Source organism: Lactuca virosa, chromosome 5 (assembly GCF_052849685.1).
Source record: "Lactuca virosa cultivar CGN04683 chromosome 5, Lactuca_virosa_CGN04683_v6, whole genome shotgun sequence".
Classification (NCBI taxonomy): Eukaryota; Viridiplantae; Streptophyta; class Magnoliopsida; order Asterales; family Asteraceae; genus Lactuca; species Lactuca virosa.
In genome coordinates this window covers 67,187,537-67,259,625 of record NC_136430.1, presented here as the reverse complement: position 1 = coordinate 67,259,625, position 72,089 = coordinate 67,187,537, and the positions used below count along the sequence as shown (strand labels likewise).

Sequence of the window (72,089 nt, the reverse complement as noted above, 5' to 3'; positions counted from 1 at the left end):
AATCATAGCTTCTAAATTCATGATTTTTGTGTTTTTCGAGTTCATCTTCGTCATTTTTCTACATCTGCAATTGATAATCGGATTGATTGGGGTTGATTTTCATATATGGAAATCTGGAGGTGATCATTAGATAGATGTTATTTTAATAAATATAATTCATCAAATCACATATATCACCATCAAAATCTAATCGATTTTTAGCACCATAATCATCCATTTTCAACAGAAAGGGTTAGTTTTTCTTCGTTAATCTTCAATTTCAATAATTATTCATCAAATCACATTTGTTTAGCTGTTTTAGATCTATTTTGAGCACTTTCAAGATTCGATTTCTATTTATCAGATTTATGATTTTTACAAATTTTCAAGGTTCGACTTTGAGCACTTTTAAGGTTTGATTTCTAACACTTTTCAAGCAATGTGTTTTGTAAAATTGACAAGGTATGTACAAAGTAATTATTGTTATTCAACAAATTCACTTACTATACATGCATTCTACCTGTTTGATCAAAGTCCTAAATGAAAAAAGAGTCAGATGTACCACCCCCTCTCATGACTAAATTATTCTTTAAGAATATGAGTATATTTGCAAAATATGAGTCACAATTAGTGGAAAATAATACCATATTAACTACTGTTATTAAACTTATCATAGTTTTGTTAAACTTACGTTTTTTTTTCTGTAGACACATAATGTTAGTGGTCTTTTTAGCACCATTTTTTTAATATTCTCTTGTTAACTTTCCAGAAAAGAGGTTGTACCAAAGAAAATATTTCATACTCTTAGGCTTGTTTCTAAAATATTATCATTATCACAATTGTGTTAAAAATTTTATTCAAACATAAAAGTTGGAGACGTCTTCTTTAACAATATGGAGTGCTCTAACTGATGTGTAATAAGGGTTGTACTTAATAAAATATTGATAAACTTAGAATATTTTTTTGGTTATAAATGCTTTCATTTTTTGTTTTATGATCGATTACATTACTATATTATTTTGTTGTATCATCAATTACATTACTATAACATGTTGACTTGAATTTCAAATATTTGTATAATTCATGCTTGATTCTAACAATTCTTTCATTCTTTGTTGCATATACTTTTAGCTAATGAATCCCAACTTGAAAGAAACTTGAATATTTCAAACTATAAATTCTTACAACAGGTGCTGAGATTAATGAATATTTAATAGATCTTATATGTTATAAACATGTAATAGATTTTTACGGATTATGGTGCAATGTTATCTAATTATAACTTTGTAAAATCCATTTGAAATCCATCATTCCTCTTTTTATCTAACAGTGTAAGTTTCTGATAGATTTATTATGGTACAAACTTGAAATGTGGTTTTCAAACTATCAGATTTCAAGAATACATTTTAACTTTTAGAGACAATTTTGATATTTTTCCTAAAAATATTTGTTTCATTCTACAAACTTATGTGGTTCTCACCGGTTTGAAAAGTTTATTATTTGGATTTCCTAGACAATTAAAGGGACCACGAGGGGGGGGGGGGAGGGGGGAGGGGGAGGGGGAGGGGGATGGGTGGGGAGGGGATTAGAATATTATACATTGTTTTAGAATATTACACCTTATAACATCATGATAGATATTTTATAGTACAAACTTGAAATATTTTTTCAAATTATTCGGATTAGAATATTACATATTATATTAGAATATTACACTTTATAGCACAATTTTAGAATATTCCACATTAATATAATAATAATATACGTATTTCGTAATATTACACACTAACATAAAAAAATTTGTTTTCTATAAATTGTTTTGTTTTCTTATAAATTATTTAGATATTCTTCTAACACTATAAATCTTACACTTACAATATTACACAATACTATCATAATATTCCATATAATATTATAATCTTATATAGTATAAGCTCATTTTACACATTACAACACAATTTTAGAATATTACACATAATTTCATAATATTACATATTAACAACACAATATTAATATTTCAAACATAGAATAACTAGAATAATAACATATCAATGAGTATTAGAAAACCTCAAATTTAATTAGACATTGTTCTATTAGAATATTCTACATATACACATTATTTTCATGTAATAAATCAAATTATTTAACAAAAAACATAAAGCATTATTTTATTACATTATCAACACCACACACACAACCTATAATGTTATTCTAATAGAATATTATACATGCAAACTTAATTTTAAACTCAAATAATATGTGAAAGATATTTAGATTTCAACAATATTGTGAAAATTATACCTTAATAAACAACACATTAATCATTAAACCGACAACATTCCTGTAACATTAACTTTTAATTTTAGAATATTACATATTCTAAAATCTGAATACTAAAATCTGAATATGACACATAATTTTAGAATATTTCAGATTACTTCATTGTTAATAAAGTACTATCACAATACTTAACAAAAAAAGTTCAAAATAAGTTGTTTCCAACAAAAGAAGAATGTTTAAAATCATATATTACATATTATTTAACAAAAATATTCGAAACAATTTTTTTCCAATAAAATCAGAATGTCTAAAATGATAATATGACACACAATTTTAGAGTATTTCATATTACTTTATATATGTAAAATACAATTAGAATATCACACATTACATGAATAAAAGGATTAAAGCAAGTAGATTATGACAAAAGGACATCTAAAAAAATATTTGACTCTTCAAATTAGAATATGTATAATATCAAGTTTTCAAATAAAAATTTATAATATTAGAATCTTACATAATATAAGTTCATTTTACACATTATAAAATATTAGAATATTACACTTTAATATCATAATATCGTACACAGTTTCAAAATATTACATCTTAATACAATATTAAATATTGAACAATTAAAATAACCAGAATAATAACATATTAATGAGTATTACACAAGCCTAAATTTAATTAGGTATTATTCTATGAGAATAATCTACATATAACTTAGAATATCCTATACTATTATTCTTATAGAGTATTCTAACTTTTAGAAAGAGATAACATATAACATTTATTATAGTAGAATATTCTATATATACACATTATTTTCAAACTATAAATGGACTTATTCAATTGAAAACCCAGAACATTATGCTATTAAAATATTCTAAATATGCATCTATGAAAACAACCAACATATAATATTATTGTATTAGACTATTATACATCTACTTATTATAACATAAACCGTAGAATATTATAGTAATAGAATATTATACACACAAACTTTAATTTTAAACTCATGTGATATGTAAAAAAATATTTCTAACATTACATTACATAAACTATAACATTACATCTATTAATCTTTAAAATACATAACACAAATTAAATATCAACATTATACATTGTATATTATAATATTACAACTATATTGTCATATATATATATATATATATATATATATATATATATATATATTTGTTTCATAGTCTGTTGGCATGTCTTTGATTAGTTGACAAGCTATCAGACGAGGTACCATGAACTACAATTTTTTTGCCTTTATCTATTTTTGATGATAGACCTTGTTGTACAATCTTTCCTCTAGGATCAAAAACTCGTTTTTCCCTTCATTTGGTAATTTCGTCAATTCATCTGCATCAAAAAAATAAATCATACTTTTGTTAAAACAATAAAACTACGATATAAACAAGAAATGAAAAAAATGCTCAAAACATGTTTCCAACATAATAAGAATGTCTAAAATCATACATTACACTTTACTTAACAAAAATGTTAAAAACAAGTTATTTCCAACAAAATCAGATTGTCTAAAATAACATATTACGTATTACTTAACAAAAAGGTTGAAAGCAAGTTGTTTCCAATAAAATCAAAAAGTCTAAAATTAGAATATGACACATAATTTTACAATATTTCACATAACTTCATAGTGTATCAAATACACTCAGAATATTACACATTACTCACCAAAAGGTTCTTATCAAGTATTTTAGACAAAATCAAAATATTTATATAGCAAAACATGTATCACTTTATTTGCATTGCATCATCTAATTGAATAAAGGAATATAATTTCAACTTAGATTATACTATTAAGAATACATGGCATATCAAAATTAAAAAGACCTTTTTACTAAAATTATACCAGAAGATAATTAATTAACATAATACTTAAAATAACTCATATGTGGTATTCATTGGAATCACAATGTTATTTTTTTTGAGAATTTTCTTTGAATCTTTTATCCTCAACTCTTTTGTATTGAATTAAAGTTATAAAGTAACATATGACATCATATCAGAATACCTACAACATCAACTTATGAAACAACACTTTATTAAAATTTTCTTAAATATCCAACTAATCAACAAAATTACAATACCATCTAAGATTATATTACAGTTCAAACACATGTAACATCTTATAAAATTCTAAAATTCATAGCTAAACCTACATACAGTAAACCTATATCATAAAATCTAAAGAAATATAAACAGTTAGACTTCAATGTTATAAAACATTATATCATATAATAAAATAAAGTTATGAACTAACATATGAAATCATATCAGAATACCTAGAATATCAACTCATGAAACCAGGGGCGGATGTGTGTGATGCCCGCGGGGTCCGGGGCCACTGCTCCGCTTCGACCCGTTAGGGTAAAAAAATTCTATTAGGTGCACCGACTTCTAATTCGGGTGACACTATACTTTCGAGAATTCGAGGCCCAAAAAATAAAAAGTGTAAAAAATGCTAGTCCATAAAATAAAGAAAATTAGCCCAATAGCCAAAATGCATTGTGAGTTTGTGGCTGTTAACGTATCCCTCAGGAAAAACGTTAAAAAAGGAGAAGTCAAAGTAGCGCCAAGCTTGGCCTGGTCAGAGTCTGGTCATATCCAGTCTGAGGCCAAGTCTGGGCCTCCGCCAACGTGGATTCACTAGTATGGAGATTAAGGGGCAGAACTGTGCCTTACCCTCTTCTCCCCAGAAGAAATACCCTGACAAACATGGAACCAATCAGAGAGCTCCACTTGCCCATCTGACGACAAACACGATCATCATTATATCGAAGATTCTCCTCTAGCCAATGGGGTGACGAGACAGAAAGACATGATGGAGGATCGTTCAATACGGATCCGCCACGTCACGTCTCACGAGGGAAGGCTCAACAGAATCAGTTAGGAGGCACGTGCCTCTCGATCAGGTATAAAAGAACCCTTCTTCCTCACGGAGAAGGGGATGAAACTCTTTTTCTCTCAGACATTCCTTTCCTCCTCTCAGAATCAATTCTAACTTGATCGTCGTAGCTTCGTCCTGGGAGCCACTTCTGGATGTTTTCTAACGATCATCTCTTTTCTTTGTACTGTGATATCAGGAGAAGGAACCTACTCAACACTCACCCTTGATCTCAATCCAGCCATCTCCGAAAAATTATAACATTTGGCGCCATTCGGACGTATCTCCAGAACAATACATCCACGAAGCAAAACCAAAGAGCAAAGATGGCAGGCGAAATTCCACGTTGGGGGCAGCGGAGGCAAGCCCGGTGCGTCCGATGCAACCATTCGACGGAGGGCAAGTTCCCATCCAGGAAGAACACGCTTCAAATCGCACGCCAGTTTCACAGACACCATCCAGCTCCGCAGTTGAAACGGCGGCGGCCTACATAGCCAGTCTATGGCATCCAACAGTTAACCCACCTCAACAAGCAGTGATCGTAACCACAACCCCACAGATCATCGCAACACAGCAAACAAAAATACCTGTTTCTCAACAACAATCATTTCCACATAGTTCGGACACCGGAACCTAGATTCCTCACAATATTCAACCGCAACCGCAATATTCATCGATAATCTACCCACACGCCGCCATGGCAAGTGTGCCCCACGTGCCGATGTTCATACAACAGCCACCGGTGTTCAACCCGTTCGTACAACCGACTCAAGGTCCGATCCCAGAAGCGTCTCAGTCGCAAGTCACGAGCATGCATACCTCGATCAACCAAGGATGCAGCTCTTACGGACCTGGCGTCCATTTCTCAGCAGCACTAGAATTCACCCCTTTCATGGCGAGTGCTCAAACATTCAACCCGTCTGCACAACAGTGCACGAGAGCAAACATATACCTAGTTCACCCAGCAGGGCAATACGCATTTCAATAATTTGGATCACAGCCAAGATTGCAGCAGTATCAACCGTACATCTCGCCGACGACCATGTACAACCAGATGTAGGCGAACCCCTACCAGGCACAGCAACATATAGCCTATGGAGGTATGTTGTACTCATACATGGACAAGCCCATGCGAAGTGCAAGCTCTAATTTCAGCCATGAACTTCTACAATACGAGATTCCACACACTGCGATGATACCGAACATGTTGAAATACGATGGCACTACTAACCCAGATGACCACATCGACAACTACGAGTGGACGATGACATCTCTCAAGATGGATAGTCGTTTGACCTGTACTTATTTCCCGTGCACCTTAACAGGAAATGCAGGCAGGTGGTTCAAGTCTCTGAGGCCAGGTAGTATTTCGAATTTTGAGCAGCTGAAGTACCTTTTCCTCAACAAGTTCATGTAGTTAAGGAAAGGAAAAGGGGACGCCAACTCTATGATGGCGTGTAAGCAAAGCGAAGGATAATTGATTTGTGACAATTACGATCGATTCACATTAGCTACCTTGAACGTCCCAGGACACGAAGAGTTCCTGGTGACGGGCGCCTTCACCCAAGGTCTGCTTTTAGGGCCCCTATCTAAGTAGATGCAAGGGATAGTCCCTAGATCCAGGGACGAGCTCAAGTTCCGAGTGAAAAAATACCTGAGACAAATCGAAGGGGAAGAGCAAAAGGAGATCAATCTCAAAGTTGTAGCCAACGCATACATCAAACAGGAGGAGGCGGCGTCCCGGCCGAGTTCAACTCAGTAGGAAAGGCAAGAAGGTAACCAGCAGAAACACAATCGACACTCTAGACACATGTCGAGGAGGTACAGGCCGTTCAATAAAGATGACAACAAGAATGGTCATGCAGATGTCCATGCAATCAACAAAACTCCATCTAAGGAGAGAAAGGACAAGACCAAGTTCTGCAAATATCACAAGAGCAAAACTCATGATACCACCGACTGCATGGTGTTGAAAAGGGAGATAGACGAGAAGCAGCTAGTTGGAAACATAGTTGACATCACAAAAGAGATCAAAGCAAAATTTTATGAGGACAAACACCAGTCTAGAAATCAAAAAGATGGGGGAAAGGACCATGATAAGAGGCCAGAGATACTAACCATCATCGGGCCTCGCCCATGCAGCAATCGTCAAAGCCAACAAGCCAGTGTGACGGTATACAATCAAAACATGCTTAACATATCCTTTTCAATGAGTGATCCCAGACCAGAACATTGGGATCCAACGGCCCATTACCCATCATAGGGTTTATTAGCCAAAACCGTGTTAAGCATGTATACATCGATAACAGAAACAGGGTCAACGTAATTAATGAGCACTGCCTTCGGCGGTTGCCAATCAAGTGGAAAAGGGACCTCCAGCCAACACAGCAGGGCTCGCTAGTCGACTTCTCTGGTCATGGCATCTGGCGAGCAGGTACAATCATGCTCCCGTTTACACTAGTCAGTCATGATGGGACAAAACAAGTAACGAGGGTACTCGAGTTCTAGATTGTTGATTGTCTATGAGAACAAAGATACGATGCGCAGGGACAAGGTTTGAAAACTCAAACCTTGATTTAATGCTTAAGATCAATGTCTACTTATAGTTATATGTTCCAGTCAAGTCTAGTTAAACCAGTCGAGACTGAATAGAGAAATCAACAAAGTACTTTAAGTATTAAATATGGAACTATGAGTATAATCAAGGTAAAGACAATAAATGAACAAGTAGAATGTTCGAAAGAGTTTGATTTGAGAGAAAAGTGAAAGTGAAGTAAATTCGAATATATCTATCTTCGGAGCAACAATTTGTCATCTATTCTTGTCATTAAACACTCATTATATAGGAAAAGGAGGTACAACTTACATACCGAAATGCATACAAAGGACTGGATAAACAAGTTACTTCTAACACTCTGATTATCCCATTTGACAAAAAGACTAAGTCCTATGAAATGTTACATCAAATAAAAGACAAGAATAATTAATGCATATACGGATATACTATCTCGGAACATCTATTCACTTCGAACCACAAACTCCACTCCGGACATCAATCACCATCGCGTACCATAACCATTTCGGACATATGCCTGACTTTGGAATTACAAAGGTTAGGGATTGCTAGAGGTTCACTTTCAGGTTCCAACAATCTCCCCCTAAGTGAACTTAGCAATCCTGTCAGCTTAGTTTGATTCTTCTTTGATGAACACATACGCTCGGTATAGCCAATCTCTGACATCAATGTACCACTGCAGCTGACTTATAAACTTGGACTTCACATGCTCTGGTGCTTTGGACTTGGATGCACGATTGATGAACTAACAAAGTGCCTTGGTGGGAACCAAATGTTTATCAAGGACTCGGAAGAAGTCCTTCTTGTTGGCTTTCCTTTGAAGATACAGGAACCCTAACACTGGTTCGTCAATTGGTCCCTCTGCCAGTATCTCAGCTTCTAGCAGCTTGAAGTTAATCTTTGCCAAGTATTTCTCGGTTCCGAACAGATGAGCCAGTTCAAAGTCGCACCGACAGAATTCAGCAACCTAGTCTTTGAGAAAACTCAAAGCAGCATGGTAAGCTCCCATGATAAGATCATCAACTTGGTGGCTTCGGAAATGTGCAACAATAGTCAAGATGTCATTTGGGTTGATTGCATGGAAGTCAGCGTTAGAGATAGTGCATTGAGTTGGTTTGTTTCGGAAGATGTGGTATCGGAACATTACACAGTTTAGTTCGAACTTAGTCATAATTTTCCTTCCAAACCCAGAGATATTGGTGATCCTTTTCCGAGACCACACTTCTTTTTGGGGAAGTGCATTCTTGGAGTAAAAGGTCTTCAATCTTTCACGTTCAGTCCAGATGATTAATCGTGGATCATCTTCCGGGTGGAGAGGAGCGAACTTTGTGTAGAACTTGTTGTAAGGAGAGAGAGGCAGATCAATTTGGTCCGAATCATGGTTGAGAAGATCATAGTACATAAATGGTACTATATCCTGATCGTGTATGATCCCTTCTCGGCACAGAGGAGAAAGCCCTAGCATCGGATTAGGATTGTCTTTGACAGCTTGGATCCTGATGCTTTCCTCAAGATCTTAATTAATCTCTTCTTGTGACCAGCCACTTCTTTCTTTCATGGGATTTATGGAGTGGTGAGGTTCCGAGATGGGCTTCTTTCCCTTGTCTTGCTTTTTATTGAGGACGGAGAGGATGTATTGCATGTTTTCGTCAACGACGAATTTCGGAGGAGAGGAAGGCAGGGGTTCTTCCGGAATATCATTCGGCTTCCGAAGTGGAGAGCCTTCATCGATGGGAACAATCCTTGGAGAGGAAATCGGAGGGAGCATTGATTGAGTGGCTCGGAAGGCATCAGTTGTTAACTTTGTTTTTGCCTTATCCATTTCCCTGATTCTTTGAAGAACATCAGCCAGGGTAGATGGCCATGAGACTGCTGACCAAATTCTTTGCTCTTCCTCGGAAAGCACCTTAGCAGGAAACTTTTTCGGAGCTGGGATCCTTATGACGGCACTAGAGATGTATTTTTATTCCTCATCTTCATCATCATTATCATCATCATCATCACCCGGAGAACCTAAAAGAACTTGCAAGGAATCATAAGAATTTTTATCTCGGAGTCTGAACTTCGAGACAGGTTTCTAGGGTTGATTTCTCCAGTTGGGTCCTTCTCCCCCTCTTGCAACGGAAGACCCGGCAACCGGTGCAAGAAACGAAGACTCCTTAAGCTCCGAGAATTTGTCAAATACCTTCTAAAAGCTGGTATTGAGTTGGAGAGTCAATGCATCTTAGGCGTCAGAAGTGGGAGCCTGAGCCTTAAGGTGATCAAACAGTTGGCCAATAATTGAGAGCATCTCATCAAATTTATGGTTCGAAACATCCACAATGTTCCAACATGCCCTAAGAAGCTTGATAAGAACCTGTTGCATGATTAGGTTCATTTCATCTTTCTTTCGTGTCTCCTTCTATAGCCTTTGAATCTCTTTCTCGTGGAGGACATTTGTTTGTTTGATGAGTTCATTTGTGGCACCAACTAAGTCATCATGGACATTCAACATTTTGGTGATGGTATTGAGGTAGTGATCGAGAGAGGCATCATAATTTTGTTCAACCTCCTCGATGGTGTGATTGAGTTGGAGAGAGATAAGTTGATCAAGCTGGGCTTCCCTTTCTGCAGTGGTGGGTCTGGACTTGTTGGTTTCGGACAAGGAGTTGAGGATTGCATCAAGCTTAGCAATCTAGGCCAGACACCTTTTCACCAATCTTTGCATTGAGTCCGGCCACAGAGGTGTCAAGTGATTCGAACTTCTTCATAACATCAGAGATATTGTCTCGGAGTTCCAGTAGGGCAAAAGGATCGACGTAATTTCCAGCGGATGATCCTGTGTCCGAGGTGGAAGTCTGGGACTTGTTTTTATCATCATCTTGGTTTACTGGTGGATCAGAAGGGCCAGGATGAATTGTATCTACATCGAATTATTTGGGAATATATTCTGTTTCGGCTCCGAGATGCGTTGGAACTTGATCATCGATTTTAATTTCTTCATCAACCGGCTCGGAGGAGGAGGATGAAAGTCCGAAATCAAAAACCGGCCTTGATGAGGATGGCTTTGACGGAAAGAGAAATGAGGAGAACAGCGGAGGAGCAGAAATAGAAGCACCTTCATCATTGAACATAACTTCATCAGAAAGTTCTTCATCAGGATCGCGGTGCAGAGCATCATGGTGGTGAGTCTTGGGAGGATTGTCTGAGACGATGTTCTGGGGCGTTTCTCTGGAGGCGAACTCTAAATCTGTGATGTCATCAGTTGGAGAAACAAAGGGCAAGTTGCTTTGAATGGCTCTGTTCCTTATCGAGATGAGATTTGCTTCAACTTGAGGTATGGTGAGTTCAGGATGCCTTGCATGTACCCTGTCAACAAAATCTCCCCACAAAGGATCATTAGCACCTGGTCGTCCTGTACCCTTACCGGGTATCAAACCAGTTGTGGCTTCCGAGGTAGGAGGGACTGCTCCTGCTTCGGAAAGCTTAGGGTTCGAGACAGGAGTCTCGGACCGTGCTTGTGAAGAAAGAAAATGGATTTTCAAGTTGACATGTGGGTTTGTTCCAGGGGGCAAGGAACTTTGTTCAACACCAACAACACCTTGTTTGGGAAGGTGAGGGTGGATTATGTGCAGACTCCCCCGTGAGTGTGTGATTGTGCTTTTGAAACTCCAAAGGGTACTTCAAAAGAGTGGGTAAGAGGGGTGAGTGGATGGCCAGAGTCATACGGAATGTCTAGGGATATTAACGGGGGCAAACGGGACCGGGAGTGCATCCCCCGCCCCGCCCCCGAAATTTCCCTATTCCCCCGTCCCCGCCCCCGCCCCCGAAATGTTCAGCCTTCCTACCCCCACTCCCGCCCCCGAATCCCCTTTATTACTCCCGCCCCCGCTCCCGATTGATTTTGGGTTGTCTTTTTTTTTCCTAAAAGAAGTTGTTATTTAGGCTAAAAGAAGTTGTTTTTTAGGTAACAAATAATTATTTATAACAGAATTTTACATGTTAAAAATAAAAAAGTTATGGCATCTTAAAAACATTATACTAACAACATAAAAACGTGTTTTTTAATGAATTTTGGAAGCTCAAAATCATGTTACTGTTTATTATATTTATATAATTAATATATATAAATATATGTTTAATTTATTAACGGGGTCCCCATGGGGGTTTCGGGACATGATTGCCTACTCCCGCCCCTGCCCCCGAAATTAAAACGGGGTTAACCTTGCCCCTATCCCTGTCCCCGATTTTTTTTTATAATTTCCCCCAAACGGGATGGGGCCCCCACGGGAACGTGGTCCCATGGGACTTTTTGACATCCCTAGGAATGTCTTTGATTCCTTCCTGTTGAGAGGAGGCACCGACTTTGGTTCTCTTTTTAGCTTTGGGTTTAGAGGGAGAGGATTTCCTTTTGGCGGCTTTCTTCTTCTTTCCTTCAGTGGGAACATGCTTAGCCACATCCGGAGTAGGCTCAATAGAGATCAGACCAAACTGTGTAGGGCTATACACAATCGAGGACTCTAAATATTGTTTTAAGTGAATGGAATCGGATGGTATTATGGCAAGCATATGTTCAGGAATACGTCTAGTAGGTCCGAATGAAGTTTGGTCTGGAAGACGATAAGATTTAATAGCTTTGAAGGATAAAAATACCTCTTTCGGAATCGTGTCAATGGGAATTGGTTCTTTCATGTCTCGATACAGTTGTTGGATGGTCAGAGCCCAAAATCTCAGACTTGATATCTCCAGTGATTTGTGATTGATAGAGAACTTCCGAAAATCTTGCCACAAGACTTCTGTGAGATCCACAACGTTGTTCTTCCCCGAGAAGATATTGTATACAATGTACAACCAATCCTTGCTAAGTGTGTCTGTTCCTCCATGTCTTCCATACAGTCCTCTAAGAATGAAGTGCATGAGGATTGTCCAAAGGCCTGATACAGCAGACTTCTTGAACTTCATAGCCTTAAACTCTTCGGCGTACCCAATGTGATTCAGAAACGACTGAAGCTCTTCAGCCGTTGGTTCTTGAGCTTTGAAGTTTTTTGCGTTTTCAGGAATACTAATCGCCTTCAAAAAGGTTGATTTGTGAACCGGCACAATACGATCGCCAGTGATTTTCATTTCCAGAACATCATTCTCAATCTTGATTCGCTCAAAGACAGTGTGGAGAAGACGAAGGGGAATCAGCTGGTCAGGAATCTTGGTGAGGGGAACAGCTATGGGATGATTGATGATGAACTCGATCATGACCCTGATGGACTCGTCGTAGTCCATGGGGTCCAAGGAGAAGAGTTGAGTTGTGTCCCTGAGAAAGGCTTCAGTCGACATTGATGATGATGACCCTTTGGAGGACTTCTTTTTGGCAACCGATTTGGTACCTTGGGAGTAGGTTGAGAACCTTTGGGAGGAGATTGAGAAGAAGCCATTGTTGCAGGATTCAAAGCTTGAAGAACACTTGTGTGGAGAGATTAGGATAAGAACGAGGGTTTAAAGTGGGTAACGGATAAAAGTGGTTTGGGGGTTCTTTTATAGGTTTAGGGAATGATGGTTCGGGTTGGAAAAGTAATGATGAAAACCGGATTTGGAAACGAATCGCATTAAATGTGTTGCCAAAAGTGGACTGAGTTGACCTGCAGAGAATAAAGTAACCACTGACGGTTCGAGTAAAATGGGAACTGTCACACACTTGATGGGATGTTTTCTTTTCATAGATGTGTGCAAAAGGTGCGGATTTCTAGGATAAAGTGATAATCATCATTAAAAAAGTAACCATTTGAGTTGTTTAAGGAAAACGTTTCAGAACAAGATGATGAAAACCTTTTAAACTTCTCCTAAAGAATTGATTTCAGAGCCATAGGGTTCCGAGTTGATTTAAAATTGAATCTCTGACCAGAAAATATCAAGATGAATTTGAAAAATGGTCTCAGAACATGAAAAGGTTCGAGATGAATTTTATGAAGAGATCTCGGAGCACAAAGGGTCCGAGAAGAGTTTTTGAAATGATCTTAGAGCACAAAGGTCCGAGATGAGCAGACATAAGATACTTCCAAGGTTAGAATGAAAAGTTCTTGTACATAATATAGAGTACGAGATTGCATAGACTCGGACTAAATATTAGAGGTAAAAGATATGAAGATCTTAGTGGTCTTTTATTAAACATATTGTGAGATTCCGAGACAAGAAGGATCTGATCTCGGACACAATGAGATGAAGGTTCAATATCGTTCCGGACTTGAATTCCTAGATAATCTTCTTGTTATACTCATGAAGTAAGTTCCGAGGTGAAATTAATAGCAATGTGACTATAATAGCCATGAACTTCGTGTGATGAAGTGAGTTGTACAACTTAGAATTATATTAGGTGGTTAGACAAAAAGACACGTAAAATGACCCTGTTTATTCCGATAATTTTTTTTTTACTTTCTGATGTTGCCATCAGAGAGTGCAAGCCTCTTGAAAGAACTGAGTATCAGGCATCATCATACCCAATTTGTTCATAAAACCATTGAATTTGGTTTCGTCTAATGCCTTGGTAAAGACATCAGCAATCTCATCATCCGATGGAACAAAAATAAGTTCAATGTTACCATTTAAAACATTATTTTTAATGAAATGGTACCGTATGTCGATGTGCTTCGTCATAGAGTGTTGAATTGGATTGTGTGAAATGGCAATAGCACTTTGCGAGTCACAATAGATTGGGATTTGTTGAAACCGGTAACAATGGTCCAAGAGCTGTGATTTCATCCAAAGAACTTGAGATAAGCAGCTAGCAGCAGCAATGTATTCCGCTTTAGCTATTGAGAGTGCAATGCAATTCTGTTTCTTAGATGACCAACTAACCAAATGACCACCCAAAAATTGACAGCCGCCAGATGTGCTTTTCCTGTCCAATTGAAGACCGTCATAGTTCGAATCGGAATATATTTGAAGGAGGAAACTTTTATTTGCTGGGTACCAGATTTCGAGACTCTTTGTACCTTTGAGGTATCGGAATATTTGCTTAACAGCCAAGAGATGAGACATCTTTGGATTAACTTGAAATCTGGCACACAAGCATGTTGAAAACATGATGCCCGCACGACTTACTGTAAGGTAGAGTAGTGATCCAATAATTCCTCTGTACTTCTTTTCATCAACAGCAACACTTGAAGGGTCTGAAAATATTTTGTGTCCGAAACCCATGGGTACCTTGGCACATGCACAGGTGTCCATTGAGTATTTCTTGAGGAGTTCCGAAATGTACTTTTCTTGGTAAATGAAAATTTCTCGATTGGTTTGTTTAATTTGAAGACCGAGGAAAAAACTCAATTCACGATTCATACTCATTTGAAAATGATTGATCATCAGTTTGGCAAAATCAGCGACCATTGATGAATCTGTAGATCCAAAAATGATATCATTAACATAAATTTGGACAAGCATGATATGTTTTCCATTTGACCTTCGGAATAGGGTAGGATCGAGAATACCTCTTTGAAAACCAGAACTCTTAAGGAAGTCGGTGAGAGTCTCGTACTAGGCGCGAGGAGCTTGCTTGAGGTCGTAAATAGCTTTTCGGAGTTTGTAGCAGTAGTTCGGATATGAGAGATTGACAAAACCGGGAGGCTGTTGGAGATACACTTCCATATCTAGTTCACCATTTAGAAAAGCACTTTTGACATCCATTTGGTAACCCTTAAAGCCTTTGTGAGCAGCATAAGCAAGAAAGTTTTTGATGGCTTCAAGACGTGCAACAGGAGCAAAGGTCTCATCGTAGTCAAGTCCTTCGATATGTGTGAGTCCTTTGGCCACCAATCTTGCTTTATTCTGAATGATAACTCCTGCGTCGTCTAGTTTGTTTCGAAACACCCATCTAGTACCAACAATGGGATGATTTTGAGGAGGAGGGACGAGAGTCCAAACTTCATTTCTATCGAATTCTGCCTATTCTTCCTGTATGGCTGTAATCCAATCAACATGTTCTAATGCTTCTTTGATGGATTTGGGTTCAACCATTGAGATAAATGCCGAAAAATGACATTCGTTTTAAACACTTGTGGCAGATCGAGTTTGTACACCGGCGCTTGGATTTCCAATAACTTTGTTTAGAGGATGATCCTTGGTCCATATATGTAATCTCGGAAGCTCTTGTGCATCAGAAGATCCAATATCAACAATGGGTTTGTGTTGCTCCCCCTGAATAGTTTGAACTTGTGGATGATGCTCCCCCTGAACTTCTGAATCGGATAGGTTGACATCGTCATCATATGGGAAATCGAATAAATTTGCATCATCATCGTTGTTGATCGGATTAGAGTCAAATTTGGCAGCTGCATCTAGAAATCCATCCACATTTGATTCAAGGGAAGGTTGACCATTCTCCCCCTCAACCTGTGAAGGTTGAAACGGTTCGGAATCAAATGGAGGAAAGGTTGGAGTAGGACCTGAAACAGTTTGGGAAATAGGAGCTGTAGAGGATGATGTTTGCCTTGATCGAGATTCCGAATCAAGAGCTATTTTTGAGGGTCCGAAAAGGGTTTCAAAGTCAACTTCATGAATTATTTGAAGGTTCGGACATTCTAGTGGAGGAGCATCAGACTCCAGGATGTGAGTTGTAACATGGGTTGGACCAGAATTCCGAAAGAAATTGTCATCAAAGGTAACATCAAAGATTTCTTCAAGAACTCGAGTATGTCGATTAAGAACTCGATAAGCCTTTGATTTTGCAGAGTAACTAAGAAAAATTGCTTCATCGACTTTGGGTTGAAACTTTGTAAGCTGATCACAGTTGTTTTTGATGAAGCATCGGCATCCAAAAACGTGAAGAAAGGAGATAATTGGCTTTCTACCGTTCATTGCTTCGTACGGTGTCATGTTGAGGTGTCGATTAATAATACTCCTATTCTGAGTGAAGCATGCAGTTGACACAACTTCAGCCCAAAGATAGAATGGAATATTGGCAAAGTTAAGCATGAATTGAGCAGCTTCAACAAGTATTTTGTTACGTCGTTCGACTACACCGTTCTGTTGCGGAGTGTATGGAGCAGAGAAGTTGTGGTCAATACCTTTCTCGGTGAGGAAGTTTTCTATGGAGGCATTGGTGAATTCCGAACCATTATCACTTCGGATTCGCTTTACTGGAAGTTTGATGAGAACTTCAATTCCTTTGATGAAGTTGATGAGTTCGTAGGCGGTTTTTGACTTGAGCTTTAGGAAGAAGACCCAGGTGAACCTAGTAAAATCATCCACAATCACAAGAATGTATTTTTTGTGATGTAGACTCTCTACTGTTGAGGGTCCACACAAGTCAACGTGTAGAAGTTCTAATGGCTCTGAGATGGATTTTTCAATGATAACAGGATGACCCTTCTTCGATTGCTTTCCACACTCACACGCAACACATAAATTATCATTTTCAAACTTGAGAAGTGGCAAACCTCTTACCATTTCTCCAGAAACAAGATCATTCATATATCGGAAGTTTAGATGAGAAAGCCTTCTATGCCATAACCAACTGACGTTGGGAACAACTTTTGAGAGTAAGAAGAGTTGGGGCTTGCCAATGATCATGTTGATGTGAAGAGGATACATGTTCTTGTTGCGATTTGACTTGATTAAACATTACTTCTGGTCTTCTGTCATGACATAGATGTGTTTCTTGTAGAATTCAACTCGTCACTTTGCATCAATGAGTTGAGCCACACTTATCAGATTATGTTTCAAATCAGCTACATATGCCACATTTGAAATGGAGAAGTTGTTGGATAAGGTGTCTAAGTCTGTAACTATATTTGGTATGAACTTGACCCGACCCGACATGGTCCATTTGGGTTGCACTTCACCTAATAATTTGCATGGATATACTTTTGAGAATAAGATGTTTATGATCTATTAACATATTATAAGTTATAATATATTAATATGAAATCATATTATTTAATTAGTGTTGATCAAGAATTGATTTTGGAATTAATTTAATGATCAAAAGAGGCTAATTAAATATGGACTCTTACATATATATGGATTGGGCTAAGATTTATTTAGGATGGGCTAAGAGTATATGGAAGTCCATGGATAGCCCGTGGAGCTTTTAACCCATGGATCTTAGGTAAATGAAGAGTCATGGGTATTAGGGTGTAACCCTAATCCTCCATACTATATAAAGAGGTCCTTGGTTCTAGAATTGGCACTAGTGTGTGTGAGAAACAAGAGTGGGCCGATTTTAGTGAGCATCATATTCTCTCAAGTATTTCTAAGTTGTTTTGGGTTATTTGTGACACCACTTGAGGCATCCACACTATTGGTGCTAGGCTCTAAAACTCCAAGCAATCAACCACAAAAGAAAGGTATGTTATTCTACTTAAAGTTTTATATTACAAGTACCCCATAACATGCTAGTTAGGTTGTAGACCTTGGAAATCAAATTTGCATGTATTTTAGAGAAAACATAGATCTAAGGTTTCTAGGGTTGCATGTACACCATAGGAGTGTTAGAATGCTCAAAACCCAACAAAATTTTCCATTTGTAAGGATGCCATAACCTCTGATCTGAGAGTTGGAGTTGTTGCCATATGTCACGTAGCCAACATTTGGTGAAAGTTTGAGATCTCGCAGAAAGTCCTTCTGCCTCGTCATGTGCATGGAGAAAGCACCATCAATATACCATATTGGTTCTTGCTTCGAAGCACAGAGTGCCTGCAAAATTAGTGATTTGTGGAGTTTTTAGGCTCCGAGTTAGGTTTTGGGACAAGGGCATGGGTTTTGGACTTTGGTTGTGACTTTTGAGCAACAGTAGTTTTAGAGGGTTTATTCTGATATTCTTTTGGGAACAAACAGAAGGACATTGTCCTTTCATCTATCCAATAATCATACTCAATGACATGTGGTTTCGGAACAACTTTTCTCGGATCAACAGCTTCCGAAGCAGTGAGAATCATTGTGTCATTCGGAGTTGCAGTTTCATTTTTGAGATTTTTCACTTTCCATACAAGATTTTTTTTTTGAAGATTTTTTGAAACTGTTTTCATAAAAGCTCGTTTTTTTATGATACACTTGATTTTGAAAGCTATTCAGGTTTGAAAGTTGCACCATCAGATTTGGCTATAAAAACAGATGAAACAGTCCGAGAAGAATTAGTTCTGACAGATTGAGTATCTACAATGGGCTTTTTCGAGGTGGGGTGGACCTCTTTCTTATGTTCCAATTGACTGGGAGGATTAGATGGCCTTTTGAGAATTTTAGTGGGTGTGAAGGTGTTGTGACTCCTAGTTTGTGGATTGGCAGTCCGAGATACACTCTTTTTGGAGTTCTCAAGGAATTTGGAATTTTGTCTTGACTTGATTTCCTTTTTTAGATCATTTTTGGCTTCTACCTTAGGATCAACAACATCTTTCCTATTTAACATGGGTTTCTTTTTGGAGTTGAAATAAGACTTGGAAGTTTCACCAACATAGGGGTTGTCAAACACAGGTTTGATTGGCACAAGTTTGGTTTTAGAGACCACTTGTGAATCAGACTCACATGAATTCGATGAATTATCAACGTCACTATCTAATGATGCCCAAATAAACTCAGAAGTATCATGTTCAACTGTCTCCGGAATGATTTCTTCAACAACATAGTTGTTAGGAGGATTGTGGTTCGGAGTTTGAAAGACAATTCTTGGAATTCTAGAGTGGGATTCCGAGGTCTGATTCAGGTCCAGGGTTGTCAGAGGTGTGGAATCGGGACACTTGAAAACTATAGGCTGAAACTCAGGAATCAGTGATGCAAATTGGTCAGAAGTCTCAGGAAGGGGTAACAAAGGTGAGACAGGGGTGTCCGAATATTTGATGTTTGGAACGACTCCCATAAAAGTTAGGTTTTGCAACTCCTTCAAGGGACGAGCAATAGGTTTCCGAAACTCGCTTCCGAAACCAGGAGCTTTTGACCAAGGTTGACGAAAATTGTGAGTCATTCGTTCATTTGCTTCAAGAATGTCAATGGAATTATGCAAAGCATCTATTTTAGCATTGAGACGTTTGTTGTCAGAAATTAAAACATTTCTTTTAGAATAAGTGATTTCACATTTGTCTTTAAGAATGATACATTCATCTTTTGACATTAAAAGCTCTCGTTCTAAAGACTCTATTTTCAACTTCTTATCCTCGAAACGTAACCTAAGACGACTTAATTCACTCTCCTTATTCTCACTAGCTTCTATGGATGACTCATAGGCTTTGTAAATGGTGTTCATGTTTGATTGGATCTGAGTTAGATAAGGTTCACAAAGAAATAAATCAAAATTATTGTCTGTAATCATAAATTTTACATGTTGAACGATGCTTCTACCAGGTGGATCGTTGGTAGCCATGTAACAGTAGTTGGGTTCAGCATCTTCACAATCTTCCTCTGATCCAGATGACCAGTAGCCTTCATCACATTCAATTGTTTGTCTAGCCACTAGACACATGTTTCTACCAATACTCATATCATCATCATCTCCAGAAGACCAATACCCTTCCACATCTCTTGATACAGTGGTAACAAAAGCCTTTTCACTCTTTGCCAATTCTTGAGCTCGACATGCATAGTAAGCAGAGTCCTTGATCTTAGGCTTCTATGGGACTTCAACTAACAATCTTTGGCAAAGTGGTTCGGATGACCACATTTGTGACATACAATCTTGGGTTTGTCTGACTTCGGAGTCTGTGAAGATTCTGAGGTATGATTTCGTGTATGAAGGTTAGGTTTGTAAGCTGGAGGATTTTCGGAAGGTTTGTTGAAAGGTTGAGGATTATTTTGACGAAGAGCATGGTAGCGGTTGTGATATGGCTTGTTAAAAGGACGATTGTATTCCATGGAAAGCAAGGCAAACTCCTGTGACAGCGGAGTTCAGAGTCCATTTCTTCAGTATTGAGGTTACCATTCAATTGATAGTTGTTTTGTATAGGAACAGGTAAGGCTGGAGGTGAGGGTTGAATAGGTGGGATATATGGAACAACAACTGTGAAGGGGTCTGAGACAGTGAGGTTCGAAATCTGAGGATCATAAGAACTGACAAGAGCTAAAGGACCTCCTGTGAGTTCTCGTAGGGTTTGTGCAACATTTGATTCATGACCTTGAAGCTCATCAAACAATTGGTAGAGCTTCAGCTTTTTCAGAGATCCATTACTCTGAAGACATGACTTCACATTTCCCCATCCCTTTCCGAGGCTATTAATGAACTTGAGGTTGTATTCAAGTGGGGTTCAGACTATCCCATGAGCTGTCATGTTGTTGATGACGATTCGATATCTGTTTGAGGCTGAGGCAACAGATTCACCAGGAGTTGTAGTGAAGGTGTCAAACTCGTTGACAACCGAGGTAAGACGCTTATCCTTCATGTTCTCTGATCTCTCAAACAGGTCTTGAAGTGTGTCCCAAATCTCTTTAGCAGATTTACACATTTTAATGTGCTCAAAGAGAGAAGGAGGAATACCAAACACAATTTCCGAAAAGGCAACTTGATCTGCATGCAGCTTTTCGATGTCATTAGCAGTGAGAGGTGCTTGACGATGTTCATCTTGTCCCATGAGAGTAGCAACAACATCTCTAACAATTGTTCGAACTGGAACATGTGGACCTTCTTTAACGGATCTCCAGAAAGCTTCACCTTTTTCTTTACCAAGTAAAAATCTTTCCATTATGACTTTCCAATGATTATACTCTTTAACAACTAGCAAAGGGGCACGACAAGGGCAGCCTACGCTATTTGCTATTTGCATTGAATACATTTGTTGAGAATTAGAAGCTGACATTGAAGTTAAGATATCTTGAACAAAAGTGGTATATAGAAGAACTTTTATGTTGAACACAGAAATGATCGAAATACCACGGTAATCTCGAATCAACTATAATATGTTCTTATGGATTCAAAGGACAACCACTCAATCTCTGATAAAAATTGTGAGAACAAAGATACGATGCGCAGGGACAAGGTTTGAAAACTCAAACCTTGAGTTAATGCTTAAGATCAATGTCTGCTTATAATTCTATGTTCCAGTCAAGTCTGGATAGGCCAGTCGAGACTGAATAGAGAAATCAACAAAGTACTTCAAGTATTAAATATGGAACTATGAGTATAATCAAGGTGAAGACAATAAATGAACAAGTAGAATGTTTGAAAGAGTTTGATTTGAGGGAAAAGTGAAAGTGAAGTAAATTCAAACTATATCTATCTTTGGAGCAACAATTCGTCATCTATTCTTGTCATTAAACACTCCTTATATAGGAAAAGGAGGTACAACTTACAGACCGAAATGCATACAACGGACTGGATAAACAAGTTACTTCTGACACTCTGATTATCCCATTTGACAAAAAGACTAAGTCCTATGTAAGGTTACATCAAATAAAAGACAAGAATAATTAATGCATAGACGGATATACTATCTCGGAACATCTCTTCACTTCGAACCACAAACTCCACTCCGGACTTCAACCACCATCTCGTACAATAACAATTTCGGATATAAGCCTGACTTCGGAATTACAAAGGTTAGAGATTGCTAGAGGTTCACTTTCAGGTTCTAACACTGTCTAGCAGAAGACAATATCCTACTGGGCCAACCTGCACTTTTTCAGCTACAAGCAATTTCGTCCACTCTCCATGGCATTCTCAAATTTAGCACAAACGACGGGTCGGCGATGGTCGTAGCAACCAGACCAGATAATGAATGTAGTGCCCAACAAGAAACAAAGTAAGCAACCAAATCGTGTCAAAGCAAAAGTTTCCAGAAAGTGGATAATCGGCATGGGAGATCATCCACGACACAAATGTTGGTCAACGAGTCAAGGAAAAGGCACAGAGACGTGTTCAGACGATTCACAACATCTATTTCACATAGAGAAGCAAACGCTGATCCAAAGATGGTCCAGCCAGAACACTGAGAAAAAATCGCAAAGCGAGGGAATGCCTACACACGGACAAGGGCATCAGTCTAGCCCACAATCGATGGCCAAGCCATGCCCAGACAAAGAATGATTCGAGACTCGAACCGGATCTTTGCCAGTATTAAAGATGAACCAAACCTCTTTGGGATGAAGAATCTAAGCGCTAGTAACAACACAGATAGTGACAGAGTGCCAATCAATCTAACACACAAGCTTTACTGTAGAAGAGAACCAAGCAGGGTCTCTGATGAACAAAACAAAACCCCGAATAACCGTGCGAAACACAAGATTGATAGGCACGCAGAAAAGAGAGAGTGACATTCCCACCCAGTCGAGGGGAGACGCTTCGCACAGTCACAGCACATGTTAGGCCAAGAAGAAGGGGAAGTGCGAGCGCCTGCTGTAACGCCCGTAGATCCGGGCTAGTCAATTTAGAGATAATAGGGGTCGAAAACGACTTTTCGACAAAAGAGTATTTAGAATAAATAATCTTAACCAAGTTGTAGAATATGTCTCAAGGGTTCCGTACATATAAAGAACGCCGAAATCCGAGTTATAACGAAGAAGTTATGGCTCGTCGAAGTTTTACGACAAAACCGGCACAGCACCGGGAGACGTAAATAGTGAATTTTTGATAAAGGACTTTTTAGCCTTAGTGATATAAACAAAAGTTTTAGTATACGTTAAACCGAGAACATACAAAAAAGAACGCCCAAATCTGACTTCGTATGACGAAGTTATGAATTTTCTAAGATTTGGCATAGAAGTGCACGACCCGAAACTCGAATTTTAGTTCGAGCGGTTTTTGGCCTACGCAACCTAAATGAGAGTTGAAGATCTCATTAATAGGAACTCAACAACAAAAAGACAGACAAAAACGGAGTCCGTATGAAGGAGTTACGAATTCTTCGCGGTCATTTAACAATCTAATCTCCTCCTACTGTTAAATTTAAGACCGGTTGAGAATTAGCCGACGGAGTCTAAATGAAAGTTGTAGATCTTGTTTTTACCTACGCGTGGATATAAAGAACGTCGAAAACGGAGCTCTCGCTTGGATCAGGGAAAGTCACAAGGTTACCAAGAAGCTAGTAATTGATATCGTTTTATTCAAATATGTCGCTACCATCATTTCGGTAATGACTAAGAAGATGATTGTTATTCCGACCCTAGTGGTCATATCGAATTGAGTCCGACTATGATGAGTATGTTACGTGGTTCAGAGAACCAAGTTTGATGTAACATCTGACTTAAGCCGGAAGATTGAAATAAAAGATAATCAAAGCGATCGGTAGAGGTATCGTGATAGTTGCTTGTAGCTAGAAATGCTACCTTTTAAGATGTGATTAGAACATGAAGAAAGGTATAGTCTGTTATGGAATTTGACTCTAAAAGACCTGAGTCCAAGCAATGCATCATACGATGAGAGGTCATTAGAACATGACCCATCGGTCTATTATGATAATCGAAGGAAGAAACTTATCTCAAGTTTGTTAAAGAAGGAGTCTCCAATAAAGATCTAGATCGTGACATGAAGATCATGATTGAAAGTCTAACATGAGATAGAGAGCGGGTCCAAGACCGGGCACCGCCTGCAGTCAGGAAGTCTTAGAGTTAGATACTCGTTCGAAGAAAAATCAAACTTACGGTTATTACATAGGATGAAGAGATAACGTATACAGTCATCATGTGAGCCCTGTTTCGTTGATGATTCTGGGACGTAATCATCCTAAGAGGGGGTAATTGTAACACCCGTAGATCCGGGCTAGTCAATTTAGAGATAATAGGGGTCGAAAACGACTTTTCGACAAAAGAGTATTTAGAATAAATAATCTTAACCAAGCTTTAGAATATGTCTCAAGGGTTCCATACATATAAAGAACGCCGAAATCCGAGTTATAACGAAGAAGTTATGGCCTGTCGAAGTTTTACGGCAAAACCGGCACGGCACCGGGAGACGTAAATAGTAATTTTTTTATAAAGGACTTTTTAGCCTTAGTGATCTAAAAAAAAGTTGTAGTATACGTTAAACCGATGACATACAAAAAAGAACGCCCAAATCTGACTTCGTATGACGAAGTTATGAATTTTCTAAGATTTGGCATAGAAGTGCACGACCCGAAACTCGAATTTTAGTTCGAGCGGTTTTTGTTCTATGCAACCTAAATGAGAGTTGAAGATCTCATTAATAGGAACTCAACAACAAAAAGACAGACAAAAACGGAGTCCGTATGAAGGAGTTACGAATTCTTCGCGGTCATTTAACAATCTAATCTCCTCCTACTGTTAAATTTAAGATCGGTTGAGAATTAGCCGACGGAGTCTAAATGAAAGTTGTAGATCTTGTTTTTACCTACGCGTGGATATAAATAACGTCGAAAACGGAGCTCGTATGCAAAAGTTATGGGGTTTAGAAGTCGGCAGGGTGCTGTGCGAAATCGGGTGACGTGGCTGAATATGGGCCAAGGCTTTCTCCCCAAGAAAAGCCATAAGATGATGACACATGTCACTGACTCGGCGAGTTAGTGACCCAACTCGGCGAGTCCAGCTGCCTGCCAGCCTATAAATAGAGGTGCCGAGTTCCCTCATTCTTCACACCATTCCAACCTCTTCTCTCTCTCTAAACTCTCTCTCTAGCCCCCAAACCCCCCCCCCCCCCAAAAGCCTAGGTAAACCCCCTAGCACCCGAAGGAAGCCCCGAGGCTCCCGAATCCCCGAGAAAAGAGTCTTTCAGCTCAGAAACGCTGCTCCGAGCGGAGCCCGGTTTTGAGAAAAACCTGTTGTAAGTGAGTCACGCCTAACCTATCTTTAGTATAACTTTTGTTTCAATATAATAATGTTATTAGGACCTTATAATGAGTATTTGGGCTATTATTATGAGTTATATAAGTGTCGTTATAATATCTTTTTAACCACTCGCGGTACGGGGATTCTGGTTTAAAGGGTCGCATAGGGTTGTTGGATTTCAGAAGTGCTATATGCCAAAATGGTCCCGCCCTCCGGTGTTTTATGTCTGGCCCCTGTCTGTACATAGTGGTTGGAAAATATTGTTTAAACGTTTATATAATAATAATAATGCTAAGACTAATAATTTGTCATGGTAAATATTAGACTAAAATCTAGTGGTAATAATATTAGGTTTCGTCGAAGGAAATTATATTGTTAAGAAGCGAAGCGTTGTCCGAGTTTGGAATCATCACTTTAACAAGTGAGTGCATAGTTACTTTCATCTTACACATAGATATGAAGTATTTTATATAAACTACGTGCTATGTGTGCATATTATCTGTATACTTGCTATCTATGCTGGACGAACGATTTTAAACAAGTTTTATATGATATAAACTGTATATGTAATTATATCTACATAATATGTTGGGTAAAACATTGGTAGATGAAATATGAGTTGGACGATAAGTTGAGAGGTAATATAGACCATGAGGTAAGGGTGAGAGGTGGACGATGTGAGAAGCCTTTTTCTAAATGATGGCCCCGTCATCTAGCAGAGTATGGATGACAACCACGGACTATTCTAGACAGTCCAGTGGAATACTAGCAGGCTCGCAACATGTAGGTGTTGTGAACGATGTGTTCACCGGTGTACTCTAAAAACCCATTGAATTGTATCGCGAGTGGACTCTCGAAAACGATACTGTCAATAAAACCCTGGCAGATGCGCCTAAAGGACTCTACCGGCAGAAGCGCCTAATAGAGAACCTCATAACCCCGGCAGATGCGCCTAAAGGACTATACCAGCAGATGCGCCCCATAAAGAATGTCACAATTTTGGCAGCTGCGCCTAAGTGATAATATTAGCAGTTGTGCTTGACAGATGTGCCATTAGCAATGATGGATTTCGTGCCTATTCCTTAGGATAATCCTTAGGAATGAATGAATGAGAAATAGTTGATTCTTAGGGTAAATCCTTAAGAATAAAGAAGATAATGGGGATGGGTAATTGGGTTAATTGTTTGATGATTAAACATAATAATTATATTATTGTGGGTTGAACACCCTATGTACTCACCAGGTTTCCCAACCTGACCCACTCAAGCTTATTTGTATCACAGGTGTCGATACGAAGCCACTTTACACTGAGAGATTTAAAAGATATGTAGATCACTAGTGCAAATGAATGTAAGTTCTGTTTATGATTATGTTTCTGTATTGACAATGACATCCCAAGGTTTTAAAAGGAATAAAAATACATTTCTTCGGAAATGCTTTGATAATGTATTTATCATGTTTTTCTGGGAACAAATTCTGCGACATTTTTATTAAAAGAAGTACTCTGATTTTTATAAAGCATAAACAAAATCGGTCTTTTCTGGCCGAGAAAATGGGGATGTCACACCTGCAGAGCATGGAGGACGAAATTCAGCTCTTCCACACCAAGATCCCGGTGGTGGAAACAGGAAGGAACCCCAAGCTATCAAGAAACACTTGGAGGAAATGAGAAAAGGATGCACGACTATGACGAGGCAGTCACAGCAGAGCACTCGACCGAAAATAAAGTGAAGGCTGAGAAAAGGGAGTATGGTCAAACTCCGCACATGATAACCATACTCCAAGTGCCGACGTGAAGACCGGGCCCGCGCCCGGGCACTTAGACATTTAGAGTCTAATGTTTCGTGTTTTTCCTTTTTAAGAGTTAATATAATTTTTGCTTTGAAAGAGCTTTCCAAAATTCTGTTTAATCAATTGCAAAAACACAAAGTAAAGATGTTGTGTATATTTTCCAAGTAGCAACAACGGATGATCACCTACGCTACTTGAGAAAAATCTTTACAAGGATGCAACATAGGTCTCAAAGAGTCATAATCTTTACCTAAAACTTGCCAATAACATCTCAGAAATGATAATGTGCAAACATTAATTAATGGCATAAAAAAAGGGGGTCCTAAAAAGATTCATAAACTTCCCCCTTAAAATCAGACAGTAAAAGGGATTGAGGTGACGATCTCGGCCAACACACAGGTAGCTAAACCTCAAAGTGTAGCCAAGAACATATGCTAACATTTCGCCGAGTTAATGTAAAAAAATCAACTAAATCTACAATTCAATGATTGTCAAAAACATATAAGCCAACAGTAGCGGTTTCACGACGTTTGAAACGCAAGCTAACCGATTAACGCGAACCCTAGAACAAGGGAGTGTGTAGAAAAGAATTACAGTATAAATGTCGAGTAGCTCTAGTCTAAAGATATTATAGGTCAATTCAAAATACAGAAACAACATTTATATAACAAGTACAAAGAATAATACACAGTTCTTGGTCGTTGATAACCAATATCTTTCATTGCACATACAATACACGGGAGTGCGAACACACCACAGAATGAACAAAAAGGGACAAACAAAAATCAGTCCCTAGAGTTCGAGGAAGAGCTTCCCGGACCTGGCCTACGACAGAACTGGCGGAAGTTGTCATAATCCAGCTCCCCCAGACAAAAGTGGCCTGCAAAATCCGTCTCAGCAGGGAACGAAAGGGCAATATCCACCTCTTCGGCTCTTCTCGAGACACGGCCAGGATCCGGGGGTCAGATTCATTAGAAGTTGAGGGAAGACGGGCTAACTGTTTCTATTTTTCAAGTCCAAGGGCCTCACACGCCTTTTGTACGCCTTGGATCCCGCTGGCAAACTCCACACTCTCGATAACCTTATCGATTACTCGAACCACGCCATTTTCCAACACCCATTGCAAGTTGCCTCGGGCAACAACACCGTCAGCCCGGGCATGGGCCAGTTGATGTTGGCACCTGGCCAACTCACTCGCCAGAACACCCTTCTCTCGAGCTAAAGAGTTCAATTAATTTTCAAGTCGCTCCGCTTGGTCTTCCAGGGTGGCCACATGGTCTTCCAAAACAACCTTCTCACAGGCCACAATGCTATTTTGCTCAGATAGCATTTGACGTTCTACCTATGAATCACGGAGTTCTCCCTTTAAGCTAACAACAACATCTTGCAAAGTTTTTAACTGAGCTTCATTTATGCCAAGGCGGCAAACCCGATCAGCGGCAGCAACCATAAGGGAAGAAGTTTGAGCAGCAACATATCAAAGGTCACCAGCCATATGGGCACCCGATTGGGACGCAAGCAACTTCATTGTGGCCGGAGGATGGGCATAACTACTCCACTCCTGAGCGGCGATGTCTTCCGAAAGTAATGAGTCTTTAGTAACTGTCTAGCCTGGAACATAAGCCTCAGAAGCCAAGGGATGGTACACAATCCTCATCTCGTCAACTATGTAAGGTTTGTTCGATGGGGAAGAATCTCCTGACACACCCAATGTACCTCCAAGTACAGAACAAGCACCATGATCAATCGTGAGCGAATCAATACATACAGGAGGCGATGTCTTTGAAGAACTGGGCACCACCACCATCTCTCTCTGCTTGGGCACATAAAACCTATCGCCAAGAATATCACCAAGAAGCTTGGGCACGGATACCGTGTTTCACATCTTACGAGGACGAAGGCCTACGTCATCCGATTCGGTCTTTTCGTCTGATGACAACACCACACGTACACTTCATTTTTTTCCGGATATGAGTAGTACCTTTTCTTTCTTGATCCACCACAGGAATATTAGCAGAAGCAGAGGCCGGAAAACGGGCTGGGAAAATGGTCCCAACAACCAGTTGAGAAGACGATGCAGGTTCGCTAGAATCAAGATTCCCCCCTTCTACTGAGAGCAATCCAGTGAGCTCCCGCATACGTTTTTCAGACACGGGAGGAGGAAGAGTCTCCACAAGGTCAACCTCCCGGTGACAAAGCTTACCCTGATAGTGACCACGCAGGGCCATCTCCAAGGAAATCTCGGCTTCGGCACCTGCAAACACAAATATCAAGCATGAGAGCTGACAAGCCAATAAAATACTATGTTCTTATTTTTTTTAAAAGTGGGGGAGAAGGAGATGAGTGAATAACGCATCTCACGACGAATAATTGCGCCATCTTCCCACGCTCCCTCCAGGCGGCACTCATGTCCGGTGTGGCAAGGATGAAATCTTTCCAGTTCTCCCCGATGACAGTAATTTTTCCCAGCCGTTTGCCAAGAGTTAGGTTATCCCCGAGTAGCTTGGGTAGACGGTCAGGAAAGTCTCGGGATTTACGAAACCCGTGCCCCACAAGGTTTCGGTTGACCCAGAGCCATTGCCTCTGCCAATTTTTCTTCGGAGTATCTTGCTCAGAGATCAACTGACGAATGCCCCGCACCAGTGTGCGGACGCCGGAGTTCGTAGACGCACAAAAGAAGTAACTGAAAACCCAAAAAGTGGGTATACAACCCATAGATCGACATATCAGTTTGAAGCCTACGATCTTATTGTCGGTACTCGGGGTTAATTCGTCAACGGAAAAGCCGTAGTGATGCACGATCATATCAAATAAGTCAGATGTTGGCAGGCGTAACCCCGCTTCGAATAGAGGACCAGGAACCCCCACTTTCCCTCGAGGACAGTCATAGATCGATGATCCCTTCGCCGGAATCATCACGCCATGCTCCGGTAAGAAACCAAATTGTTATTGCAGTAGTCGAAATTCCTCTACGGTAAGAGCTCTGCCATAACGGTCCATCGTCAAGAACGGATGAATGATAGAAAAGAAAAATTCACAAAATGCCTGAGTCGCTACAACAAAAGCAAGTAAAGGAGGAAAATGTGAAAGGTCTTGAGTAAAAGAGGATTTTAAAGGCAAAACGGGCATCACGAACCTTCTCGTGATGGGTCTGACACACATCGATGGTGCTGCCTAAAGTCTGTCGAAAGCTAGAGATAATCTTAGAAATACATGTGTTGTAATGTAGGCTCAAACGGCGACGCTACCAAGCCAGCGCGTGCGCCTACAAGCCTAAGGGACTTGTTAACGTATCCCTCAGGAAAAACGTTAAAAAAGGAGAAGTCAAACTAGCGCCAAGCTTGGCCTGGTCAGAGTCTGGTCATATCCAGTCTGAGGCCAAGTCCGGGCCTCCACCAACGTGGATTCACCGGTATGACGGTTAAGGGGCAAAACTGTGCCTTACCCTCTTCTCCCCAGAAGAAATACCCCGACAAACGTGGAGCCAATCAGAGAGCTCCACTTGTCCATCTGACGACAGCCACGATCATCATTATATCGAAGATTTTCCTCTAGCCAATGGGGTGACGAGACAGAAAGACGTGATGGAGGATCCTTCAATACGGATCCGCCACATCACGTCTCACGAGGGAAGGATCAACAGAATCAGTTAGGAAGCACGTGCCTCTTGATTAGGTATAAAAGAACCCTTCTTCCTCACAGACAAGGGGACGAAACTCTTTTTCTCTCAGACATTCCTTTCCTCCTCTCGGAATCAATTCTAACTTGATCGTCGGAGCTTCGTCCTGGGATCAACTCCCGGACGTTGTCTAACGATCATCTCTTTTCTTTGTACTGTGATATCAGGAGAAGGAACCTGCTCAACACTCACCCTTGATCTCAATCCAGCCATCTCCGACATATCACAACAGTGGCCCAAGTTGCTTATTAAGTTTTTAACCCAATTTGAAATTGTGACCCACATACCTAATACCCATCCATGATCTATTGAACCATTCCATCTGCAGGTCAAAGAAAAAAAAGGAAACGATTTCCCTGCAGAAATGAAAAAAAATCGCCAATGCAGCCTCCTGCCTCCCTTCACTCGATTACAATCAAGGCATAAATATTTCGATTTTGCTTGGCTTGGCTTGGCACTCCTTTCAAAGCTACAAATACAATGAAACAAGTAAGTATTGATAATTTTAGGTTTATGAAATTAGTCGAATTAGTTGTTTTTTGTTGGAATTTCTTATTGTTTAGGTGAAATTAGTAGTTCTAAACCTTGAAATTAGTTGTTTACTTGTAACTTGTTGTTAGAATGTTAGATACTTAGATTGTTAACCTTGAAATAATTCAAATTAATTTCTTTTCCATTGAGTTTTTGAATAATTGGATGGCTTACTTGTTTGATATTGAATTGTTAGGATAAAATTGGGTCGTTTTTTTGGAAGAACAAGCTTCAATAAATCAAGTGTTGGAGAATCCTCCAAAAGACCATGCTCCAATGATTTAAGTTTTGAAGAATCCTCTAAAAGTCCATGTCCTTCTAATCAATCATTCCCTTCGGTTTCTAATGTAAATCCACAACCTACAACTACTCCAATTACAAATGTTGAATTGAAAGATCTTCCAAAAGACCCAGGTGTTAGACCAAAGATTACAACTTACCATCCAAATCAAAGAGATGAAATAAGGAGGGAATATTTGCTTCAAGGACCTTGTCAACTAAGGGGTCATACATTCCCTTCAAAGAAAATAGGTTCAAAAGAAAGACGTTTTGTTGTTAAGTGGTTTGATGACTTTGATTGGTTAGAGTATATCATAAAAGAGAACAAAGCATTTTGTTTATTTTGCTATGTATGTGGAGACATGGTGGGAAAACAACATGGGAGAGATGCATTTGTTTCACAAGGTTTTGATAGTTGGAATAAAAAAAATTCATTAAGAGATCATATGGGTGGTATTGATAGTTTTCATCACAAAACAAAAGAAAATTTTGAATTTTTATTGAAAGAAAAACAATCTATTAGTGCAGCCTTCAAGAAGCAAACCAAAATTGAGGAGAGTAATTATAAACTTCGTTTAGGTGCTTCAATTTGGTGTTGTAAATTTTTATTGAAAAATGGTTTACCATTTCGGGGTCATGATGAGTCGAGTGACTCTCTTAATAGAGGGCTTTTCTTTGAGTTATTATCTTTCTTAAGAGACCATAATGAATGCATTCGCAATGTTACCTTAGAAAATGCTCCTCAAAATAATCAAGTGACGTGCCCGAGGACTCAAAAGCAAATTGTTGAATGCTATTCAACAGAGATAATTTTAGGTATTTGCAAAGAAATTGGTAAAGATGTGTTTTCTTTATTGGTTGATGAATATAGTGATGTATCAAAAAAAGAACAAATGACCATAGCTTTGAGATATGTCGACAACCATGGAATGGTGAAGGAAAGATTCATTGGAGTTGTGCATGTGAATGATACATCCTCTTTGACTCTTAAAGCTGCCAAAAATGACGTTTTTACCCGTAACAATTTGAGTATGTCCCAGGTAAATATAACTTTTTTTTCCTTATTATGAATTTTAATTGAGAATTATTCGCTTTAATGTTTAATATCTTTTTTTATCAGGTAAGAGGACAAGGTTACGATGGGGCAAGCAATATGCGAGGTCCATTCAATGGTCAAAAAGCTTTGATTGTACAAGATAATGATTCAGCGCATTATGTGCATTGCTTTGCACACCAACTTTAGTTAGTTATTGTGGGTGTAGCATAGAAGCATGATGGTGTTGACGATTTCTTTGAGCAACTTTCTTTGGTGGTTAATGTGGTGGGTGGTTCATGTAAAAGACAAGACATGCTACGGGAAAATCAAAGAGAAAGGGTGCAAATGTCAATTGGAAATGGTGAACTTGAAACTGGAAGAGGGTTAAATCAAAAGAGTTCGCTTATTCGAGCGAGAGATACAAGATGGGGTTCACATTTCAAAACCATCACAAGTTTGATGAACTTATTTCTGGAGGTTCGTCATGTTCTTGGTTATGTCGAAGAGGAAGGATCCAATTTAAGTAACCGAAATCAAGCATTTGGTATCTTAAAATCTTTCAAGACACTAGATTTCGTGTTTTACTTACATTTGATGTATGAAATTTTACACCTCACGAACGTACTGTCAAAGCATCTTCAAAAAAAGGATCAAGATATTTTAGAAGCGACTTCTTTGGTTAGAGGGACGCATTGAAGTCTTTAAGAGACACATGGTTTGCTAAACTTTTATCGAAGGTATTCTCTTTTTGTCAAAAACATAATATTAATATTGTGGAGATGATAGAAAATTATGTCACATCGAGAGGCCGTAAGACTAAAGTTACTAATCAATTTCATTTTGAAGTTGAAATTTTCAACACCGTCATGGATATGCAAATTATAGAATTCGGGGACCGATTTAGTGAACTTAGCACCCAATTACTAGAATACATGGGGGCTTTGAGTCCTTGTGATTCATTTTCTAAATTTGACTAAACAAATTTGTTAAAGTTGAGTGAGTTATACAAAAAAGATTTTGATGACGCGGAGAGGATGCAACTTGATGGTGAACTTGAGATATATTATCACGCTTTGCATAAAGATGACCGGTTCACTAGTTTGCAAGGAATTTCCGACATTTCTCATTTGATGGTGGAAACGGGGAAACATCGGTCTTATCCTATGGTTTATAGGTTGTTAAAGTTGGTTTCGGTTTTACCCGTTGCAACCTCAACAGTCGAAAGATGTTTTTCTGCGATGAAGTTGTTGAAGACGGATTTGCGTAACAAAATAGGTGATGATTTTTTGAACGATGTCATGGTTTCTTATGTTGAAAAAGAAGCACTTATGAAAGTGAAGATCGAAGATGTAATTGGTCGGTTTCAAAAAAATGTATACCCGTAGATGTCAAATTTAAATATTAAGATGTAATGGATCGGTTTGATGTACTAGTACTTTTTTTTTATGTTATTATATTCGAACGGAAAAAATTATGCCACTGCTGTGACAACTTTCTGCGTTCGCCACTGCATGAAATATCAGTTTATTACACTTGTTCTAGAATATTCAACTAATAAACAAAATAAAATTAACATATGAGATAAAATTGTAGTTCAGACACCTATAACATCTTAGAAAATCTAGAAAAAAAATTTATATGATGTTATAAATTCATTTCTAAACCTAGCTACAGTACATCATTTCACAACAAATGCTTTATGAATCTTAATCGTTGAATAATTAAAACCAAATCAAGGATAATTCAAGAGCATGTATAATAAAACTTCTTGAATTGTTGTTGATTTATGCATCATAATAAATATATCATAAACCCAAACTACGTAAATCGGAATAATTTTATTACCAAGTTATAGTTGGAATATAGACAAAATCAGTGCATGTTTTGTAAAGTGGAGAATGATCAGGCATATAATACAAATATGAATCTATAGAATGAGGTGTTTCTGTGACCATCTAGTGTTTTATCGTGATAAAAAAATTAATAAAACAAATTATAATCACAAAAAACATGTTGATTCAGAAAGAGACAAAAATCGAGCTTGATGATTCTGTTTTCTAGGGTTTTTAACTTTTACAATAACACGTAACAGAAAACATAATATATACAATTTTATATTAAAACACACATTTCAATTCATAGAATAACAAGAATATCATGTAATAATATTTCAGAATATATAGAATATTTTACTAGAACATACACTATAATAGTTAGAATAGTTAAAATATAGCATAATAATAATCAATAATATATCAAATAAATATCAATCCAAAATATACAGAGTATTCCACTAAAACATACATTACAAATCAGAATATATCAAAAATTATACAAAAACATACATTATATTTCATAGAAGAATTAGAATAGCACATAAAACATTCTAGAATATGTAGACTTTAGTGGAATTATCAAGGTCATGTTTTGCAAAGTGGAGATTGATCATATATATAATCACAATCTAATTGTGTAGGATGAGTCATTTTTGTGACCTTTTTAGTGTTTTATTGTGATGAATATGAAACAAACTAACTTAAATTAACTACAAACATCAAATATTAGTAACATTCTAAAGCTTTACAACATACAAGAGATTCGATTAAATACTAGATCAAAAAAGTAAACTGATAATCCATAGATTTGTATAAATCAAAATCATATAAGAAAATATAGAATAGTAACATATCGAGCCATATGATACTGATTTAGTAGTAGATCATGTCATTAATCAACAAATCAACTTTTAAAATTAAATCTACAATTCACCAAATAAGCATCCAATATTATTAAGACATTACAAGAAGATAAAACCTAATTTATCAATTATTAAAACCTTAAAATTTAATGAAATGATGAATAATTAGCTATAATATCATAATAGTTTTGATGATTTTGAGTTTTCATAATAACTCTAAAATCTATAATCATAACACCTTTGAGTTACCTGAGAGTTAACATCTAGATGCAAATATTTTCATGGTTTCATATATTATACATAAAGATGTGTCTGTTTAAATGTAAGGTTCTATAATACTATATATTCATATATTCTTCATAAATCATACACAAAGTTGTAGGTTTAAACGATAGGTTCTGTAATACTATATTTCATTATATCGTGCCTTTGAGAGATAACTATATAAGGAAATATCTCAATTAGAATACATCTTCGAAGATACACAATGATGTTGACTAAAAACTGTACTATAATCAGAACACAAATATTTATAGAATTTTGCATAGATGGCTATATTAACTCAAAATCACATAGAGAGATAAAATTGACGATTATAACACATTAACTAAAAATCACATACAAAGATAATATCGTGAAGATATTATAGTAATATACATTACCTAGAATAAGTTTAGATGTGAAATCCAAATCTGATTGTGTATAATGAGACCTTTGTTGGAATAACAAGCTTCAATCTCTTTGATTTAGGAATGGTTGATAATCCGGAACTCGACCCACTTTCAGAATCATAATCATAAGCTTGAAAATCCAAATAAGAAGGAATCTGAAATTGTGTTAAACCAAATTTGCCTAGAATATTCATGTATTAAACCTTATTTCAATGTATGTGTACTTTATTATCTAATCGATCAACACAATAACAATAGAACTTAAATTTTACTAATCATAATACTTAGAATATTGCATATTTTAAATTAGAATATGACACATAATTTCAGAATATATCACATTACTTCGTTGTTAAGTAAAGACTATCACGATACTTCACAAAAGGTTCAAAACAAGTTATTTCCAACAAGAAGAATGTCTAAAATCAGATATTACACATTATTTAACAAAAATGTTCAAAGCAAGTTGTTTCCAACAAAATCATAATGTCTAATGTCATATATGACATATAATTTCAAAATATTTCACATTAATTCATAGTATATCAATTAATATTAGAATACTATATATATTACTTCAACAAAAAGATTTAAATAAAGTAGTTTCTAACCAAATAACATATAAACTAAAAAAACAACGCAATATCTGACTTATCAAATTAGAATACATATAACAGCAAGTCATTAAACACAAATTTACTTAATTTTCACCTGATCACCTAATTAATCAAACAAAATAACACCTAAAATCAAATTATATTGGAAATACCTGCAATCTGAATATGATTTAGTTGAACCATTTATAATCTATGGTTAATGTGTGATTTATAGTGTTTTTGATGCTAAAACTCGAATAAAAGGCTAGGGTTTTTCAATTCTGTGTTTTTATCAGTGCTAGGTTTTTTTTAATACTGATTCATCAGTTTCCTTAATAATTAGTGCGGTTATTAGGGGTTCTTGGGGAAAACTATGGAATGAAGATTGACGAATGAAGAGTTACATACATAGTTTTATGTATTAGAAATATCCATATATGTAAGCAAAACTTCTCGACTTCATAACACTAGATGAAAATCGCACATAAAGAGTATAATATTATATGTTACCTGGAATATATTGGGATACAAAACTGGTCTCGGATCGATTAGAATGAGCCATTTTTGCCGATTGATTGTGTAAATTGAAATTAGAAACAAGTTTATAGTAGCATGAAATCTATAGAACAATCTTCGATCTGTTTTCGAGTGAAATCATTGATGAACTCGAGCTAGAATCAAAATAACGAGCTTGAACTTTCAATGTCGATTTAGGGCTAATCTAAATCATAAACAAATTTGTGACATGGAAGGGTTTTCTTGATGAAAGGGTTTTGGATGAAAGAATTTTAACTCAGATGATGTTTACTGTTTATTTTTGTTGTGCGTTTGGTCTCCGTCTTACCTCAAAAGAGTATTGTGTCATTTTTAATTAATTTTCTTATTTATCTATTTATTTTTTATATATTTAAAAAAATTAATCCTCTCTAATAAATAAAGATATTTGTGTCACATGTCACATTCTCATTTATTTTGTCATATGTAATTTTGTGGTTATTGTAAATTAATTTTTACTCCACATGTCATTTTATGATTTTTTCATTTTATTAAATTTAATATAGTATTTAAATGAATAATAAATACATCAATTTCATTAATGAACTTTCTTCCTAATTTCAAAATTACTAAATTAAAGATTCATTAATTTTTTTTATTTATTTATCTAAATTATTTGTTTAAATTTAAATGAGAAAAAAAAAAACACTTTAATTTTTATAATTCAATATTTTCTCACTTTTCTTATAAATTCAAACTTCTCAAATGTGTAGAATTTTGCATTTAGTTTTTCTTTTAAATAAACCCATTTAATATATCCTTATACTAATAAAAGAATAGTTTTAATATTCTTTTGACATGTGACATTCTAATACAACTCCTTAATATTATGTCATGTGTCAAGAAGATATATTAGACAAATCACTATCACAATTAATGATGATAAGATTTTCAAGAATATAATGTAAACTTTTTATAGAAATATTACTTTTTTTAATTATATGTTAAATTTGAAGTTATAAATAACTTTACAGAATATAATTTAAACTTTTTATAGAAACATTACTTTTTTTAATTATATGTTAAGTTTGAAGTTATAAATAACTTTAAATTTTGGTATATCTCTTAATTAATAATTTATTTAAAATAAGTTAATAAATATAATTTTTTACTATGAAAGTTTAATTAAGACAAAACTACAAAATTGGTCCCTGTGGTATTCAAAAAACTTTGGATAGGGTCCAAAAAGTTTTCAACTTGCATGGATGGTCCAAAATCAAGAATTTCCTTCAGTTTTGGTCCCTAAACAATTTGAAATGACTATTTTACCCTTTTCATTTGTTTTTTCTATTTTCTTTATTAACTTAAGTATTTACATAATTAGAAAATAATAAAAAATAAAATCCTACCCCACCTCACCCTATCACTCCACTGGTAACCTCTCTCTCCCTCTCTCTCATGTTGACATAAACACATACATACACAAATATTTCAAACAACTACATCGAAACCATTGAAGCCCTTCAAATCGAAATCAGGAGGAACACACATACACAACCAAAAATAAAATCAAGCTGAAATTGAAGAGACAAATATACACAACAAAAATTGAAATTGAAATAAGAAGAAACCCATGATTTACACCTGTGTTTTGTTCACCGAGTCAAAATTGAAATTGAAGAAACACACATAACAATAACAATATGAAGATTGTTTTAAAAAAACAAGATTTGCTAAACCTGGATCTGTACCATCCATGAATTCTCCTTCACGGTTCTCTTACTCCATTGATTGAATCCTGGATCTGTACGATCTATACACATTTCTTCTTTCTTATAACTTATAATTCTCGTCATGACATTTTCACAAAAACATCTTAATGATCGAACTGTATTCCCCTCAACAATCCTCGTAACCTTAAAAGAATTAAGATTCCTTCTCTAGGTTCACCCCACCACCATTTTCCCGTCAAAACCTTGAGTCTGCCATTTATTACCACAGTGTTCAATGGTGATACTCCCCATTCTCACATTCTTTCACATACACAGTGTGAAAAATTATGATGGGTGCATCCAATTTGATGATGGGGTTAACCCTGGTCCTTGTGGTATGTCTTGCTGTGGTTCTTGGCTTCGTCTTGGTTCTATTGGCTGAGCTCCACTGCTCCATCCTCGTCCGCCGCCGTCAACTTCAACAAACCACCACCACCGTCACCGCACCTCTAACCATAGTAGACAACAACAACAACTCATCTTCTCCCCCTCCCCCTTCATTCGTCGGTGACGACATAGAGAAGCAGCAACAACTTCCTCAACAGCCGAAAAATCAAGAAAATAACCAAGAAGGGCTTCAATGGTCTCTTAAATTTAAACCCACCACCACCAATTTAGGGTTTTTTCCTTGCATTTCAGGATGAAGTCGATTTGGGGTTATTTTTATGAAGGTGGGATTTGTGTTCTCTGTTGGTTTATGAGAGAGAGAGAGAGAGAGAGAGAGAGATGGGGTTACCGATGGAATGATAAGGTGGGGTGGGGTATACTATTTTTTTTTATTTTCTAAATATTTAAATACTTAAGTTAATAAAGAAAATAGAAAAAACAAATGAAAAGGGTAAAAGAGTCATTTTAAGTTCTCCAAGGACCAAAACCAAAAGAAATTCTTGATTTTGGACCATCCATACAAGTTGAAAACTTTTTTGACCCTATCCAAAGTTTTTTGAATACCACAGAGACCAAATTTGCAGTTTTATCTTTAATTAATTTAGTAACTGTGGTTTCCTCGGGTTATAAACTAGTATCTTAGGCCATCCGTTATACCCACCACATACCACATATGTGGTGGGTGCCACATCAGCACCACATTCCCCTACCACTAACATGAGATACCTACCACTAACACACCACTCCACATCATTATTTTTATTTTTTTAATTCAAAAATACAATAAAATTACATTTTTTATAATTAAAAAGCATTCATTTTTTTAAAACTAGTTTTTCATTAATTATAAAAATAAAATTACAACTTCAAACTACATTACTTAGTTAATCTAGAAAAAAAATATTACATTAATTAAAAAAAACAAACAAACATACATATAAAAAACCTAATCGTCGTTCATGCTATGTTGGTACAAATGTTCCGCGACATCTTCTCGAAGATTGAAACACGTTTCACTGTTATTAATTTCAACAACTCGCTCTAAAAACGCGTTCGTTCCGGGTACGAACTCCTAAATTGGAACGACAACGTCGTTCGGATCATACGTGCAAATCGTTCGACCTTCATCTTCAATAATCATATTATGCATTATAATACATGCCAGGACCATTCGTTTAATTCTTTCTTTATCCCAGAGTCGTGTAGCATATTTCACTACATGCCATGTCTGCTTAAGGACTCCAAATGCCCTCTCGATATCCTTTCTCGCCGATTCCTGTTTTTTTTTGTAAACAACTTTGCCTTTTCACTTCGAGGAACCGAGTATGCCTTCATCAATGTAGAATAATCCGGGTATATCCCATCACCAAGGTAGTAACCGTATTTGTACGCGTGCCCGTTCACCGTGAACGTCATATCAGGTGCTTTGCCGATCCAAATATCGTTGAAAAGTGGTGACTGACCACGAACATTAAGGTCGTTGTTAGACCCCGCTACTCCAAAAAAGGCATGTCATATCCACAAATCTTCAGATGCAACAGCTTCTAGGATGATAGTTGGTTCACCTATATCTCCTCGAGTGAACTGACCACGCCATGCATTTGGACATTTTTCCCAAGCCACATGCGTACAATCTAGACTGCCAAGCATACCCGGAAATCCATGCCTCTCTTCATGAGCCGAATTGAGTAGGTTTGCGCAAATATTCTTCGTGAAAAACCTCATAAACACATGCAGAAAACCAATCTACACATTCAATTGTGGTCCTCTCGGATACTTTCAAGTATTCGTCAGATGCATCAAATGTTATACCGTATCCCAAATACCTAAGAGCGGCCACACATTTTTGTATACTACTAAAACTCATTCTTCCTCTAGCGTCGAGTTTTTGTTTGAAAAAATCATAATGAGATTCTAAAGCATTACTAATACGTAAAAATATAGCCTTATTCAGACGGAAACGACGTTCGAACGAGTCGTCATTATAAAGACAATTATCGGCAAAGTAATCACGTACCCATAAGTCGTGTGCGGCTTGGCGATCACGATTGACGACCGCCCTTGTACGAGCAGCATTCGAACTTTCTTCGTCGTGAATGTGTTGCACAACGTTTAAGAATGTCTCGACGAATTCTACGTCGTCATCCGAGTCAAAAGTTTTTAAAAATTCCATATGTTTTGTGGAATCCATGTATATGTGTTTTGTGGTTTTATAGAATAAATGTTAGAATGAGGTGTAAGTTTTGGTAAAAATAGAAAGTTTATTTATGTTATTGAATTGAGTGTGAAAAAAAAAGAAATAGGCAAAATAGACTTTCAACGGCAAAAAAAACAACCACCAATCACCTTTCTTCGTTTGAATTCGTCGTCGGGAACACGAAGGATCACGGCCACGCCTGACCACGGAATATCAGGGTGGTGTGCACGAGCTTTTCTCGTGGCCAACTAGACCACGAATCGATTCGTGGTATGTATACCACAAGACCTTATATATCTGTTTGTCCTTGCCCTAGACCTAAACCACCTACAGGAGGAGAGTGGTATTGACGTTTGAGACACACTTTACGGTGTTCAATTTTGTTTATTCTATATGTTGGTTCAAGAAGGTTTTCCCGCCCTCGCTCTAAAACACCCTAGAACTGCTAGATCTTTGCAACAATTCCTCTTCAGTAATCTCCAAAACACCAACACCATTAGAAAAACCACCCAAATCCACGCCCAGATAATCATCAACGCCTATACCCAAAGAAATTTCATCATTGTTAAGTTGCTCCAATCGTATCTATCTTCAGGTTATCTTCATCATGCCCACCAAACTTTTGAACAAATCAACAACCCTAGCACTACCTCCTGGAATCAAATCATTAGAGGGTATGCCGGGACTGATGCCCCTCGTAAATCAGTCCATCTTTTTGATGAAATGCTGGCATCAGGAGCAATGCCAGACGAGTACACTTACTCGTGTGTGATCAGTGCGTGTGCTCGGGGGAAACTGCTACGATTGGGAGAGAAGCTTCACGGGAAGGTTTTAGCAGGTGGGTTTTGTTCAAATCTGTTCGTGCAAACTAATTTAGTAAATCTTTATGCGGTAGCCGGAGAGGGAGACTCTAGTGGAGTGAAGAATGCACGTAAGGTGTTTGATGAAATGGGTGAGAGAAACGTGGTAACCTGGAATACACTGCTTGCTGGATATGTTAAGTGTCGTGACATTGATGGCGCACGTAGAGTGTTCGATAAAATGCCCGAGAAGAATATCGTTTCATGGACAACGTTAATTTCAGGATGTGCACATAACGGGGGGTGTAAGGAAGCACTATCTTTGTTACGTGAAATGTTACAAGCTCATATGGAATTAGATCAGGTGACCTTAGTCTCTGCTTTATCTGCTTGTGCAGAAATCGGTGATTTGAAAATGGGGAGATGGATCCATTCTTACATTGACAGAAGTAGGCACATCAAGAACAAACAAGGCACAGTTCGTTTGAATAATGCACTCTTACATATGTATGCTGGTTGTGGTGTTATTGATGATGCATACAAACTATTCGCTCAAATGCCAACAAGAACTACTGTCTCATGGACAACAATGATCTCAGGTTTTGCAAAACAAGGCCGTGGCAAAGACGCGTTAAGTGTCTTCCAATGGATGCAAGACTCTCAAGACACAAAAGATGATTATGATCATGATCATAGTTCACAACCTGATGCCATAACAATGCTAGCTGTCTTACACGCTTGCAGCCATTCTGGTTTTGTTGAAGAAGGTCGTCATATCTTCAAAAACATGAAACCCATTTGGGGAATTGAGCCAAATATCGAGCATTATGGTTGCATGGTTGATCTGTTAAGTCGTGCTGGATTTTTAGATGAAGCACATAAGCTTGTGGAATCCATGCCCATGGAGCCAAATGATGCAATCTGGGGTGCTTTACTTGGTGGTTGTAGAATTCACAAGAATGTGGATCTTGCTTCCAAAATTGGTCAAAAGATAGGTGATTTGAATCTTGAAGATGATAAAGCTGTTGCTTATTTAGTACTATTGTCAAATGTATATGCTGGTGCTAAGAGGTGGAAAGATGTTGCAAATGTGAGGGAGTATATGGTTAAAATGGCACTTAAGAAGCCTCCTGGAAGAAGTTGGATACAGATTGGTGGATCAGTTCATGAGTTTTTGGCAGGTGATAGGAGTCATAAGCATAAGCATGATGTGTCTTTGATTTATGAGATGCTTCTTTTAGTCACCATGGAAGCAGGGTTAACCGGATACAAGCCTGATGTTTATGAGTCAGCTCAATCTTATATCACTCAATAGGTAAGTTATATTATATTATTATGCTCTTGAAATTTTACAATTTACATATGCTATGATGCTATCAAGATCCATATTTTATGGTCACATTTATATAACATTGTTTGTTGAAAATTGAAATGTCTTAAATGGGGGTTATAGTATGACTTGTTAAGGGGGTAAATTGGGAAAGAAGATGTTTAGAAGGTGGTATATAGGAAGACATGGAAGATGGTGTTTGCTTGTGGTAATGGTTTATGTGAAAACTTGATTGTTTTAATAAAGTATCTTTGCATATTGCTTTTTGTTCAACATGTTGCATTTTACTTCATGCTTAGGTAACTTTGAGGAGTTTCTCTTCCAATTGGATATCTTCTTGGGATTTTCTTTTTATTTTTTTACATATTATATATATATTTTTTTCCGGATTTCTTAGATAATCATTGGCACTGTTACATGTGATAATTAGACTATCTACGCCATTTTTTTTAAATTTGTGTCACATCAACTTAAGTATATTATTCAATTAATTATAAAAATAATTTATGTAATAAGTGTAATAAAGTAAACATTACATAATATCTGTACACGAGTTGTATAATGGTGTACTATAATTGCATTTTTAGTAATCGCAAAAATTTGCAATACAAAGTTATTTCATTGTTACCTTATTAGTAATCAAAATATATAATAAAATATAATTGTTAGACTATTGATGTATAATGTATAAATTTTATTAGCTATACTGATATTAAGTATTGTTTAATATATAAATCTGTTTATAAAACAATAAAATGATTTTATTTTTATTTTTTTATAATGTGACATGGCCTTCCTAAATTAGAAAGTATTTTAGCAACTTTTAGTAGCGTAACATTGACTTTTCAGACTTTCAGGGGTAACAATCGAATGTAACCATTCAGAGGTCACTGAATCCGGTTAGCATTTAACGTGTTTGATACATGATGGATTAAAAGCCTTTAAATGGTTAAAAAACCTTACTTTCTCTAAACTATCAAGTGGTTTAGCAGCTTTTAAAAGCAAAACAATGTTATTCTGCCTAAAATATAACAACTTATCACTCCTGAATTGATGTCTCTTTTATCTAGCTTCTCTCTCTTTATAACATCTAACATTTTTCCTATTGCATCTCACCATTTCTCTATTATGTCTCACATTTATCATAATATACACAAATAACACATATAATACACATTCAACACATGTATGCATGACAATATATTAAACATGTTGGAGAAATTTGACTTATTTATGCCATGAAAGATGTTGAGTTCTTTTTCATGTGGATGAGGCATAAGGTCGGATAAAACACACATTATACAATGATATTACTTATTAGCTATTGTAGTTTTAACGATGTTCTCTTGAGCTACAAAATTCGTATAAAGACTTTTTCTAAATGTTATTCTATTTAAGAAATACACAATATAATACTTAAATAAATTATTCTGATTTCTGATAATTCTTTCCCATATGAGTAGAAATAGAATGTCATTTTCATGAAAAAAATAAATAAATTATTATTATGATCAAGTTTAATGAAAAGGTTCTTGCCTTCTGGGGACACCGTTTTCTTGTGAAAGGGTAGAAAGGTAATACCAGACGTTTCTTCTAAACTTCTCTTCAAAGCCAAACCCCATGTGCTTTGCTTGATGCCCATTCCCCTATAAAAACATAACCCAAAATCCTGCACAACACCAACTCCAAGTTCGCGCCCTAAATCTTCAATCTTTTCTGCGAATTTCTAACTTCTTCACACAGATTGGCGATATGGTGTCGAGCATAGATCGATCGGAGATAGCTTTCTTTGACCTGGAAACAACTGTCCCGACCCGACATGGTCAGGGGTTTGCCATCTTAGAATTCGGTTCGATACTGGTTTGCCCTAGGAAGCTCGTTGAGCTCGAAAGCTACGAGACGCTGGTAAGACCACATGACCTATCACTCATTTCCACCTTGTCCGTTCGCGCCAACGGCATCACCGCCGATGCTGTCGTTTCCGCCCCGACCTTCTCTGACATCGCGGATAAGGTTTACGACATCTTACATGGTAATTTGAGCTTCAGTATCTTCCTACGCTAGTAAGTTTCTCTGTAAACATTTAACTAATTGAATTGGGCGTTTGTTGTATCTTTTGGTAGGGAGGATATGGGCAGGTCACAATATAATTAGGTTTGATTGCGTGAGGTTAAGGGAGGCGTTTGCGCAGATTAACAGACCACCACCGGAGCCCAAGGGAACCATTGATTCATTGGCTTTGTTGACACAGAGATTTGGGAGGAGAGCTGGAAACATGAAGGTATAAATATAATCGTTCGTCCTTTACAGTTTACACTCATTTTGGGTGTTTAAATCGATTCTCAACTATTGCTATGCTCATCCTCTTCCTTCTCTTTTGTTCAGATGGCCACTCTCGCAGATTATTTTGGGCTTGGAAAGCAATCACACCGGTAAGTCTGGCATTTTAACAACACAAACGTGTATCACATACCATAAAAAATACAAATTTTAACATTTTTAATAACATTTTCAGAAGTTTAGATGATGTGCGAATGAATCTTGAAGTTCTCAAGTATTGTGCAACTGTTCTTTTCTTGGTAAGCTTTTAAGCAATGCTCATTCATTATCATTTGTGAAGAAGATGAGCATTTCTGTATAACAAAACTATGATATGCTCTTCATGTAGGAATCAAGTCTTCCAGATATATTTACAGAAAACAGTTGGGTTTCCCCAAATGCCACCACAAGAACCCGTAGTAATGCAAATGCAACTGGCCCAAGCACTAGCCCATCATCTTCCAATTCCCCTCCAAATCAATCAGCTTCTGGTGTTGGTCAACAAGCTCAACCCGACCCGTTTGACTTGGGCCCACTTATAGACAAAATTGAAAACGAAGCCATGGAGGAAGAACCACCAACAGCAGCTGCTGAAACTGCCGCCATCAGTGACACTGACACCATTGAATTTCTTGACCCTGATCAAGTTTCCATACCCTCTGTTACTATATCTCTTGTCCCCTTTTTTCGTGGACCCCAAAAGATACAAATCCTTCACAGAAACACCCCATTGCAGATCCGATGTAATGCCTTGAAGATACGTTTTGGAATAAGCACAAAGTTTGTTGATCAAGCAGGAAGGCCTAGACTAAGTTTTGTGGTTGATGCGCCCCCAAATCTTTGTGGTGTTCTTGATGCATGTGATAATATTGCCAAGAGATTTGTGGATTCTGATAGTAACTCAGAATGGAGACCTGTTGTTAGCAGAAAGCCTGGGTTTTACAACTCACCTACTGTTAGATTACAGTAAGTCTTTTTCCCCATTTTTAAGAACAATATGTGGTTTGTAATTTAAAAAAAAAAAATGTTAAATATTGTTATTGGAATTTTACAGGCTACCTACTGTAGCTGAAGGAGATAGTGCAAGATGGATTACAGAGATATACCAGAAAGAATCATCTTCGTTGTCTGTGGAAAGGGTTATGTTTAGTAGGTATGACGTGGCAGAACTTGAGGCTTTGATTCGTCCAGGTTCCTTGGTGGATGCTTGTTTTCTTTTGGATCCATATGACTACAGACAGAGTGCTGGAGTTCGATTAGTGGCTAAGAAACTGATTGTTTGATTCTAATTGAAGGGTTTTGGTGTATAGATCACACACTAATGGCTGACTTCTAGAAAAAGAATCTTGGTTTAATGTTTGTAAAGATTTGGAAAGGAAGAAATTTGTTTTATTGTTGATGTAGAAGGTGAATGACTGATCCTAGGGTTTCGAATTCATCAATGCAAAATGTTGTTATTCTTTGTTCTTTTTTCTATTTGATAAGTAGAGCTGTAGAGATGACCAAAAGGTCTTTTTTTTTTTTTTGGAAATAAGTGGGCATAGGGGAGCAAAAGATTTGGTAAGTGCTTTTGCCACCGGGTTCGGCCCGGTTAAAGAAAGCCCATACCAGTTATGGAAAGCCAAACAGGGTACGATCAGTTATAAGATTTTTGGGTCCCAAGGGGTTGATGGGTTGATTATGTGAAAGGTTTTAACTTTTAAATGGCATCACATGTTTAGGTGCCAAGGTGGGACTTGAGTGGGCAATTGTATATATATTAAAAAACACATAATTCTAGATTTATATTAAATATATAAAGTTTTTAGAAGTTTATCCACACCTAATATCAAAAAGTTAATAAAAATTCAATGGTCTAATGTGTAATTGGAAAAAGCCGGAAAAAAAAAAGTTAAAAACTCTTGTAACAAGGCACAAATACACCTAGCCAATCCTTTTCCGACTTCACAACTCACACCTAACACGAACGCTATATATATTTTTGAGACGACATACTCATGTTTCAACGTCATGTCTATTAGTATTTGATATTGTTTATTTCATTTATTCTATCAAAACACTCAAAATATTCATTAGTAGTAACAAACACATTAAGTAAGCAATCTCAAACACCCTCTAAATCACCTTTGTAAAGAAAATCGGTTAAAAACACCCTATAAGCGAGTATGTATGTTATGTAAAAAAGAAATAATGTTTGAGGTGGAAACAAAAATCTTGGATTTTTTTTTCTAATGGTGGATGGGCATGTCAAAGCCTAGTCTATACCAGTTTATAGACCGAAATGAGACCGATTCAACATTTATTTTCTAAAGACCAATTTAAGATTGTAACAAAATTGACCTACGGTCGGTCTGAAATAGCAAGCCAATCTGAGACCGTTTGGTCCTAAATAGGTTTGGATCGATCTACTATATGCACATGATTCAAATTGGTCTGAATATTCACCTTTAAGGGAGATCAGTATGCCCAAAAGGAATTAGCGAGATGGAAACCATCTGGAGGCAGTACTCAGGGGCGGAACACAATCATTACAACTAGGGGGCCGGAAACCTAAATTCTAAAACAAAACAAAACCATATAATTCAATATGGTTCAAAGTTATAATACATCAAACAATTAAGACAAGACAACTATTAAGATATATTCTTACATTGTTAATCAAACTAGAACTTATTTTCTGGTTTATTATGTAATCGTATTTTAGAACAAAACCATACAATACAAATACATGAATATTGATTTTGTATTTTTGACATGGTATCTTTTATATCACTTAAAATAAACAAATATTATTTGTTTATATATGGAAAGGGTTGTTGTTAATGAAATTATTTCAATTTTTACTTAGCGGATTATTTGGATGTGAATTCATTTTAAATAGAGATGATTGTATATAAAAAAGTTGTAAATATATAATTTAAATCTTCAAATAAAATAATAGAAGAAAACTAAGGTAACTCGTTTCATTACCCATCTTATTTGATTCACTAAATTCAACCACAATATTAATTTTATTAATTATATATCTTTTTCGTCGTAATCTAAAACCTCATTTAAAATTGATATACTCTTATCTAAAAGTAATGACAAGGTCAACAGCATGTGAGTGAGATGAGTTATGTAATATATTTTCTAAAGTATCTGAGAATTATTATGATTAACAGTAGATGGAAAAGAGTTTTATACAAAAGGAATTGTTTACTGCGTATATATATCATACATAGAAGGATAAAAAGCTGGGGGGCCATGGCCTCCCCCAGCCTCTCTTGTGTTTCGCCACTGGCTGTACTGCAATGGAACCAAGGACGTAGCCCGTGTTACCCTTTAATTTTTCAACCGTAATGTAAAGGATTTAGAGAAAATTTTAGGCATAATTTAATTTTTTCAAAGTGATACCCCAAAATAATGTATGCTACCCTTTATATTTTGTTTGAGGTCGACCCTTGCCTTTTAGATAACTCAAGATTCCTTCATACACAAGATGCCTATACCAATCAAGTTGTATCTCTATGCATTTATAAATGTGTAACACAATCTTTCGTTAGTAGTTGGATAAAAATAATATTTGATCGTTTTGATGTGGCGCCGATGTAAAAAAATGTTAGAAAAAGAAATTATGAAAATAACTCATACCCTCCTACATAATAGATGACAAATTATGGGTCCCCTATCCTCTGGTCTTTGGTGTCCAATTAGGCCTAAACCCCCTGTCCCCTCTATCAATATGATCATATCTGCTCTTTTCTGACGTGGAAAGATCTCTTTTTTTGTGACGTGGCCTCTTCTCTATCCCTAAATAAACTATCCTCACGCGCTCCACAAATCATTTTTTTGTGCACTTTTCTCCACGTCCGCCTTATGTCTAACGTACGCCGATACCCTACGATACGCCCATCCCAACTCCGATCCTACCAGATCTAACGTCTCAGGATATTCGCCTAACCATGGCGCATGGTAGCATCCACCACTGTGGAAAGTGAATTTGCGAAGTATCCACTACAAGATCCAACACCAATCAAAGATCTCGTTCTCTCTCTCACACACTTACGCTAAAAACCAAAACTTCCCTGCCGAATTCGGCATGCTAACTTCTGACGTTTGATCGGCGGGATTCGAGATAGATTTGAGTCGTTGCTTTAGGTATTTTAGATTGCGACAGACTTTTCGTTTTTGGTTCGGCTGAGTTTTCCGAACATCAGGAGGATTTGATTGTTTAATCTCCATTTCTGAACTTCTGATTCATTTTTCTTTTTCCATTTTTGTTTTGTGAGAACTGTGGTAATCTCATGTTGATAGAGTCAATAGAATTAGAAGCGATAACCCTAGATGACAAATCCTTTATATTTGAAGTCCACGAAATTTTGTGCTGTAATGGAAGTTCTCTAGTGTTGACTCCGTTCTGATACTTGTTTAATTTGGGGGATTGTCTAGGCTTCTGTGGTTGAAAGTGTAAGGATAGAGCGAGTCTGATTTGACTGATGTGGGAGATGGAACCGAAGGGAATCTCATTGGGCAGAGGTGGAGTTGGAGGAGTTAACTTTGGGAAGACTGGGGATGGGTTTATTGATCGCAGTAAAGTGAGAATTTTACTTTGTGACAATGATTCGAAGGGTTCAGGAGAGGTTTTTACTCTTCTTCGTAAATGTTCCTATCAAGGTATCGTACTCTAATTTGTAAATATGGGAGCTCATTTGAGGCGTTAGACCAGATCTAATTAGTTTATCATTGATATTTTCCTGTGCTGTTATGTGAGCATGTTTTGTGGTTTACAGTGATTTCAGTGAAATCACCGAGGCAGGTGATTGATGCTCTGAATGCTGAAGGACCCAACATCGATCTCATTCTTTCTGAAGTCGATCTTCCTATGGCCAAAGGCTTGAAGATGTTAAAATACATCATGAGAAAAGAGTTGCAACGCATTCCTGTGATCAGTAAGCTTTGTTGTTCATGGATTCATTTCTTGTTTTCATTTTCCAGTAGCTCATCCTTTTTCCTTCTCGCAGTGATGTCTGCACAGGACGAAGTTACCCTTGTTGTCAAATGTTTGAGACTTGGAGCAGCTGATTATCTTGTGAAGCCTTTAAGGACAAATGAGCTCTTGAATTTGTGGACACACATGTGGAGAAGAAGGCGAATGGTATGTATGCCTGTTATTATCATCTTGTAGAGTGAGAGATCATCGCATTTCTAACCTTTACTTTTTGCAATTGGCAGCTTGGTTTGTCTGAGAAGAAGCTCATGAACTGTGAATTTGATGTGGTACCTTCAGACCATAGTGATGTTAACACAAACAGTACTGTATTTTCTGATGATACAGATGAAAAGCCACGAAAGAGTGCCAATCTAGAGATGTCTGTATCAATCCATCGTGCAAACGAGGTGAAAATCATCTATAAATGAAGATTGCCAAGTTACATGGATTCAGTTTTGATAAAATTTGACTTGTTTCTTTTCAGATTAATGTGATATTAGCTCCTGGCCATGCTGATAAACAACTTATTAGTTTATTAAATAATCAGTCTAATCTACCAGAAACCAAAGGCCATCAACAAGGTGAATAATTCATCCGATCTAGATTATATTTTCTTCTATCATAACTTTGAACATAGTAAACTAACTAGTTGTATAAATATATTGAAAGCATAGTAAACCAAGTCTAATATCAAATATCTGGATTGTTTTCAGGGGAAGTTATGTGTGGTCCAAAGAAGAGTGAACTAAAGATAGGCCAATCTTCAGCATTTCTTACATATGTCAAATCAAGCATATTTACAAAAACTGCTCCAGTGGCATCAAGAATTGACAAAGTATCTGGTGGAGAAGTGGATCAAAATGTTAGGCCATGTGATGGAGGAAATGTTTCTCAAATAGAAGACTTTCATGGCAGTTCTGTGTCACCGGACGAGTCATCTACACCTCCTCTAGAGTTTCCCAAAGCACAAATAGAAGAAGGGTATAATCGTCATTCTGGTTATCCGTATTACCTTCATGGTGCAAATGCGATGAATCAGGTTATGATGCCACCACCATCATCAGCAGAAGCAGCAATGTATCATGTTCCACATTATCATCATCATCAGATGCCTGGGATGACATCATATCCGTACTACCCGGTTAATCTTTGTGTACAACCACCACCGGGGCAGGGGCAGAATGAGGGGAAAATGGATAGAAGAGAAGCAGCTTTGGTGAAGTTCAGGCAGAAGAGGAAAGAACGTTGCTATGATAAGAAAATAAGGTATGTGAATAGGAAAAAATTAGCTGAGAGAAGGCCTCGTGTCAGGGGACAATTTGTGAGAAAGGTTAATGGGATAGATGTGGATCTGAATGGGCATCCTACATCCACTACTCATATTCATGAATCATGATGATGATGATGATGATGATTGTTCTCCTCAATGACTCTGGTAACAAAACAAAGATCACCACTGGAAATTTGTGGTGATGACTGTTTCAGCAACAATTCTTGATTGGAATATATATATGTCAGTCAGCTTCTGGTATTTATTAATGATTGTCAATCTGAGGAAAGGAAGCCAGCATTCTTGCACTTGTGTTGTACAAACAAAAGGGAAGCTACAAATGGTAAATTAAAGATGGAGGAGGAATCTCTACTCATTTCAGACATGCCTTTCCTTTTTGGATGTTATTATGTACATTTATTTTGGTTAGGTAGCACTAACCTGTAAAAAAATTATAATTTGTTTGAGGTTTATTGAAATATACTTGCGTCACAAGAAAACACAAAGCAGAACTCAAGAATTGAGTGAAAACCCAAAATTGGAATACCACAAAGCCACTAATATTATTCTTGAAATTTCAATAATGTGAACGGGGGAAAAATAATTGACAAGGAATGAATAAAAAGAATGACATTAACCATATTATTTACCCATAATTTTTTCTTATTTGCTTTGAATTTTCAAGTAAAAAAAGACGTAACATAGTCACAATATGATGCAATTATCAACAGATTCATGCATCACGTTGTTTTAAAACGTATGTGCAGTTGCATTTAAAAACACTTTTAAATTTTAATTAAAAGCACTTTTTTAAAATTTAACTTTTAAACTTAAGAGGTATACTCCATTTCTGTAATTAAATAAAGCCCGATTATTAGAATACATCTCATCAATAACCATGTGTCATGAAAAATATAAACAATTTTATTTCTTTTCATGCTAGCACAAAAAAAAATAGAAAAAGTACAATTTATATGAACACCTGATATTATTATTTTATATTTAATCTTCTAAAATCCATCAATGTTGATAAATTCATATGATAAAAAGATCATAAATTCACATATAATTGATTTAATCAAATTACCTTGGACACTAAGCAAAAGCTTTCATAGCTCAGTTGGTTAGAGCACCCGTTTAGTAAGCGGGAGGTCTTGAGTTCGACTCTCAATGAAAGCAATTCTTTTTTTGAGTTTTTATAGGATGGACCAAAATTGGATATATTTTTTTATGGTTTCAGTTTACACTCAGCTCCTCGGGGTTTGTAGTCATGTTCATTTTGGTCCTAAATAGACAGGTTCTTGTAGGGGAAATATACAAGGATACTAAAGCTCGTAACAGATTTAAGGGCTTTCCAAGGGTCAAAAATACTCGTAAAAGATTTAAGGGTTTGTAGTCATGTTGTTGTTGTTTATTATTATTATTATGTATATTTTACAATGGCCAAAACTGTAAATTCTATTTATTGTGTTCATTTTGGTCCTCGACATCTCTAGTCATGTTGAATTTATTCATGTATTATATAAAAGAGGGTTATCAAAGTTTGTGAAAGCTTTCAAACAAACAACTCAATTATATAAATATCAAAGATTGTCACCGGTTTTTAAAAGCGGTTCATGTATGTCAACCCGGTCAAGAAATCATTGAAAAAAAAAACAACTAAAAACAGACATCTTTTGATTTATTTTTAAATTTTTTAAAATTCATAAATGGCAAGTAATATAATATTCAAAGGTATTTATAAGCTTTAAAAACTTAATTAAAATTAATTTAAATTTAAAGTTCCAGATTCATACAAGAAGACTTGGAGAAAACCTTTTCTTGATATAAAGGAAAACTTAGAAAAAAAAAACATGAATTAGAAATTAAGTAAAAATAATTCAAGATTTGGATGATCATACATCCTGAAAAAAAAAAGCATGAATTAAAATTAGAAGTCTTAAAAGATAAATTGATTTAAACCAAAATTTACGAAAACTTCTTTAGTGGTTAAACACCATTACCCCAACAAAACAAAAACAATTCTTGATCATCATTACATTGATTGATTAAGTAGTTAACAAAGTTATGAAAACCGGGACTAAATTAGAAATTAAGTAAAAATAATTCAAGATTTGGATGATCATACATTATGAACATATAACTATGAAGTCACATCTGAAGTACCTACCATATATTAATTTAAGACCTCTTGTTTCATGTAGTTTATGTAAGCAGCTTTCAATTTTTTTATGCATAGTTTCTTTAATCAGAATCAGAATCTGTAAATGGCATCTGGAAAGCATTAGGTGGTTGCATGTCAGTAATAGAAGGCGCTGCATCCTGCTTTTTATGGCTATTTGGCCTTCTCCTTCTCATTTTTGGTCGCTCATCACCCTGTCAAATACTACAATCGTCAGATACAAATGCAAGAAATAGCAACATTCCACTTCCAATTTCTTTTCGAAAAAAAAAACATTGGAATTAATACAAGAAGAAAGAGAGGTTAGCCAATGTTTACCTCGGTATTTGTTTGACTTGACTTAATGGACTGATTTCTCCTCAAATAAATGAAACCAAATGACATCAATGCCCCCAAAAGCAACATTGGACCAAACCTTGGATCTTCCATAACATCATGAATTCTTTCAGGGATGTTTTCAAGCCTCTGTTTCATTCCCCTGCTTGAAGAAATAATTTGTTCTCTACCCTTTGACCAAATAGGATCCACATCCTCAGCCACTAGCTCAGGAGTTGATGTTCTCTGCATTTAATCAAATTTTATATAAACACACATTTCACAATATAAGTATATAAGTTTTGTTTATAAAATTAAAAAACTCACATGAAAGGGAAGATCTCTAGAATCACCATCTTTGACTGTTTCAGAGATCCATTGTATTATCTGCCACAAATTCATACATATAAAAATATCAAGACTTGAAGAAAAACTTATCTAAAAAATATTTTTCATGGAGAGATGTTCAAATTCAAACCTGTGGGGCTTCATCTAAACCTTTGTAAAGTGCCACTAGTTGGGATGTGGGGTCCACATCCTTTGAAGCAATTGTAGCAAACATGTTCATTGAGTTTTTTTCATTGATTTTGTTAGCTTCTGTATCATTTCTTTTGTAACGTACAAGAAATAACCTTGGGACATCTGTTATGTCCCTCCTTGGTCCACATGTATCAAAACTCTCCTCCACATTTACATAAAACAAACAAAACCTCTGTAAACAAAAAAAAAATTAATTCAAATATTATCCCAAAATAAAAGATTAGTGTATGTAATTATGTATACCTTTTGTGCTTCACCATCCACCCAAGCAAATGTGAGTCTTTTTTCCTTCAATGCTGACATGGCGGATTGGTATTGGTCAACCTGATTTACATTTTCACCATCTGATAGCATCTCTTGGACCCTACGCATGGTCTTTAACAATATAATATATAATATTATTCTTTCAAGAAAATAAAAAAAAGACTATTGTTTTATGAATTAAGATATGAATCTTACTTCACGCATTTTATGGAGTTCTGTGCTTTGTCTTCCAATAAGAACAGCACAATACCAAACTGTGGTGTCATTTCCAGCACGTGAGTAGCCTTTTGGATCACAACCAAGCTCCATGGATGTAACACTTCTTAATTGGGGAAGCACTGAAAAAAATAAATAATTAAATATAATATTATTAAAAAAGATTGTCACAAAAATGATTTATGCACCTTGATGTTTATTTTGTTCCATGATATCAATAAGTCTTGAATTGTTAATTGAGCCATGGTAGACTAGAGGTTTGACACCAGGGTCTCTTAAAATAACAATTGCAGGAGCTTCTTCCACACCAAATCTGGAATTATTATTATATATAATAAAATTAATCATTAATTTAAACAGTCGGTTATAAGAAAAGTCAAAGTGGAAAATTACGTGTTTGACCAAAAGATAGATTCTTCTTCATTGTAAACCGTGAATGCGAATGAGGCATACGACCAATAATCTTTCGCCACTTGGCGCACGAATGGTGTGGCACGTTGTCCTGTTTTTGAAGCATAAATGACTTTGACCTAGTAAAAAAAATATTAAAATAAAAAAAAAGTTAAGAAAATATTGAACATTTGAATGTGAAAGAAAGTGTTGAAAGTTAAAATGTATATGTACCTTATGCCGACTCCCTTTTCCTAAAAAACTTTGTGCCTGTAATTAAACAGATGTTACATTTTATAACAATGTAATAAAAAAATTATGTATGTCTACTTGAGGAGAGAGATTATGGAAATTACCAAAGTGTCCCTGGAGTAGTATGAAATACGAGGTAAGCTTAGTATGGTTGTAGCAAACCAATCAGTAACAGCATCAACAGACAACTCACCGGTGTACCTAACAAATTGTAAAAGTATAATTTATAAAAAATTATTTGGAAGATTAATTATTTATTTTTTTATGTTTTAATAACAATAATATGGTTATTAACTTATTATTATCCGCATAAACTCACCTCACAATGCAATCTGAGGTTTTACAGCCAGGGGGAAAAGCCAAAAGTGAAGGAACACCTGTATCATATCAATAACTTGGAGAATTATTAAATTATCCAATATTTTAATAAAAAAAATAATATGGTTAATTATTATTATTTAATTATTACCAACCATTTCGATAGAAAGGAGCTCCTGTATATTTCTTCTCAGATAAATATGTTGCAAGCTTAAGATCCCTAATATCAATCATCCCGGTATTTGCTATACCATCCAATAAACTAGCTGAAATATATACAAGAAACCAAATGCTAAAAAAGTTAAAAATTAAACATCTTAGAAAAACACAAATAAAAATAATAATAAAATATATATACCAATTCTTTTCCAAAGACTAGAAAATTGGGCACATCGGCTGCTACCAACTGAATAAACTTGAACAAGCAATGCACTGCTGTTTTGTAGCTTAGAAATAAAATTATCCGATGAAATGGCATCAAAAACATGATCTGATTCTGTTACAAAATAAAATGAATAAACTGCATAAATAAAGATTATAGTTTTACAAAGGTAAATTTAAAGAAGCAGATAATTTAACGAACCAAATGAAGTGGGCTTCAATAATGGAAGATTAATATCAGAAAATGATGCACTGGAATATTTCTCCTTGACCTTTTCCATTACATGCTGCAGTCAACAAAGCAAGCATTTTTAATATTGCATAATTATATACAAAACTGAAAATGAAAATTGGATATTGCGACCATGTCAGAAGCTACTCACAAGATATTCATCAATGCTAAATATGTCATAATCTCTTTTCCATATGGGATTGCTCAGAAGTTCAAAAGCATACTGAATCTGCAATGCAACAATGTCACCATCAATTGTTCAAGTATTAAACATTAAGAACAAGAAAACGAAGAGTACAGTAAAGAATCACACCAACCTTAATCATATCAAGAGTTGAAGAAGGTTCACTATCGGTTTTCCTGGAATGTCGAAATTTTCAATTAGTAATGCTTTGTAAGTTATTCATCATTATTAGGGTTTAGACAAATAGAACTCGACGTCTTTCTTTGCCATAGTAAATAACTGGGGAAGTGAAACTATACAACTACAAGAAACTAAGCAGGTGTTAGGATTAACGCAAGGATAATTTAGAAATTACCAATTAGAAGAGAGGTGTTCGTAGGCTTCATTCACTTGTTCAATTGAACTGTAAGTTTTGATCCCAAGAACTGTAAAATCAAATAGAAAACGAATAATTAAGCTGTGAATTTGCAATGAGTAGAAGCTAAGTAGGTTAACATTGTTTGGAAAGTAAGGAGCCCCAAACCGTCGTAATGAGAAGGCGGGAAAGAACGAGGGAGAGCTACAAGCTGGAAGAACATGGAGGCGGAGAACAGGATCGCCGGTAGCCAATACGCCTTAACAATCGACGGCAAAGATCCCGATTTCGCCTTTGGAATCTCCGGGATCGTCGCTTTTGGATTCTCCGAAGTCGTCGCCATTGGAGGCTGAGCAAGGAGTTGGATTGTTGCAGTGATGGAAGAAGATTCTGTTTTCTTTTAGGATGTTTTTTTTTTTTTTTTTTTTTTTTTCTTTTGAAAGTTATGTGCACAAAAATAAAATATATATATATATATATATATATATATATATATATATATATATATATATATATATATATATATATATATATATATATATATATATAGAGAGAGAGAGAGAGAGGGTTCAATTGAGAAAAAAAAGGTTGATAATGGGGGAATCATTCTCGGTCCCTTATTTATTTTTGTGGCAAAAGCCTCCGTCGTGCCAGCGAAATGGGAAAGGATTAGACATGTGTTTTCCAACAAAACATGTTTCCTTAAACTATGCTAATCATTACTTTAATATATACAAAAACATAGTTTTTTTTTTCATTTTTTTAATTTTTAAGAAGCTATTTTTATCGAAAAATGATTTTAAATATACCAAAATTCATGATTTTTTATTCTCTACAAATAGACATCCATATTGATATAGTTTTAAGATAAAATAATTTTTTTTTATATTTTCAGCTATCGTTATTCATAAGTGAATAAAAATGTATCAAATTTTACTACAGTACATTCGTTATTCACTTATGAATAAAAAATATGATTAATTTTTTTATAATTTAAGTATCATTCATATATGAATATAACATATAATAAACATAGTATATTCATATTTAAATATTAGACGAAGCATTCACTTGTGAATATTACATAGTATATTCACTTGTGAATATTAGATGGTATATTTACTTATGAATATGATATGATATTTTCGTATGTGAATATTACATAGTATTACATGGTATATCACATGTGAATTTTACATAGTATATTCACTTGTGAATATAGGATGATATATTCACTTATGAATATTACACAATATATTCACATATGAATATTACAAGGTGTTTTCATAAATATATATAATTTTTATACGTTATTCACATACGAATAACATACAGACTTGCATATTTGTTTTTTGTTTTAATAATCATATATTGATTCAGGTCAGAAAACATATTCATATGTGAATATAATGTGGTAATTTAGTTTATGCATTTCATCAAACAGTTGGAGTGCATACAAGTTAACTTTTTTAAAAATGTTAAAAACATGATACTTCCAATTCAAGTTATCAATTCCAAATCATCATATACTTCCGATTTCGACTTTGAAGCGTGCAATTCCGATTTTCATTTCATTCCAAAAAAAATTCCGATTTCAATTTTGAAACCTTGGAATCCCGATTCCAGATTTCTTTGTAATATTGATAATCAAGACGCGAACTGTTCGGATTAGAATATATGTTCCAATTTCAAAAGCTTCCGACTTCAGATGTGACATCCTATGTCTGATCGATTTCACATTTTGATTTTGATTTCCGAAAATCCGATTAGGAACCTGTGAGTACCGATTCCGAGTCCTTCAATGTCGACTGTGACTGCGAGTCCATAACTCCAATTCCAATTTCATGAACAACAAAGAAATTCCGATTCCAACTGAGTTCGTTTGCGAATCTGGAAAATTCAAATTCGGAGTATTCAACAAAGAAATCGATGTTACGTATTTGAGATTGAAGGTTATTATCATATTTACAAGTTTGCCACCGTGTCTTTTTATGCTTAGATTAAATGAGTGGCTGAGAATGATTCCCCATTCTCAACCTTTTTTATTTTCTCAATTGAACTTACCTCTCTCTCTCTCTCTCTCCCTCTCTCTCTCTCTCTCTCTATATATATATATATATATATATATATATATATATATATATATATATATATATATATATATAGAGGTTCATTTGAGACCACCTATATTTTGTGAGACATGGGGACCAAATCTTAGCCTTTGATCAAAACTAATCTTGTGGCTCATAAAAAAAACATGATTAACACTAATTAATATAATTTACTAGTTAATTAGGGGTAGATTAGTCTCTAGATTAAATTTAAGATGATCAGAGATAATGCTAGCGTCATCTTCACTTCATCAAGAAATCATATGCTTTGATTCTTCTACCAATATATTTGCTAGATCAATATTCCTTGTTATCCAGTTCACTCTGATCGATCCTCTATCTCCTTAATTCTTCCATTCTTCATTCTTCATTCTTCTACATCTCCAATTGATAATCTGAGCGATTGAGGTTTATGTTCATCTATCGACACCAACAACTCATTACAAGATTGTTATCGATTTTAGCTCTGTGATCATCGATTTCATCCAAGGTAGAGGTTCAAGTGTTCAGATAATTTCTACTAATCTTCATTTTCAACAATTGCTATCGATATTTCAAACTGTGATTTTTACTCTACATCATGATTTCATCAATTGATCAAGGTTTGAGTTTTCATCACTTTCATTGTTACTTGCATATAACATGTTCAATTGTTAACCTGGTAACATGAAGTGATTAAATCATCAAGCTACTAGTGATTTCTCCAATTCATATATGTATGATTCGTGATTTCAGCAATTAAACATCATATTGATTGATTGAAATCAATTATTTTTCCTAATCAAATTCTTTTAAACTATACATGCATTCTACCTATTTGATGAAAGTCCTGAATGAATAAAGATTCTGATGTATCACCCCCTCTTTTCCACCAATAAAGTCCTTTTTAAGAATGAATATACTTCCAAAATATGAGTTAGAATTGGAGTAAAATAATTCAGTATTGACTAATCTTATTAAATTTACCTTAGTTTTGTTAAAATATGCCATTTTCTTTAAATACAGATTGTTGGAGATGTATTTTAGCACACTTTTGTTTGAATATGCTCTTGTTAATCTGTAGGAAAGGGAATGTACTAAAGAAAATATTAGATACTCATAAGAATGTATATTGTCCTGATTAGATCTATTGGATACCATCAATGATATGTATTACATGATGTGATTATCTAATAGTCTATATTATTCTGATTAGACTAATTTAATTCTATCATTGAAATGTATGAATATAATTTTGTAAATCCTAATCCATGTGAAGTTTGAATCACTTGTAAAAACATAACATTTATTTTAATCCACATCGATTCTAAAAATTCATTCATTTTTATTGCAGAGAAATTTAGTTAATGAAGTCCAACTTGAAAGGAACTTGAATGTTTCAAATTAGAAGTATTTACAACCATGTTGAGATTAAACAACATGTAATTGAAGGGTTTTAGGTAAAACAAATAAACTAGAAAAACAATTCCTAAGTTCACATGCAACCTACTTTGGATCTATGTTTTAACTATTGAACATACAACTTTGAATTGCAATACAAGAACCCTAGAGGAGAGAGGCTATTATCGAAAATAGTAAACTAGGGTTTAGGGTTTACATACCTTTCAATTGTTATAGCAAACAATTGATATTCCCTTGATCTTGATCTTGATCTTCTTGGAAGCTTTAGCACCACAAGTGTAATGCCTCTAATGGAGTCACACCCAAACTAGCAAGAAGGAAAGTAGAGGAGAGAGAGAGGAGAGGGAGTATGCAAAATCTCGGCCTTAGGGTTTCTTCAAAAGAAAGAGTGACCAAAAACATGAACCAGGAGGCTCCTTATATAGCTGAGGGATCTAGGGTTTAAGGGAAACCCTAGTTATCCTTTGCTTAGGGCCTAAGCAAACCCAAGGGCCTTATCCAAGCCCCTATGGACGAAATTATTAGGGTTTCCCCTAAAGATTTCGTCCACCCTCTTCCAAGGGGGTTCTAGAGCCTTCCACTCAACTATTAGATAATTGCAAACTAGTCCCTGCACCTTATAATTAATTCTTTTAACCCCAAAATCAATTCTGATTAATTTCTGGCTAACAATTAATTAAACATAATGATTTCTAATTAATATATTAATCCATTAACATATTAATAAATCATTTATATATATATTAATTTATTAATCTTATAAATTAATATCTCTCCTTTCATAATTTCCTTGTCTAGTTGCTAGGTTGAGGGCAACCCAAAAGGACTGTGCTGCTATCAATTCAAGTACATACCAATTATAGTTATGGGCTTAGACACCTAATCCAACAGTCTCCCACTTGGATAAGTCTGTAACTATAATTGCCAGTATGCCTTCTAAATTTGACCAGCAAATTGTAGCTTCCAAAAGCTGCTGCCGAACTCTGACCCAGTCAGTTACGTGTCCTAAGATAAGTGATCATATAACCCTTCGTTCTGCTTGATATCCCCAGACAAAAGACATGGAATGTAATCAATCTGTTTGTCCAGAATCTATGTTTCCCGATTCTTGATTTGTGATGATGTAGGACTTCTAATTGAACACATCAATTTAGTCCTGGCTGGGCCCAGCACATAAGTCAACACCAAATCATCGAGGGGCCCACAGATATCGCTTTTCCTGTTAGGGCAAAAGGAACGAATAAACGTTGACTCATATGCTTGTATCTTTTACTCATCAAATTATGCATGACAATACGTTTTATAACACCAAGTTACTGATGCGTTTTCGTATCACCAATGCACAACCGACTTGTAAATTACAACTCATATATCTTCGTTTCAAGATTATAAGATATTATCGTCTCAGTATTACTCGTGATGAATTCCATGAAGTAATACTCTGAGCGTGGGTTTATCCAATACTCAAATCTCAATTTCTGAGTACTCATGAACATTGCAGCAATTCTATTGCCATGTCTATCCTTAGACAATCTGCAATCCAATTCATGACAGTCTTAATTCACTACTTACTTCCAAGAGTACGAGCGACTGTGGAGTTTGAATAATCTCATTATTCAGGAAGTAAAACATGCAAAATATGAAACACAGTAATAAACAATTGACAAAAGGTAGTAGCCAAACTTATAAATAATACTTTATTATTTAATCACCAAAAGTCAATTACATTTACTTTGTTACAAGTTTCAAAAACTAATCTAACTACTAAAACTAATATCATCTTTCAGTCCTATGCTCCGAGCATGCTGAATATGCTTAGCCCTACTCAGACCCTTTGTGAGGGGATCTGCTGGGTTATCTTCAGATGACACCCTCTTTACTATAAGATGGCCTTCTTCAACTCTATGTCTAATGAAATGGTACTTTCTGTCGATATGTCTGGTCTTACCATGATCTCTCGGTTCCTTTGTCAAGGCAACCGCTCCTTCATTATCGCAGAAGAGTTCCATAGGCTCCTGGATGGTTGGAACAACTCCGAGATCCCCGATGAAGTTCCTCAACCAAGCTGCTTCTTTCGACGCTTCACTTGCTGCAATGTACTCTGATTCACAAGTAGAATCAGCCACCGTATTTTGCTTGGAACTCTTCCAAGTAACTGCTCCTCCATTCAGTAAAAATACCCAGCCCGACTGAGAACGGAAGTTATCTCTATCCGTCTGAAAGCTGGCATCACTGTAACCATCTACTCTCAAAGTATCACTGCCACCAAGCACAAGAACCCAGTCCTTTGTCCTTCGCAAATACTTGAGTATATTCTTAACTGCTATCCAATGAGCTCTACCTGGGTTTCCCTGATAGCGACTGACCATGCTCAAAGCAAATGCCACATCAGGGCGAGTACATGTCATAGCGTACATGATCGATCCGACAGCGGAAGCATAAGGTACACGACTCATGTCATCTATTTCAACATCTGTACTCGGGCATTGAGTCTTACTCAATTTGGTATTGCTCTGGATAGGTAGCTCTCCCTTCTTGGAATTTTCCATACTAAACCTCTTTAGTACCTTATCCAAGTATGTGCTCTGACTAAGTCCAATTAGTCTCTTCTTTCTATCTCTCAATATTCTAATCCCAAGAATATAGGCAGCTTCTCCAAGGTCTTTCATTGCAAAACACTTTCCAAGCCAAGACTTAACCTCTTTCAAGGTTGGAACGTCGTTACCAATGAGTAATATGTCATCGACATATAACACCAGAAAAGTTACTATACTCCCACTAGCCTTGATATACACACAAAACTCATCTTCACTTCTAGAGAAACCAAACTCTTTGACTTTCTCATGGAAGCAAAGATTCCAACTGCGAGATGCTTGTTTCAATCCATAAATGGATTTCTCAAGCTTGCACACTCTATTGGGAAACTTTGCATCAACAAAACCCTCTGGCTGACTCATGTAAACATCTTCAGCCAACTTCCCATTAAGAAAAGCAGTTTTGACATCCATCTGCCAGATTTCATAATCATGAAAGGCAGCTATGGCGAGCAATATCCTAATAGATTTAATCTTAGCCACTGGCGAAAAAGTCTCATCATAGTCAACCCCTGGGGTTTGAGTAAAACCTTTTGCAACCAGTCGAGCCTTGAATGTATGCACATTCCCATCCATGTCTGTCTTCTTCTTGAAGATCCATTTGCACCCAACTGTCTTGCGACCTGGTGTACTATCAACCAAATTCCAAACTTGGTTGTCATACATGGACTTAATCTCGCTGTCCATTGCCTCTTTCCACTTGGAAGCCTCTGGGCCTGCCATTGCTTCCTTATAAGTGACTGGTTCATCTAAGTTTACTAGTGTTCTGTCACTTATGAATGTGTCACCATCTGAAGTAATATGAAAACCATACAACTCAGGTGGCACACTCACCCTAGTGGATCTTCTAAGAGGTAATGAGTTATCAATTGGTTCAACAGGAACTGTTTCCTCTGGTTGAGTGCTAGTGTCATCTAAGGTTCCTTCATTGGCTGACTCTTGAATTTCTTCAAGGTCAATAGTGCTCCCACTGTCCTCTTTGAATATGAGCTCTCTTTCAAGAAAGACTCCTCTTCATGCTACAAAGACCACGTTCTCACTAGGCCTGTAGAACAAATATCCAAAAGACTGCTTTGGGTAACCAATGAAAACACATTTCTCACTTCTAGCTGCTAGCTTGTCGTGAGTCTCTCGTCTTACGAAAGCTTCACAACCCCAGACTTTAATATGTGCTAACGAGGGAACTTTCCCTGTCCACATTTCGTGAGGTGTTTTGGCAACCTTCTTTGTAGGGACAAGATTGAGGATGTGGGCGGCTGTCTCTAAGGCATACCCCCAGAAGTGAATAGGAAGCGAAGCCCGACTCATCATAGAACGAACCATGTCTAACAAGGTTCGATTGCGCCTCTCAGCTACACCATTTAACTGTGGTGTCCTAGGAGGAGTCAATTGTGAGACTATCCCACATTCTTTCAGATAGTCGTTAAACTCGATACTAAGATACTCCCCGCCTCTATCGGATCTAAGTATCTTTATCTTTCTGCCCAATTGATTTTCGACTTCATGCTTAAACTCTTTGAACTTTTCAAAAGTTTCTGACTTATGCTTGATCAAGTAGATATATCCATATCTGCTATAATCGTCAGTGAAGGTCACATAGAATCGATTAGCATCTCTTGTAGTTGATCTGAAGGGTCCACACACATCCGTGTGTATGAGATCCAACAGACCTTCACCTCTTTCACAAGACCCTGTGAATGGTGATTTTGTCATCTTTCCCAAAAGACAAGACTCACACATATCATCTGACTTTAGGTCAAATGATTCCAACACTCCATCGTTTTGGAGTTGGGCTATGCGTTTCTTGTTAATGTGTCCAAGACGACAATGCCACAAGCATGCCTTGTCTACACTATTAGACAAGTCAATATTAAGTACACTATTTCCTAGGCTATCAACACAAGTCACTGTTTCATACACACCATTACAAGGCAAAGCTTCAAACATAAAAACACCATTCTTATAAACAGAAATTGAACCATTCAAATCATTAAAAGAATATGTAAAACCTTGTCTGAACAATGCATGAAATGAAATAATGTTTCTCGTCATCTCAGACGAATAGCAACAATTTATTAAATCTAATCTAACATCATTACTAAGCAGAAGCTGATAAACTCCGATCTTGGTTACTGGTGAAGACTTTCTGTTTCCCATGATCAGGTTTATCCTTCCTCGCTCTATCTCCTCACTTTCCTTTAGACCCTGCAAATCAGAACAGATATGAAAACCACATCCTGTATCAAGGACCCATGAACGAGAAGATAATGAGTTATTAGCAGAAATAGTGTAAATACCTGCCGAAGATGGCTTCACTTTGCCATCCTTGATATCTTGCAGATACTGTGGGCAAGATCTCTTCCAATGCCCCTTTTGGTTGCAGTAAAAGCAAACTGCCTCTTTTGGATCAGAAACATGGGGAGTGGAACCATTGGGCTTAGCCTTTGGGCCATTACTAGATGACCCAGCTTGAGCCTTGCTCTTCCAGTTTTGCTTGGGAGGACCTTTCCTCTTTTTCCCCTTTCCCTGTCCAATAGCCAAAACAGGGGCACTAGCAGGTGTGGAGGGTATACTTTTACCTTTCATCCCTGCCTCAGCTGTCTGCAACAAGTTGTGCAATTGGGCCAAGGTCTGCTCAGTATTGTTCAAATGGTAAGTTAGAATAAACTGACCATAACATTCAGGAAGTGAGTTCAAGACCATGTCAATGGCCAATTCCTCATCAAAGTGAATATTGAGCTTGACCAAACGCTCTATGTAGCGTTGCATTCTTTGCACATGTGACACAACTGACTCCCCATCTTTCATCTTGCAAGCCATGAGTGACTTGACTACTTCGAACTTTTCTTGACGAGCTCGCTTATGGTACTTTTCCATAAGGTCCTTGTTCATCTCGAAAGGCCAGTAGTCCTCATAGTACCTCTGCAGTTCTGGGGACATAGTTGCCACCATGATGCATGCCACTTTGGTAGCATCATCGTAATGTTTCTTGTAGGCAGCAAGATCTTCAGGAGTAGCTTCATTCTCATCAAGCTCTTTGAGCTCCTTTTCAAGAACATATTCTTTGTTCTCGAAGCGAAGAGCCATCTTGATGTTGCGCATCCAATCGTTATAGTTTGAGCCATCCATAACGACTTTGGAGCATATATTGAGCAAAGAGAAGTTTTGGTTGGAGGAGGACGAAGCAGAAGTGTTTCCAGGAGTAGACATCTGAAAAGAAAGAAAGTTTTAGTTAGATTTCAAGATACCTTAATAGAATAACCCAAAGATATAGTATCAAGGTTAGGATCCAACTATGAAGATTCACAACTTAGAAATGGGATGCCGAGATCCAAGTGCAAATTTCATAAAGGTAGGTGAATGACGATTCACCAATTCCACCATTAGACGAAACAAACGAAGTGAAATTCCTAATTCTTTTGAGATACATTGAAACTATTCAATGGCATGTTTTATTCTCAGATTATGCTCTTCTATTTGTGACTGGGATGCCGAGGATCACAAACAAGATGTGAATAACCATGCAAATGTGCTTGGTAACCTCATTGTCTTTATCATTAACTATTGATGTGCTGGTAAACCACACACGCTCCATCAAAATGAAAATTATGAGATACCCATTACTACTCTTTATTAGTGCCTTTTAGTGTGCTGGTTAACCACACACGCTCCACTAACGACCAATAAAGCATAATGTGCAATTTCATGGATTAGCATACTTTTCACATTTTTCCTAAAGTAACTAGAGTTGGGATTTTGAAAATAATGTTCTAGTACTTTCTTTAATATCATTATACTTTTAATGAGAAGTAGTTGTCCTATCAAATCCGTTCTGCTAACGACCCTCCACTAATCAAGGAAGCGGTGGGTGAGAGTGGACACCCATTCAACTACCATTTTATAGGCAGTTTCCTTATACCCCCCTTATAGATTAGCTTCGTGAATGAGGCATACTAGCGATTTGACTGACCATATTCTTATACATATAATATTAAACCTTTAATTATAATATATATATAAGGTGTGTTTTAAAACTTTTTAAAACTTCAAGGGTTTATATAAATTTCGAAATTTAAGCTGTTAAATTCAAATTTAAATAAACCAATTCACTAGATTTAATATTTATCTATTAATTAACTATTAATCAAATTATTAAATCTTGTAAGGATTATCTAATTAAATTAATCAATTAATTTAATCCTAATCCTTATCCCTCTAATTTCGAAAAATAGGGTAAGGATAATTATCCAATTAATCTAATTAAGTAACAATTATCCAAAAAACAAGAAACCCTAGTTATCCTCTAGCATATTTAGAAATTTACAAGGGAGGAGGCTAGGGTTTTCAAAACCCTAACCCTAATTTCGATTAGGGTTCTTTGGAGGCTAGGGTTTTCGAAAAAACCCTTTGATCCAAAACCCTAGAAATCAAAAGATTGGCCTTTAGGGTTTAATAGCTATAAACCCTAATTTGCAATTCAACAATTGTAGCAATTCAATTTAAAACAACAATGGCTCTGATACCACTGATGGGTTTTAGGTACAACAAATAAACTAGAAAAACAATTCCTAAGTTCACATGCAACCTACTTTGGATCTATGTTTTAACTATTGAACATACAACTTTGAATTGCAATACAAGAACCCTAGAGGAGAGAGGCTATTATCGAAAATAGTAAACTAGGGTTTAGGGTTTACATACCTTTCAATTGTTATAGCAAACAATTGATATTCCCTTGATCTTGATCTTGATCTTCTTGGAAGCTTTATCACCACAAGTGTAATGCCTCTAATGGAGTCACACCCAAACTAGCAAGAAGGAAAGTAGAGGAGAGAGAGAGGAGAGGGAGTATGCAAAATCTCGGCCTTAGGGTTTCTTCAAAAGAAAGAGTGACCAAAAACATGAACCAGGAGGCTCCTTATATAGCTGAGGGATCTAGGGTTTAAGGGAAACCCTAGTTATCCTTTGCTTAGGGCCTAAGCAAACCCAAGGGCCTTATCCAAGCCCCTATGGACGAAATTATTAGGGTTTCCCCTAAAGATTTCGTCCACCCTCTTCCAAGGGGGTTCTAGAGCCTTCCACTCAACTATTAGATAATTGCAAACTAGTCCCTGCACCTTATAATTAATTCTTTTAACCCCAAAATCAATTCTGATTAATTTCTGGCTAACAATTAATTAAACATAATGATTTCTAATTAATATATTAATCCATTAACATATTAATAAATCATTTATATATATATATTAATTTATTAATCTTATAAATTAATATCTCTCCTTTCATAATTTCCTTGTCCAGTTGCTAGGTTGAGGGCAACCCAAAAGGACTGTGCTGCTATCAATTCAAGTACATACCAATTATAGTTATGGGCTTAGACACCTAATCCAACAGTAATATCTTAGTGAAAGGTCCAGGTTAGTCATAATATTCCTTGTCAATCGCATGTTAAGTAAAAGATGCATAGACTAGTTTTGCATGAAGTGGAACAGGTTCAGGTTAGTAATAGTCCTCCTTGTCATATAATTTTTTACTCTATTCATTAAAACTTGACTGAAACTATAATGTTGACATTATACCATATGTTAAATATATTTGACAGTACCAACTATAACTATAATATTATGCTACAAACTAGAACATTAAAACACGAAGTAGAATTTATGACTTTGTTTCAATAATAATTGACATTATGACTGTGTTTAATGTTATACATTTGTCTTTTATCCGATTTTCTATAGAAACCAACTCTTTAATATAATGACATGTTTTTTTTAAAAATATTTTATTTCAAACACAAAAGATTGGAGGTGATTTTTTTTAGCATAAAATTGTTTAAATATATATAGCATTATATATTTTCATAATTAGAACAATATTATGTTTAGTGTTTTATGTTAGGTATTGATGATTCAGATATTCTCCATAGTGAGGAAAATCAATCAGAAACCCAAGGTAATTTTGTTACTGATATCAATTATTCTTATAGAATATTGATCATAGATTTATTAATTCCAATTATTAACATCATGTTGCTGATTACTTCATGTTACCATATATTATTCTTATAGAATACTGAACATACATTTATGATTAAAGTCATATGAATGCATTTTATTTTTATTATATATTAATGTGGTGGCATATTATTTTTGTAGTTTAAAGTGACAATGTTGCAGCACAATGCGACTCTTCCAAATAGTTCATTTGACCTGATGGTTATTTCTTTTGGATTCTAGAGGTTGAAAAGAACTTGAATATCTCAAGCTAGAAGTTTTCAACTATAAGTATCGATATTAATGGATATTTAATAGATTTTTTTATGGTTTTTGGTACATTGTTATCTGACTATAACTTTATAAGACTTTTTGAGATTCATATTAATCCCTTTATCTAACAAGGTAACCATATGATGGAGTTTTATGATACTATCTTGAAATGTTGTTTTCAAATTGTCAATGGTTTTCTAATCATATGATATTTCCCAATCAACGTAATAGAGAAGTCGTCCCCTTTGTCGTCTGATGATTTCTCAATCACAACCAAATTTTACCAATCCTTCATAGAAAGTTGTCCCCTTCATCTAATGGAATCATAACTAAAAGTATGATATTAAACAACTTCAAGCTTCAATTTTAATTTCAGATCAACAATTTTTAACCATTCATCAACATCAGTAATCGATCATCAACTGATATCGATTTCCATCAGATTGATGATTTAAGTTTTACTCTCAAATCAGGTGTTTTAGCAATTTAAATTCATCTTACATCTATTATCATTCCGTGTATTTGATTTCAGCAATCGATTATCAATTTCAAGCTTTTGGTTTTTTCTGCTAATGAAGAGAAGAAAGCAAAAACAACGTATCTTCGAGTTATTTTGTGCTCATTCTATAAAATAAATGTGGTATGTACATAACTATTATTGTTATTGAGCAAATTCTCGTACATTATACATGCACTCTAGCTGTTTGATGAAAGTCCTGAATGAATAAAGAGTCTGATGTAGAGTCTAATATATCACTCCTTCCTTCCCACCCTTAAACTTTGTTACTATTTAATGATATTGACCCCAAATTCCAAGATGATTTTTCTTAACTTGGTGATGACTGGTGTACTTCTTCTTTTTGTCAGTGATTGAAGGACATACAACTGTTTATCAATGCAAATGTTCAGTGTATATGTTGGAAGAAGCATATCATCCATATCTTGCCACCATTAATTAATAATAAGAACTAGGGGTGAGCGCGGTGCGGTTATTAGCCAAAACCTCACCACTAACCGCAAATGCGGTTAATCCATTTTCAAAACCGCTTGGTGCGGTTATTTTTGCGGTGCGGTTAGGCGGTTATTTTTGCGGTGCGGTTTTGTTTTTTCTGTGTTGCGGTTATTAACCGCATGGATTTAGTGCGGTTATTTTGTGTGGTTCTTAACCACAGTTTAGAACTCAAACGGTTTTAAGAGTTCAAACATATTACTTGTAATAATAAAAGAACCATAATGTATAAGACAATTAACTTAAATCACAAACAATTAATATCTTAAAAACGTCAAATCAATAGTAATTAACAATAAATTTCTTAAAATTGTTTAATTTCACAATTTTTCAAAGTTAAACATAACAAAAAACCATACTTTTGTCTTCTAGTATTTTATTCATCTTTCATTCATGAAACTTGTCTTATTTTTAATATTTAATATATTAATAATTAATAAAAAAGTTGTATATAATATATGCGGTGCAGTGCGGTTTTTTTGCGGTTTTTGAAAACTAATAACCGCACCAAACCGCAAATTTGCGGTTTTTGAAAAACAAAAAACCTCACCATCGGTTTTTATTGCGGTTGCGGTTTATCGGTTGCGGTTTATGCGGTTAATTTTAGTTGCGGTGCGGTTTTTGCTCACCCCTAAGTTGAGAACTTCAAGAAGTATATTGACATGTTGGTTTTAATGGTGCTTGTTCCATAAAGAGTTAAAGTGGCTAAGTAGTTTATGGATGATGAGGACTTGGTTCATCTTTGGAGTCGAAATCTGTAATGAGGATGCTGGTTTAATTTACTCCCTGCACACTCCTTATTTCTTTCTTGATGAAATTGTTTTTCATATTTGTG

General features: G+C 36.1%; 4 protein-coding genes, 1 non-coding gene and 1 pseudogene across 6 annotated transcripts; 5 read left to right on the top strand and 1 right to left on the bottom strand.

The window, feature by feature from the left end:
- The first annotated feature begins 30,103 nt into the window (after positions 1–30,103).
- On the top strand, positions 30,104–34,119 carry LOC145111348 (uncharacterized). Its single transcript, XM_079047635.1, has 5 exons — positions 30,104–30,183; positions 31,616–32,738; positions 32,819–32,887; positions 32,966–33,211; positions 33,727–34,119. Exons 1-5 carry the CDS (start codon positions 30,104–30,106, stop codon positions 34,117–34,119), a joined length of 1,911 nt encoding a protein of 636 aa, XP_078903761.1.
- Positions 34,120–41,846: 7,727 nt separating this feature from the next.
- Positions 41,847–43,953, top strand: LOC145117752 (pentatricopeptide repeat-containing protein At5g66520-like). The gene has a single exon (XM_079054063.1). It carries the CDS (start codon positions 41,944–41,946, stop codon positions 43,663–43,665), a length of 1,722 nt encoding a protein of 573 aa, XP_078910189.1. The 5' UTR covers positions 41,847–41,943; the 3' UTR covers positions 43,666–43,953.
- A 1,369-nt stretch (positions 43,954–45,322) lies between these two features.
- LOC145115357 (protein NEN1-like) lies at positions 45,323–47,466 on the top strand. Its single transcript, XM_079051632.1, has 6 exons — positions 45,323–45,712; positions 45,804–45,961; positions 46,066–46,112; positions 46,196–46,259; positions 46,349–46,965; positions 47,054–47,466. The coding sequence occupies exons 1-6, from the start codon at positions 45,433–45,435 to the stop codon at positions 47,280–47,282; spliced, it is 1,395 nt and encodes a 464-aa protein (XP_078907758.1). The 5' UTR covers positions 45,323–45,432; the 3' UTR covers positions 47,283–47,466.
- Positions 47,467–49,913: 2,447 nt separating this feature from the next.
- LOC145117047 (two-component response regulator-like APRR1) lies at positions 49,914–52,722 on the top strand (annotated as a pseudogene). The gene is made up of 6 exons (XR_013712468.1): positions 49,914–50,655; positions 50,772–50,930; positions 51,003–51,136; positions 51,214–51,378; positions 51,456–51,552; positions 51,685–52,722. The product of XR_013712468.1 is annotated as a two-component response regulator-like APRR1 (transcript).
- A 624-nt stretch (positions 52,723–53,346) lies between these two features.
- On the top strand, positions 53,347–53,420 carry TRNAT-AGU (transfer RNA threonine (anticodon AGU)). Its single transcript has one exon. It is a non-coding gene; the product is annotated as a tRNA-Thr (tRNA).
- An 836-nt stretch (positions 53,421–54,256) lies between these two features.
- On the bottom strand, positions 54,257–58,285 carry LOC145117104 (DNAJ heat shock N-terminal domain-containing protein). Its single transcript, XM_079053412.1, has 18 exons — positions 58,039–58,285; positions 57,871–57,940; positions 57,649–57,691; positions 57,483–57,560; positions 57,302–57,386; positions 57,077–57,214; positions 56,874–56,984; positions 56,720–56,777; positions 56,505–56,601; positions 56,383–56,418; positions 56,152–56,288; positions 55,947–56,071; positions 55,738–55,880; positions 55,522–55,653; positions 55,217–55,450; positions 55,066–55,125; positions 54,742–54,984; positions 54,257–54,617 (listed from the first exon to the last, which is right to left on the bottom strand). The coding sequence occupies exons 1-18, from the start codon at positions 58,211–58,213 to the stop codon at positions 54,486–54,488; spliced, it is 2,097 nt and encodes a 698-aa protein (XP_078909538.1). The 5' UTR covers positions 58,214–58,285; the 3' UTR covers positions 54,257–54,485.
- Between the last annotated feature and the right edge of the window lie 13,804 nt (positions 58,286–72,089).

What these genes read in the sequence shown, in the direction of transcription:
- LOC145111348 (XM_079047635.1), top strand. Translation starts at nt 30,104, where the DNA reads ATGATCCCTTCGCCGGAATCATCACGCCATGCTCCGGTAAGAAACCAA. An exon ending in GTAGTCGAAATTCCTCTACG is followed by an intron (nt 30,184 to 31,615) that starts GTAAGAGCTCTG and finishes TTGAATTGTTAG; the next exon opens with GATAAAATTGGGTCGTTTTT. An exon ending in TGATGAACTTATTTCTGGAG is followed by an intron (nt 33,212 to 33,726) that starts GTTCGTCATGTT and finishes AATTTGTTAAAG; the next exon opens with TTGAGTGAGTTATACAAAAA.
- LOC145117752 (XM_079054063.1), top strand. Translation starts at nt 41,944, where the DNA reads ATGTTGGTTCAAGAAGGTTTTCCCGCCCTCGCTCTAAAACACCCTAGA.
- LOC145115357 (XM_079051632.1), top strand. Translation starts at nt 45,433, where the DNA reads ATGGTGTCGAGCATAGATCGATCGGAGATAGCTTTCTTTGACCTGGAA. An exon ending in GTGCAACTGTTCTTTTCTTG is followed by an intron (nt 46,260 to 46,348) that starts GTAAGCTTTTAA and finishes CTCTTCATGTAG; the next exon opens with GAATCAAGTCTTCCAGATAT. An exon ending in TCACCTACTGTTAGATTACA is followed by an intron (nt 46,966 to 47,053) that starts GTAAGTCTTTTT and finishes GGAATTTTACAG; the next exon opens with GCTACCTACTGTAGCTGAAG.
- LOC145117104 (XM_079053412.1), bottom strand. Translation starts at nt 58,213, where the DNA reads ATGGCGACGACTTCGGAGAATCCAAAAGCGACGATCCCGGAGATTCCA. An exon ending in CCCGCCTTCTCATTACGACG is followed by an intron (nt 57,941 to 58,038) that starts GTTTGGGGCTCC and finishes TTGATTTTACAG; the next exon opens with TTCTTGGGATCAAAACTTAC. An exon ending in TTAGCATTGATGAATATCTT is followed by an intron (nt 57,387 to 57,482) that starts GTGAGTAGCTTC and finishes TGTTGACTGCAG; the next exon opens with CATGTAATGGAAAAGGTCAA.